Genomic DNA, 72,089 nt, shown 5'->3' with positions numbered 1-72,089 from the left:
AAATCTCTGCTTCAGTAACCAAATGAACCTCTCAAGATAACTTTTTCAACTTTTCTCTGTGTTCAGGTTTTCTACTTATTAAGCCTAACTTGATGTCATGGAAGTCGAGGGGCCATTCTTTCATGGTAGCCTGTCACCTTCTTTCTCTGTGAAGTTGATAAATTTAAAAAATGTGTCTGAGATCTTTTCAAGTCAACTTTTAGGCAAAGTGGGAAAAGATTGATTCATTGACTTTAGGTTTTGTGTTTTTCCTGGGGGTCATCAGTGTAAAGGGTCAATCACATAATTCGTAAAATGTGAAACGAAAAAAAAATTTAATATTCCACCACCTTCCTTACATCATGGCACACATAGGAAAAAGAAATCACATTTGTACTGCTTGATGGGATAATTGGACATGGCTGTAACTGACTGGATCCCAGCATAGCAGCATACTTGGGATCACCAGATGGGTGAGAGGTTCTATTAAAACTAGGTGGGTATACATTGCTTTTCGTGTATATTCTTACTGTAGGTTTACTTAAATCTCTCAAAGAGACAGTAAACTAAAAAAAAACAAAAAAAAAAAAAAAAAACCCTACTTCTTTAACTTCAGTATTTGTTCATTTAATAGCATTATTTGAATGTATATAAGTGACACACATCAAATATGCACATCATGATATAATTTGTTTACTTTTTTTAGCCCACTGCATTCCGTCATACTCAGGGAAATATTTTTTTTAAATATACATATAAAGGACAAAATGCATAAAATTATCTCCCTTATATACACATACACACATTTGTTATAGAATGAGGTTACAAATCCACTGAAGAATTACAAATCTTGCATAACAGTCATATAGATCTAAATCACTCTTGTATTAAAAAACAAAAATCCTGACAAAGATGCAGCCAAAACCAAAATGAAATGGAATACGTTTAAATTGCTTATACCCAACATTTTTACTAAAAATTGGTGATTAATGTATTCTGCTCTTTTTATCAAAGTATCATCTTTTATATCCTTAGGAAATAATAGAAATTAACCTTCCTTCAGCAAGTTTACATACAACCATAGAGGATTGACAATTAACTAATTTATCTATTTTATTATGTCATCTAACTACATTAACTAGTTCTTATTTTGTTTTCATGACACCATTTTAAAGAGCTAGTAATTGGATATAAGAAAAAGGAGTAATTGAGCACATGTAGGGAAAGATTATATTTAAGAATAAAATTAAAATTTATTATATGCTATTCCTGATATTCTAAAATACTCATAAGATCAATTACATATTCCTATTCTGAAGAAAAATATGTTCATAATGACCCATTTTCCTATAGATAAATTTTGTTAACAAATACAAATTTTAGTGAATTATATGTGTGACTAATACATGCATAAAGAATTGATTCATGAACAATATATTAACAAGAATTTTTATAATCAATAATATGTCTTTTCCCTGTCAGTATTTCTACCTCTCTGGCCCTTGGTCTTCAGCTGCAGGAGAAACAAAAATAACATTATTTAGTAAATTGGAAGAAAAACAAATTGATCATGACTTAAACATCTATTATGAAGACAAAATGAAAACTGGTTAAGTAAAATTAATACAGTTAAAAGAAACAAAATAATTTGGCAAACTGGTCATTTGGTGAATTGTTTTTTGGCTAATTGACCTAGAGCACATTTTTATGTAAGTCTGGCTCTTCTAAAGTAACATTAGCCAAAATTTTAATAAAAGCTGGCTAGAGCCAAGTAACGCTTTATTTGCATAGATAACTGTCCTCTCATCTGGTCCCCATTACAGTGTGTTTCAATGTAATCTTCATTTGGGATAAGTTTATTTTTTACATCTTTTACTTGCCACTGACATATCACTGAAATTTTCTCAACGGATTGAACACAAATATAAGGAGAGATTCATAGGATGATCTTCTATTCAAGTAGTCATATATCTTCAGAGATCACAAGAAAATTATATCACACTTTTTCTATTTTCTTTTAAGTGGACAGACCACACTCATTAGACATGTATCTTTGTTAACAGAACTAACATTTGTTTGTTTTGGCATTGACAAATTCCTCATATGCTGTTTTCTAATCTCAGTTTGGTAAAAATTTGTTTCTTAATGGCTCATTTAGTTTTTCTTCAGAAATTCTGCTGATTCTTCATTGCAAAAGTTATTATAGTCATTTAAATATTTGGATACAACCATATTCTTTCCGTAATCACTGTTATTTCCCTTGGACAATAAAGCTGTCTGTCCTTGCTCTTTTGAGAAGCTAACCATTTTGGTCAAACCCATTTATGTTCACCTCTAGAAAGAAGAAACAAAGGCATTTTCTCTCCTTTATTCTCTGTATCCACCGCTATAAGCTACAGCAAGCACAGAGCATCATGCTTCACATGAAGTTATCTCAAAACTAGGTAAACTAGTCTTCAGTAGGACATTTCACAAAACCTTTTCTGACATTTTCACACACACATGTACATGTGCACACACACATATATAGTCAAAGGCACCAATATTTATTACACTTGGGAATAATCAAGTAGATTGTTAAATGTTCACATTTAATAAAATGTTCACATTATTTAAAGGTACTGAATAATGTGTTATGTGTCAATCTGGATCTTTTTAGTCATATATCACATGGTTCAGTCTTCAGTTTTTTCCCATTCAACATTTTAATTCCTATTGTGAATAATGATACAAATTTTATCACTTTTACTCATGCAGCCAAATAGTTATAATATATTAGATAATAAAATCAAGATTTCATCAAATTTCAGAATTCTAATATAATATACTATGTATTTTTAAGATTAAATTTAATAAGAAAAATATGAAGTCTTACCCTTGGATAAATGATAGTGCATTTTTCAGGGTGGAGAGAATTATACAAATCCAGTGTGCTACACTTCTCACTGTACATGCTGCCTTCCCATATATTATCCATTATAGTATAATTTATAACAAATATAATTATCCTTATGGTACATAGAATTTAACTACAAAATAATTTTATGCATATACTCTATTGTTCAATTGTTTTCTGTTATTGTTTTCATTCTCATATGTACTTTTTAAAAATAACTCAACAAAGGTGTGGGGCTTGTTTAATGCTTCTTAAGAACAAGATTTTTCTTATAATATTTTAAAAAGAAACTACCTTAATTCAAGTTGGCAGGTAATTTTTCTTAAGTGTCTACAATGATGAAAGTAGCATTTTATGCTAGGACTCTTGAGACTGTAAACAAACTAAGAATTATGTGGTTGAACTAAAAATTATGAGCTATGGATTCAAAATTTATTTGCATAGACCTGAAAGGCCATTTGAAAGATTGAAAATGATACAATTTTCACCAGCTTTTCCGTTCCTTTCCAACAGGGAATTGGCAGGTCCATTAGCGCCATAAAACTATGTCTGCTGAGAGGGCTCAGATGGAATCCTGGCTGACACACAGTCTGATGCCTGGGAAGCAAGAGGAAGGTCCTTAAAGTAGAGAACCTGAAGAACTTGATATGGTAAGAACTTGATATATACCAGCAACACCACACTATCGTGCATCTAAAATGAAATTTTAGAACCTGCTCTGGTATATTTTGAAATGATGTGACAAAAGTCACCTCCTAGGGAACCATATTCTCCTGAATTCACTAAAATATCTGTATCCAGTCCTGATGTTTTAAGGTAAAAGTGTCTAAAATTATCATTTCCTCATTACTAAACATCTCCTAAGATTGAAGCATCCTAATCAGGTATGTCAAGGTGACCATTACACTTAACAAAAGATGCTTATTTTCTAACATGATCAGATAGTCAGACTTAGCCTGTCACTTCCCTCATAATGATTTTTCTTCCCGGTCACCTAAGAGTCTGACATTTTATTTTGTCATATTTTATTTTTTCTTTTGCATTCTCTCAGGAGTCACATTCAGCTCTATTTGGAAATGATTTACAATCTAAAACCTTAAAAAGATTTTTTTCTATAAAATATTAATTAAGTTGTGAAAGAAAATCTTCCCTAATGGTTCTGTTCTCTTAAAAACAAAGCAGACAGAATCTCTTTTCTCCATGGAGGACTTAACCACCATTCTTTTAAAGATGGGTATTTTGCAACAACCTGAGTAATTTATTTTCCTCATTTTATTGATCAAAATTTTAAAATTATGGAAAGAGTACTGAACTTAGAATATGTGATTTGAATTCAGTCTCTGCCACTAGTTTGCTAAAGTCATTTAATCTTTCCAGTATGAATCTGGGTTTTGTTCACTTTTACTTATAAAAACAACATATACTTCCATTATTGTTATGATAAAAGCAAACATATCATGTAAAGATATAGTGTACACAATTTCTACTTAGAAATATAATTTTCCTGAATAAGATTATGGACTTTTTAATTCCTCAGTGTTCAGACATATTTTAGATGTTCACCAAACATCGACCAATATGGTAACTGATAGTGGTAGTGGGCATATTAAATATGTGTTATTGACAATATTTTATATGTTAAAAATTTATTAGAAAACATCTGAGGAATACTATTTTCTCCCCAAACTTTTTTTCTAAAAAAAAATTAAAAATATTTCTTTACAAATAACTAAATTTTATACCCTGTAATAAAGACTCAAAAATCATTAGCAATTAAAGACAACAAATGCAGTTAGTTACATCTCTAAGTCACAGAGAACTGAAAGTTAATTAGAAAAAAAATTCTTTCTTAGCTCTTACTCTCTTACCTATGCCCCATCATTTCCTTAGTACTTCACCTTTGTAGTGACTACTTCAGTAAACTGAAATGAAAGCAGAAGACAATAGAAAGATATTGTGATAATCCTGGAATATATGGTACGAGTTGGACCATTTCACATAATAGAGAGAAGGAATTACAGTTTTATTCTGGATGTATTTTGGAACAATAACATATTAATAAAATGAGAAGATCTAACTAGAGAGCATAGAGGTTGACAAAACAATGCAAGGCTAGGCCAGTAGATCTGAGATGCTGTATTTGCCTTCAGTCTTGGCAGCTAAAACTGCTCTTGCACATTCTCAGGGCCTTTGTATAATAAACAGTCTCTTTACCTTTATCCAACCATCTGGATGTATGATTAAATGGACCACTATTGCTTTATCTATTCGGAGATCTGTATGAGTTTCACTGGAGAAGAGCCACACAAATAATTAAGAAAGTCCATGCAAACTTCCTCTGGATCCAGCTACACAAATAATCAACATACCTAAGTCAGACTGTGTTGTACTGACAACATGGCAGAAAAGTAGTAGGAATTCCAAGAAGTTGTTCGTGTGATAAGTGAATACTTCATGGTGACAACTCTTGATCAGGTGGAAATGACATGATGCATAGAGAAGTAGAAGAACAGAAAGGCTTTCCAAATGAATTCTATATGGAGATTAAAGCCCCAGAAACATGAATGACCATGGCAAGTTCATTGGATAGTAATGCCCTTTATTAAATTTCAAATCTTTGGTGTTTTGGTTGACTTCTCAATGGCATGGCAGTATAAGATCTAGATTTAGTGAGCACTCCTTTTGCAAGAGTGTCCCATGATTAGTGGAGGATGAGTATTTCTGCCAAATACTTCAATTTAAATTTAAAAAGAAGCGTGGTTCAATGAATTGAACTACAGTATTAGAAGTTATAGTTTCTAAGATCTAGAAGCAGGGCTTCCACTGTAGTGCAAGAGTGATATTATCCAAGCCAGGAAAGTACATGGGCAATTTTTCAAGAAACTACTATGTGTACCACATCTACTAGGCTCTGTAAAATGTATTTCATTAATGTTAAAGTCAAACACAGGTCCCTCTGATATTCTTTCAAACTACTAATGTTTTTTTCCACCAGCCTTTTTATTTTAAAAACTCTAAACTCAAACTGGGCAGAGAGGCCCATGCCTGTAATAACAGCTGCTCAGGAGGCTAAGGCAGGAGGCAAAGCCAGCATCAGCAAAAACAAGGCACTATGCAACTCAGAACCTATCTCTAAATAAAAAGTATAAAATAGGGCTGGGAATGTGGCTCAGTAGTTGAGTGCCCCTGAATTCAGGCCCTGGTAAACTCTAAACTCAAGTTCTTTTTCTCCTTTTTTTTATTTGCTATTTAAAATCCATATGTAAATAAAATAATAATAATATGGACATATAGTTTAGTAAATAAAAAATATTTTTCTATTCAATTATTTTAAAGTTAATTGATTTGTAATTTAAGCTATAGAATATTACAGATAATTGCTTCATTCTATTACTAACTTTCACTGGAACATATTTTACTTTGGATATTATATCTCAAATTTACAAAGTACTCAGCCCCATAACAGCATAGATAGATGCTTATTAAATTTCGTTGTCTATCACTTTCCACCATTTTTATTTTACTAGAAATTGTTTGATATAGATGAGTTGTTTGATATCTGAAATGATAACAAAATTTCTTAAAGGGAAATACTGTACTCCTTAAAGTCTCTGCTTCATGTGTTTCACATGACAGTTTCTAAAAGTGTAAAAGGGTAAAAAGAGCAAGAACTGAACATAGATTAATTTCATGAAACATCTGGAAAAAAATGTGATCATCAGAATTAAATTTCTTGAAGACAGTTCTTTCCAAAAGTAACATAAGTTTATATCTGCATGTACAGCTGCCAGTAACCTTGAAGCAACTATCTTTGTCCTTGGGACAGCACACAGATATGACTGCCATCTCCTGAAATACCCCAGCCATAATCTGCCAATTGCACATTTCCATTTCTTTTACATTTTTTTTTCTTTTTTACCACCTAGATGTCTTTTTTTCTAGATCCTTCATAAACACTTTCTCTTTAACCATGGCCCCCTACAGATTCTTTTATGCTGTTTCCCAAAGCCTTTATTATTAACTACATGTGTGAGCTCCAGTTGATTTATGATTCAACACTGTTCAAATTTCCGTTCATTTCTCTGGTCCCCATTAATATGTGTTAGATCTTAAGACAAGCAGGAAATCATGTGGCCCTCATATTTTATGAATAACGGCATTTTGGTTGATCACTCCTGTGACCTGGCTTTCCACATCTAAAGCTCTTCAAATGCCAGTGCTTATCACCAGACGTGCTCATATTTTAAATGTGTGCAGCATCCCTATGTATGTAGTGACCTCTTTCTTTCCAGGTTAAAAATCTGAATTAAATATCTTACTCCTATTTTTTCATAGATATATATCTACCAGCATCTAGCCTGTCCATATTTAGGCATCCTTCTAGGTTCTATATTATTTTACTTTACTAACATAACCATATTTTAATGTTCCTACTTTTGTTTCAATTCAGAACAAATAAAATTCTGCTGGTTTTACAAAATTACCATCCATTTCCCCTATATTCTTTTCTATGCTTCAGGCAAACGGTTTCTAATTCAAGAGTCAGCTTTCTATATTCTGGATACAATGTGCTTTGCAGTATTTTCTCCTAGTCAGTAGTTCATCCTTTCATTCTCTGAACTATTCTTTTCATAGAAAATTCCTACCACACACATGAATGTTTACAACAACAATATTTACAATTCCCTAAAATTGAAAATAATCTAAATATTTATCAATGAATTAATGGACAAGCAAACTGTGGTACATCCATACAGAGGGATTCTATTCATCAATAAAAATGAATTAAATCTTACTATAGTGACAAATTGAAACTTGAAGGCATTTTGTGAGTGAAAGAAATCTCAAAAGTTTACACACTATATATTTCTATTAATCTGATGTTCTGGAAAAATACAAACAAAAACATTAAATGAAGAATAAATCAGTAGCTACTAAGGATGGGGGAAGGTTCTGATGCAAAGGGTCAGTATGAGGTAATTCTCTGGTATACTGCAATTGTTCTATATCCAGGTGGAATGTTGATTATAAAACTCTATCAATGTATAAACTCAAAATATTCTATGCCAAAAACAGTAAACATATTTTGTGTGTGTGTGTGTGTATGTGTGTGTGTGAATGTGTGTGTGTTAAAATTTAAAAAATAGACACTAAGGTGACAGGAAATCAACTTTTATCACAAAATGATGATAACCATCAATGTCTCCTCCATATGGTAGTAAATTCTAAGAAATAATGCAATGCCTTCTAAAAAATAAACATCACATAAACAATTTGTGTATATTCTGCTCAAATCAAATGTCCTGACAATTGCAATTATGCTTAAATTAACTACAAAAAAATATTTGAATTAAAAAATATGTTCATTATCATTATAATAATCATGTAAAATACGGTTTACAAACAATATCACTTTTTCTTTAGGATGGAATCCACACAAATCATCTCATTTACCTAATGTTGTTGGCCTTTGTCTGTTAAAGTTCTGCATCTTTGACTAACTTCTCTTTTCTAGGCTGTTATGCCTGGATTTATTTTCCAATTCAGTAACTTTTATTTATATTATTTCTTTACAATAAGTCATAAATTAATAAATCCCTTTTTTTGTACATAGCATTGTGGTTTCCATATGAGGTGTCCCCAAAAGCTCCTTTGTTAAACTAAGAGTCAAAATGACTAAATTATGAGAACCAGAACCTAATCAGTGAATTAATCCATTTGATGGATTTATATTTTTTCATGTTTTTTTTACTAGCGCATCATAATTGTTCATAATACTGGAATTTGTTGTTACATATATGTACCTTCACAGACTATAACAATATAATTTGGCCAGTGTAACTCCCTAGTATTTCCCCTCTCTCCTCTATTCCTTACCCCTACTTCCTTTTGTCTACTCTACTGATCTTCCTCCAATATTCATGAGATCCTACTCCCACCTTTCTTCCACATAAGTGAGAAAAAATACACAACCCCTAATCATCTGATTTTTGCTAATTTCACTTCACAGAATGTTCTCAAGTTCCATTCTTTTTCCTACAAATGATATAATTTCAGTCTTCTTTATGGTTGAATAAAATGCCATTGTCTATATATCTATCTCACATTCTTTATCTATTTATCCATTGATGGACACCTAACTGGTTCCCTAATTTGGTTATTGTAAATTGAGCTGCTATAAACACAGATATGCATATAATACTGCAGTGTGCTGACTTTAATTCTTTAGGATAGGTACCAAGATTGGTATAGCTGGGTCATATAGTGCTTCCATGCCTCCTCTTTTGAAGAAACTCCATAGTGATATAGTTTCTATGTGGTTTTATTTTTCTTTGTGTTGATTTATAATATAAATCCTCATGATCCGATAAGATGCAAGGATTATACTTTTTTGTATATTCTATAAGTTGCTTTGTGATCTAAAATATGTTATGTTTTGGAGAAGATTCTGTGAGCAGCTGAGAAGAAAGTGGTTTTATCTGTTGTTGGATGAAATATTCTACAGATATTGGTTAATAAATTTCATATATTTTTTAGTCTGAAAAGTCTTTGCTGAGTTTATGTCTGAATGACCTATTTATTGCTGAAATCACCCAATATTATTGTACAGGGGTCTATCTGAGGCTTTAATTCAAGTAGTGTCTCTTTTGTGTAACCAGTGCACCAACATTAGGAGCATAAATATTTAAAATCATTATATTTTCTTGTTAGATTACTCATTTTTTACCAGTATAAAGTGACCTTATTTGTCTCTTCTTATCAATTTTGCTTTGAAGTCTGCTTTGTCAGATGATAGTAGCTACTCTTGCTTGTTTTGGAGTTCCATTTTGTAGTATACCAATTTCCATCTTTTCACTTTCAGCTGTCTTTGCCTTTTGCAAACAACATATAATTAGGTTTTATTTTTAAATTCATTCTGCTGGCCTCTGCCTTTTAATTGGAAAGTTAAGACCATTTACAATGTAAGTATAGAGAAATTTTTATCAATTCCTGCCATCTTGATTTCTTTCTAATATTTAATTTGGTCTTGTTTCACATTTGCTTAACTAATCCTAGAATGAGATTTGTTCATTCCTGAACTCTTGAGCTTGATTTTGATTTTTGGAGTGTATAGTATTTCCTTATATTGTCTATAATGCTGACTTAGTACCCATGAATTCTTTTAGTTTCTGCTTGCCTTGGAAGGTTTTTATTCCCCTTCAATTTTGAAAGACAGCTTTGCTGGATAGAGCAATATTGATTGACAACTATTTTCTATACATCATTCCAAACCCTCCTGAATTTTGGAGTTTGTGCTGAGAAATCAGCACAAGTTATAACTGACTTGCCTCTAAAAGTGAGATGACATTTTCTCTTTAGGCTTAAAATTCTATGCGTATTCTCTGGGTTAGACCATTGCTTATAATTTATGAACTTTAGGAGGAATGAAGTTATCCTGTTTTTTTTTTTTGTTGTTGTTGTTGTTGTTGTTGTTGGAAATTTTTCTGTTATGATTTCTCTGAAGACAGATTAAAGCTCTAGAACTACAAGCTTGAAACAAATTTTTCCTCCTTTAAGTTATTCTTGTTGTGTACTTTAATTCTAGTGATGCAAAGAACAAAAGTAAATTCTTATCACAATGAAAGGGCTCAGTAAATGTTTACTATTTGTTGTTTACTGTCTATTTATTGACACTGGATGATGCAGAGTACATCTTGTTTTTTCTCAAAATATCTATGAGGGTTCTCTTTGTTTTAGTCTTTCTTTGTTTTTACATGTTCCCATTATGTAAACTCAAATTGACAGCTTAGTATCTCCCATATTTTAATATTTTTATATTATATATAAGAGAAATGGTACATTAAATTAATTAATAAATGATCAGTACTCATGTATAAATGTTGATTTTATTTATATTTTATATATTTTTATTTTTCTATTATATTTTAATATTTTTAATTATTTTAATATTTTAATTTTAATATTTTTCTATTTAATATAAAAGAAGTGGCACATTAAATAAATTAATAAGTGATCAGTCCTCATGTATAAATGTTGATTTTAATCAAATGTTTACTGGAACATTTAGGTATTGAGAAACAGATGAATAACTAACCATAATTAGTAAAGTATCATAACTTTTTGCATTAACTACTCAGTTTCTAACTACATTATTTATCAATGTATGGTAGTATCATAATAAGAGATAATGGAGCATAAAAGTAGCCATTATCAAACAAAAATATCTTGGAAAAATTAAAAAAAAATTAGCTGTAGATAATAGTTTCAGCTCAAGTTGATGGCATAGGAAAAGTGTAATTTTCCAGGCCCAGTGGAGCACAGCTGTGATCCCAGCAACTCATGAGGCTGAAGCAGGATGGTTGCAAGTTCAAGGCCAGCCTCAAGAACTAAGTGAGACTCTCAGCTGCTCTGCAACACCTGTCTCAAAATAAAATATAAAAATAACTGGGGATGTAGTTCAGTGGTAAAATGCTTTGGGGTTCGTTCAATTCCCAGTACAAAAAAAAAAAAAAAAGTAGAAGAGGTGGGCAAGATGGTAGATCAAGGTGAGGCAGCATTTCTCCTACCTCAGCTACCCAGAATGCAAGTAATATGAATACTGGTTCTCCCTGATGCTAAGAGCAGAAATTCCAGAGACTGGAAGTCTACTTTATCCAAACCATTAAACATGTTTGACTCATTAAAGAGGTCTAAAAAATTGTTGCTCTGAATTTATCAGTACAGGGCAACCAGGAGCCAGAACCCAACCAGGAGCCATCTTGGAACTACAGTGCAAATGGTTCCAACAGGAACTTGAAACCCAGATCCCTGAGTTTGTGGTTAGGTCTGTGTGAATCTATCTGAGCCTAGCAATGATTTAATGGAGCCTAAAAACCTCAGGGAACATCAGAAACTGAGAGCATTTTGCTGGCAGAAACACATACCCTTCCTTCCTCATTCTGTTTTCTAGCTGAAATGAGCTAAGCATATTTGTCTACCACACTATTCTGCCATAATTTTCTGCCTGATCTCAGGCCCAGAGCAATACAACTGGCTGCCCACAGACCGAATCTTCTGAAACTATGAGCCAAAATGAATATTTCCTCCTCTAAGTTGTTTATGTCAGGTACTTTGGTCACTGCAACTTAAAGCTGATTAACAAAGTGCAACAGGAAGGGTTGCACAATCAAAGTATGTTATATGCACATATGAAAATATCACAGATAAATCCATTGTTATATACAATTAATAACTACTAATAATTATAACTTAAAACTTAATGTGGTGCTCACTTCAGCAGCACACGTACTAAAATTGGAAAAATACAGAGAAGATTATCATGGCCCTTGCGTGAGGATGGCATGCAAATTAGTGAAGTGTTTCATATAATTTTTTTTTTAAGAGTGGACAGAAGTTTGGAAGAATTGAAGTAAAAGTGCCAACAGGACTACTTTCCACCTGTAAGCCTAGAAGCAAATTATTCGTGTTACTACACTGTGGCTTTCTGTGCTATAAATGACAATAAACACTTGGGCCACAGATTTAAAAAGATATTTAACCAGGAGAGGAAACTAATCCTTCAGTAGCATCATTTCTTATTATGTTCATTCTAGACAGCACCATGCTTTGGGAAAGTATTTTTGTATTGAGTTAGCATATTTGAATTTTAGTATCTATAACAGTATCTTTCTAGGATTTTGTGTTTGGACAAGTCAGTGATTCCTAACCAAATTTTTCATATTTTCTATATAAGTTCTTTTGTATTTACTTTTTTACCATTTAAGATTTAAACATTTTGTTGTGTATAAATATTGCCTTAAAATATTAAACTCTAGTTGTTAATATGTACACTTAAGTATTGAACATATGAAGATAACTCACCAAGCCATTATTGAATTCAGTGTTATATAAGTAGTCCACTTGTTAATGATTGATATAAAATGCTGAATGCTACTTTGAATATTCACAGCAAAATTACACCAACTCCTAAAAGAACCAAGGAAGAATATCTACTAATCCTGTACTTAATTTATAAATTTTCTTCTCATGGCTACTTTATCATATATATTTTAAAGAAAAAATAATTGAATGTAGGAAGCTTAAGTTCTGGAAAATAAATCCACTCTTAACCCCCAAACAACAAAGGAAAAAAAAACTGATCTAATAGCCAGCAAAAAAAAAAAAAAATCAGGTTCAAAGTGGGGATTTTTTAAAATATAATTTTGTTCATTCACTATAAAAACTTAAAAGACTGACATAAGTGATTGCTCAAAACTCCTTTGAATAAGCTTACATGAGAACACTCACTTCATGTTTCATCATCATTGCCACCATCAATTATAGCTCATTACACTGACTCTAAAGAGTAAGAGCCTAGCTTAAATTGCCAACACAGCTGGGAAATATTGTGAAGATTTGGCATGCAGAACACAGATTTAAATTTTGCTACTTTCTATTTGAAGAGATTTTATAGCAAAAAGTAATGTACTAGATGTACTTAACACAGTCATAAAGGAGGCTTAAATTTGAGTTTGCTTATCTTTTGGAATAAAGCCTTTTGGGAAATAACTAAGTACTTTTTTATAGTATGCCTTTTAGAAATTCTTAAGAATAAATAGCTTTTATTAGCAAATTAAATGTGTTGGATATAAAGTTTATTGTCTTCTAACACAGGAAAAGCTGCTTGGGCACATCTTTTAAAATATTACTTTGGAGGAAATTTGATTTCCCTATATTTGAACAAACTATTTCAAAATGCTGACATTTTGAATTTTACTACAATTTTAACTTTGTGTGTGTGTGTGTATGTGTGTGTGTGCTGAAAAACTAAAGCACAACCTCTTCAGTCTTGTTCTCTAAACTAAGCTGCACTAATTCATTTGAACTGCTCAGATAAAATAGAACAATAAATTTACATACAAACATATTCACATAGAAAATACACATGAATAAATGATATTTTGTAAGTATTTTTGTTTAATCTGAAGATTGCCCTCTTAAAAGATCCTTCCCCAAGATACTTTCTGTAAAAGCTAAGAGAAATTGTTATTATAAAGAATACCACGAATGCACTTTTCCAGTGCTAAATGATTCTCCATGTAACCATGATAAAGAAATGAAGCAATACAAAACTTTATATATGTTTTCATATGTGCACATTAACTACCATGTTCCTTTAGAAATCTAAACCAGAGGTGATATTTGTTTTTGCCTCCATTCAACAACTGGCAATTATCTAGAGACATTTATGGTTGCTATGACTAAGGAAAGAGGAATAAAAATCATATTCCAAAACTTATTTATTCCAATAGACAATAAAACAATTGATAGAGGTGATAATACAAAATAAACTACACACTAAAAGTTAATTTGGAGGTTGCAAAAAGCTGGGGACATTATTCCCCAGCTTCTCTTCAATTTGTAGACATCCCAGGCTGATACAACAAGGAGTCAAGTCATGTTGTATAGAGAAAATGTTAGTACACTTCCTAGTGGGGATGACATATAGCTTATGAAATCAAAAGGTCATAATAAGAAAAATAAACAAGTACTAATGCTCAATGCCCACATTAAGAATTAACTTTTCTCACCAAAGAAGAGAGAAATAGGGCTATTCCATAGAATTTGGCAGAGTTTGGGCACAAATGTACTTGACTGAGGGGCTAAGTAGAGAATAAACCCAGTTCATTTTCCACTTGATTCCACTTATAAAGCTGTATGCAGACAGAGAAAAGATCACTTAGGGGTTGTGTCTATCCAAACAGGAAGCCTTTTCGAGCTCATCTGTTTTTCTATAGGCTACCAGTCATCAGGCAGTTCCCAAACTAAAAAAAAAAATAAATAAAAAACTTTCCCTATGTTCATCACCTTCTCTGAATTAAGTAAGGGAATGAAGAGATGGAGGAAAGGGAGCCAGTCAAAATTCCATTCCTTGGCTTATACCCAAAGGACTTAAAATCAGCATACTATAGCCACACCAATTTTTATAGCAGCTCAATTCACAATAGCTAAACTATGCAACCAACCTAGATGCCCTTGAACAGATGAACAAATAAAGAAAATGTGGTATATATGCACAACAGAATATCACTCAGCCTTAAAGAAGAATGAAACTATGGCATTTGCCAGTAAATGGATGAAGCTGGAGAATATCATGCTAATCAAAATAAGCCAACATCCCCCTCCAAAAAAAAAAAAAAAGGCCAAATAATTTATCTGATAAGTGGATGCTGATCCATGATGGAGGGTGGGGTAGGGAAGAATGAAGTAAATTTGGATTGTGTAGAGGGAAGTAAGGGGAGGAGAGGGGCTGCAGGGAGGGGAAAGATAGTGGAATGAGATGAACCTTATTACCATATATACATGTATGATTGTACTACCAGTGTGACTCTGTACCATGTACAGCCAGAGGAAGGAGAAGTTGTGCTCCATTTGTATACAATGTCAAAATGCATTCCACTGTCATGTATAACTAATTAGAACAAATTTAAAATTAAAAAATAAAGAATTTTTTTTTAAATGGCATTAAAAGGGTCTTGCTATATTCAGTCAAGGGTTTTGTTATGAAGCCTGGGGAAATTCCTATTATCTTTCACCTTAGATTTAAAAAAAGCTAAACTTGGGATACCCAATGCAAACAAATGGAAAATGAGAAAACTCAAACAATATGCAGAGCAAACATAATTAAGAGCCATGGATGAGATGAGGATTAGAGAGTAATGGAAGAAGAGGTGTGACGTGGAAAGTGAAAAGAGAGGTCCCTGAAACAAATTTAAAATAGCATTAATGATATTTTACATGGTTCTACAGCCACATAAGTAAAAATTTCTTGAGGAATTTAAGAGAGAGAATAGACTGAACAGCAAATAAACAAATAGGGCAGATACCCAGAATTCTTCCATAGTATACTAAGTAAACAAGATTTCATAAGAATCACTAAAGAATTTGCTTGTACATATGTAGGAACTTTGAACAAAGGTCCTAAACAATGTCAAGAGGATTCCTATGATTTATAGGGGAAAAAAAGAGGAATTCAGTTTGGACTAGAAAAAAAGATGATGTCCTGTACACATTACCTAAAGTTTTTAACCACATTCTAATTAAAAATGATTTGAGGAAAGTGAAAACCCCCATTGTAATAGTAGTCATTGGTAAGGAAGCTCAGTCTATACGCACAGCAGTGTAAGAAATTTTTTCGACACTTTAAATGAAAATAATTTAATTACAACTCTGGGCCCCCTTTGATCATGCTGATAGTAAATTCAACCAATCACTTTGGGGCTCCTTCCCCCTCTGGGAGGCCACACAGCTAAGCCCTCAGTTACTGGCAATCTGTAATCACAATCATTTCAGTTTACCTGTTCTTCTGTCCTCTGCTGATGCTGCACCTAGGACACAGGAACCTTTAGGAAGAATAGGAATCCCAATTTAAAGGGAATAGTGCCTCTCTGGAATACCAAAAAGAAAAAGTATATATATAAATCATTCCCAGAATCTATAGACAACTGCCCTCTTTACAAACTTCCTTTTTTGGAAAGTTTTCCTATCTCACTGTGGTCAACAGCCTTCACCCTCTAAGATTTCCTCTTTAAAAGGTTTAAGAAAAAATACAGCTTTGGTGTTCAGTCTCTTCTGCCTTCCTCCTTTCCCAGTTCTTCAGGCGAGATATCACTATGCCCAGTAACTTACTTAGTCTGAGAACCAAGAAAACTAGGGAGAATACACACACAATAATTTCATAGGTTATCCTTTTATACATCATTCATTTATAAACATACTGAACTATGTGTTTATTGCTTAAGCTGTAACTTTAGTATGTGAGCTCCACCAGGTGGTAAATGCAGATACAGTAACATTAATATTCAAATCTCAGTGCTCCAGTCACCCAATTGCCAGGCTATGGGAATTGCAGCCTTGTTACAGACCCTCAAGTTATGAGTGGACCTTCATTAAAACAGTATTTATTTCACTGTCCCATATAGTGACAATTGAGCTCCAAAGGGCTAGTCCAATTCTGTAATTTCACTGTCAACCATCATCTTTGCTGCAACACTAGAGGATCTGATTTCAAGTGAAGCCTTGAAAATTCACATCATCGAAGTTGACAAAAGTAATGTTACCTTTCAGATCACAAAGAGGTAGTTAATAAATATAAAATCTACATTATTTCTTTTGAAAAGATAATGAGTCTTCTGATACATCTGACATAAACAGGAAAGGGGCTATGTTGCTTGAAATGTAAAATATTCTAGTGATTAGTGATAACGGCCCTTTGATTTGTCACCCCAAATAAGCCAAGGTGGGTTTTCAGAAGTAAGTTTCAGACAATTTATAGAGAGGCACTCCTGATCCTGAAAAGGAAACTACTTTCTCTGGTTCCAATATCATCACCAACAACACAACACTGTTCCAGGAAAATTTCCCAAGTAATGAGGTGACAAGTAGTAAAATTGTTCAGAATTATCCAAATTGTTGTAACTTATTCATCCCTGCTAACTCAAGCTTTATTGCTGAGTTGACAGACTGTTTTCTCCCTTATCTCCACAAACTGTCATTTTACTAGAGCAGTTCTTTAACCATTAAATTGTCTGAATCCAATTGGTGCATGAAGGTCAAAGAATTTCTTCTCCTGGGCTTCATGGCTTCCATGTACATTAAGATATGCAAATGTATATTTGACACTGAGGCACCCACAAGCCCACTTACTAGAAGCATCTAGTCCCCACTATAAATCTGCAGACAAGAAGCTGCTGAACTACAGCACATTCTGATTCAATGTGCCCCTTCAAGTATTGTTAAATGGGGATGCCTTACAATTAAGACTGTAATTGGTAATCAACTGGAAATAGCCATTACAGAAGGCTAGTATAACCAAAATTTTCATAAAGGAATTTGCTGATCATTTACCTTTTGTCTATCTACCTGCTCCAGGTTTGTTTTTGGCTATTCTGTGCCCTGCCCTATGCTCCACAATCCTGAATCCTATTTCAGCCAATTGGAGACATGAGTACATCAGAAAGTGCAAGGAGAAATATGTTTGTCTATTCACCACTATCTAAAAAGTGTTTCCTGACAGTATTTTCATCTCTCCATTACTACAATTCCTGTCCTGCATGCTTCATCTAAAAAGACTCCATCTCACATTGGACTAGTAATGGCATCTAAATGTTCCTAGTCTCTGAATTCCTCAAGTCCCATGTTGGTTTCCTTAATCCTGCCATTCCTCTCTGAATCCCATCTTTATTAAAGTCTCATATAATATCTGAGTTTAATTTTATTTCCTTCTAGAACTCTGATTTTTATAATGGATATTGGATATTTTACACATTACATGTGTTTTTAATCTTTTCATTCATATAGTAATTTAGTTTTCTCAAGCTACACTTATAGGTGAAATTTTCTATAAACAGTGCCTATTCAAAAAGAACCAATCAGAAAGACAACTCACTATACTACCCACTACCATTAAAGCAGCCATAATTTAGCAGTTAAAGGATTAGCTTCTATGTTACCAAGATTAATGGGGAACATTAATAATGAGATCTCTTAAAACTTTCTATAATATAGGATGTTCACTAATGCCAATAAAATTAATCTTAGCATTATATCATTTTCCATGAACAATCATCCCTACAGCTGATATGTCTGTCACATCACTGTGTTATTTTCAATATGTAATAGGACTGGAGATTTATGAGACAGTTTACAGGACCAACAGGTTATGCTGAGCTCAGCAGTGCTGGTAAGCAAAAAGAAATATGAAGACAGCATTTGCTCTTTACACAAAAATCTAAGCATATTTCCCTCCTGTTTAAATTTGTTCACCGAAACCATTTTCTACACATAAGTGAACTGTAACAGTGCTTGGAATGTGCTCCTTCATTCCTACCCAATGCAGACAAAATGAGAACCATGTTTACATAAATAAAAAGCAACAGACCATGTACTTGCTATCCTTTTTAATGCCTTTCCCCATGAGTGTATATGTGGAGGTATAAAGTTCTGCTTCATACTAAGTAGTGGAATGGAATATTGATGGAATTTGCTGAGGGCCAGTTTGGTGATGAAATGTATGTTTCAGCCCAAAACACCAAGACCATATTCTTCTAAATTCAGAAAGTTTAACTGCAGGTTACCAGTTAGTTATAGAAACCACAAAAGTAATTGAGAAGAAAAACACATTAAAAGCAACCCCAATACTATACATTTTTCCAACTGTATTCTTTTTTTTATTAGTTACACATGACAGTACAATGATCTTGGCATATCATACACTTGAATCAAATGGGGTATAATTTCTCATTTTTTTGATTGTACAGGTTGTAGAATCACATTGGTCATACAGTCACGTATATACATACAGCAATAATAATGTCTATTTTATTCTGCTGTCCTTCCTAACCCCCCTTCCTCTACCCTCCCCTCCCATCACTTCTCTCTATCCAATCTAATGTGACACACTTTTTTTTTCTCCCCTCACAACATCATACATGTATTCTGTATAATGATGAGGGTCTCCTTCCATCTTCCGTGCAATTCCCCTTCTCCCTCCCTTTCCCTCCCACCTCTCTTCCCTATTTAGTGGTAATCTTCTTCTCATGCTCTTCCTCCGTATCCCATTTTGAGTCACCCCCCTTATATCAGAGAAGACATTCATCATTTGTTTTTTAGGGATTGGTTAACTTCACTTAGCATAATCTGCTCTAATGCCATCCATTTCCCTGCAAATGCCATGATCTTGTTATTTTTTAGTGCTGAGTTATTTCCATTGTGTATAAATGCCACATTTTTTTTTTATCCATTCATCTATTGAAGCGTATCTAGGTTGGTTCCACAGTCTAGCTACTGTGAATTGTGCTGCTATAAACATTGATGTGGCTGTGTCCCTGTAGTATGCTCTTTTTAGGTCTTTTGAATCACTGTCTCTCACCATGCACAAAGTTAACTCAAAATGGATCAAGGAGCTAGGAATCAAACCGGAGACTCTGCGTCTAATAGAAGAAAAAGTTGGCCCAAATCTCCATCATATGGGGGCAGGCCCCAAATTCCTTAATAAGACACCTATAGCACAAGAGTTGAAACTAAGTATCAACAAATGGGACGAATTCAAACTAAAAAGTTTTTTTCTCAGCAAGAGAAATAATATGTGAGGTAAATAGGGAGCCTACATCCTGGGAACAAATTTTTACCCCTCACACATCAGATAGAGCTCTAATCTCTACAGTATACAAAGAACTCAAAAAGTTAAAACAACAAAAAAATAAATAACCCAATCAACAAATGGGCCAAGAACCTGAACAGACACTTCTCAGAAGAGGATATACAATCAATCAACAAATACATAAAAAAATGCTCACCATCTCTAGCAATCAGAGAAATGCAAATTAAAACTACTCTAAGATATCATCTCACTCCAGTAAGAATGGCAGCCATTATGAAGTCAAACAACAACAAGTGCTGGCAAGGATGCAGGGAAAAAGGTACACCCATACATTGCTGATGGGACTGCAAATTGGTGCAGCCAATTTGGAAAGCAGTATGGAGATTCCTTGGAAAGCTGGGAATGGAACCACCATTTGACCCAGCTATTCCCCTTCTCGGACTATACCCAACTGTATTCTCCTCAGTAAAAAGTTTAGTTATAGTCGGTGCACCAGAAGAGTTATAGAACTCCTTTGGTATGGAATCCAAACTTAAAATACAACACTACAGCTTATTTATTTTTAAAAATCTGGATAGATTAAAATATTTTTAAATGCTTTGAGAATTTGTAAAGAGAATAGACTTGTAAGTAAAAGGAAAACAAAAGTTGTTGAGGCATGACTAAGGCTTCTAAAATTTACCCTGAATTCCCATTAAGTCAAATTGATACTGAAGTCTGAGAGATTGCTCAAATAAGTGATCATGTTACCTCCACTTCTAAAGGAATTTTTCCCTTATATGCTAATTGTAGATTCAGGATCTTAGGCAAAACACTTTTTACCTAGACTTGGATCTACAAATGTATTTTAAATATTTCAGCCATTTCAAGTAGAAAATATAACTAAGGCCCTCCCTATCTATTATAATGTTTTGTATATATATATATATATATATATATATATATATATATATATATATACACTATTGATTAAGGAGATTTAGGTGCATTATATCTTTGAAGCATATAGAAACAGAAACTGAAATAAAATATGTGCTTCAAATTTAAATAAAACTATCTTATAATCTATATGTATAGTACAAAGATTTATTTTTACAGATAGAAAGGCTAATTTAAATCATTATTTACTGATTACTACATAATCACATTATATATTATACTACTAGACACCCTAAGGGACACAAAAAATAAAGCATTACTACTCAAAAAGATGTTCTTACATATATAAGATATATTCTTATAAAATTATTAAATATGTGATAGTATGTGACTATGGTATAATAGTATGTTGCTGCGAGATGATGTTCAAGTTTAGGCTTTCAACCAGGCATTCACACTCTTGATTCAGTATAAATAGCTGCTCTCCACCCTCTGCACACTTTCCAGACTGCCAGAGCCCCTCCAGCATTGTTCATATTTCCTGACGTCTGTCATCACATTCTCCAGTGAAAATAAGCCCTCTTCACAGCAGCTTCTGTTTTTCCAAACTTTCAGTTCAAAGATCTTACAGTAATACCTTGATCAAGCAGGATGAGACTGTGACAAAATCATATTTCTACACTGAACACTAACTTTCAAAGTGAAAATAAATTTTCTTCAAGCTTTTAGTTCGTTTTCTTTCCTTTCTTCTTTTTATTAATTTCTTTTTACAATGGCTGACTACATATCACTGTAAATTTATATTGAGTAATCCTTTAATTACAGCTTGAAGTTATAAATTGAAATTAATTTTAAGATCTTATTTTCTAGTAATTAAAGACAGAAGTAAAAACCCTGTTATAGAATAGCTTACCCATCTATTATTTAACTTAAATCAATTCTCGAAGCAGATCACATTGTAAATGAAACTGAGTCTCAGATTTAAAAACTTAAGTGATTTCAGAGCTCAGAAATGGCAGGATGTGAATTCAACTCAATTCTCTAAATGAAAAATTGGATTGCTTCTACCAGTCATTTAGTCAGGGTTCAGGCTTTTCCAAGACTGGTAGTTGGCTTTCTTCATGGCCTTTTCCTGAAGGTTTATGTGCTGATGAGAACCATGACAGAATGACAACATAAATACAAACATATTCAGAACCAATATAGCCCAGTGGCTCTTGGGAAAGAATTAAGTCAACCTCGCTAAACATATTTGAGAGTTTATGGTCTTACAAATTAGATAAATTACACAGAAGGATCTAGCGCTCTCTCTCTCTCTCTCTCTCTCTCTCTCTCTCTCTCTCTCTCTCTCATTGTTGTTGTTATGTTTTTTTGTTGTTTTTTAAACTCGGATAAATAGGTACTGAACACCTGAAAACAATAGATAGTGATTAGTCTTGCCTAGGGTAATTCTTCAGGCCTAAATAATCCCCATAAATTTCAAATTCTGGTTGGAAGTATTCAATCTTCATAGTTCAAATGGTAGTACTTCCAAATAATGTTAAGTTTTGCCTGGTCCACTGGTACAGACCTTTAATCCCAGAGAGTGTGGAGCCTGAAGTAAAAGGATTACAAGTTCAAGGTCAGTCTCAGTAATTAGTGAGATCCCAGCACAACTCTGTCTCAAAATAAAAACTAAAAAGGACTGAGGATGCAGTTCAATGGTAAAGAGCTCCTGGAATCAATCCCCAGAACAACAACAAAAAAAAGTGCAATCCAAATAATGTAAGTTTTATTACAAAATAAAGTTACATTTCATTCATATATTCCATACTTACATTTGATTTTTTTACACATCTCAATAATATTAAGTAAAATCGGAAAATGAACATTTCATATGCAATTACAATTTACTCAATTTTAATTAATACATCTAATATAGGCTTGAGAAGAAAAGAGTATTCTTCTATAATGTATAAATTATAATATATTCAGAAGGACATAAAACTACATTATGAAATCAGTAGTTTATCTTCATATTTTTCACAAAAAGGAGAAAACTCTCCAATGTTAATTTTAGAAAAAAGTATTACTTGATCAATACCTATAAACTATGATAAATAATATATATATTAATTTTTAAATTAATTTGAAAAATATTATTCCTGATACATGAGGCATGAATTATCAATTTTATTTGTGAAGCTCAGATGCCACCTATTGTTTAGAAAAATAAGTACATCATCTTTTAGAGTTCTATTTTTGCTAAAAATTTTCATGTCTTTAGATAAATAAAATTTTGTACACATAGAATAGCGACTGGCTTTACAAGTATGCAGAATAGTTAAGCTATTTCAAAGACATAAAACTATTGAATGAAGCTCTCTAAAATTAATATTAGGTTGGAAAAAGAAAACTATTCTTCAGTACTTGTACTTTCAGAAGAGTGAAGTGTGCTTTGCTCTAGTAATTTTTAAAATATGTATACACTGTTTATTTAAACTTCTAATTTTTAAGTCATTGTGAATTAACATGCAATTGAAAAAAATAAAACAGAGAAATCTCATTTACCCTCTACCTGATCTTCCCCATGTAAAATACCCAGGATAATGACATTGATACAGTCAAGATAGAGAACTTTTGATAAGTTTAATTTGTCAAATTTTCCTTTAATAAACCATTCTTTTGTTATCAGATCTAAGAACTCTTTTTCCTAACCCTAGAGACTAAAGACTTTCTCCTACATTTTTATATAAAGTTTATAGTTATATTTTATATGTTTAAGTCCATGATCCATTCTGAATTCATTTCCATACAAAGTGTGAGAATCGGATCAAAGGTCAAACTTTTTGGTCAACAGATATACAATTGTTTGAAAACCCATTTTACCTTTGACAAAGGCCAGGCATATTGGTGTGGGTCTATTTTTGAGTTCTCTCCTTGTTTCCACTGATCTATGTATCTATCCCTACACAATACTACTCATGGACTAGAGCAACAATATAGTAAATCTTTAAATAAGGTAAATGAGTCCTCCCATTTTATAGCTATTCTAGTTCCTCTGCCTTTCCATATAAATTCTAGAGAAATCTTGTCTATAGCTACCAAAAAGGTCTTTCTGAGATATTGGTAAGATTGCCTTAAACCCATATACATATTTTATGAGAATTGCCATGATGAATATTTCAATGTACAAATGTTTCTCCATTTATTGCAAATTTTTATGACTCATTATTTTGTAGTTTACTGCATACAAATCCCATACATGTTTTCACTTATAAGTATTTCAAGCATTTCATTTCTGAAATAGTATTTTAAATTTTGACCCACATGTTCATTGCTAGTTTATACAAATAAATTGATTTTTATGTTTATCTCATTTATCTTGTTGACAACCTCATTTATCTGGTAAAGTTTTTTTTTTTTTTCAGATTCTCTGGGAATTTAAATGTAGAATATAATTGCAAATAAAGACTTTTATCAACACCCCCCTCCAATCTATATGGTTCTTAGTCCCCTTTCTTGTTTTTATTACACTGGATAGAACTTTCAACACTATGCTGAACAAGTGAAGCCAGCTAAATCTGAAATTTGTTTGCTTTTTGAAGGCATTTAGCAACATATCTTTAATAGGTGGAGGGCTATAGATACTGCATATTTATTCTTGAATGAGCTTTAGCAGTTTATATTTTTTAAATGAATTTATAAATTTCATCTGTAAATCAAATTTATTGGTATAAAATTGGTGATATTGTTTCCTTATAATCCATTTAATGTCTGTATAATCTCTAATAATAATGCTTCATTTTTCTAATATTTTTGTGTTTTCTATTTCCTTGATCATTCTGACTATAGATTTAGTAATCTTGATTTCATTGATTTTTCACTTTCTTGCTACTGTTTTATTGATATTTGCTCATCACTTCTTTCTTCAGTTTTCCTTTGTGCCTTTTTCATGAAGTTTTTTTTTTTAACTCATTAGGTCCCAAAATTTCAATTCTGTGAATATTTCAACCAAGTTGAAACAGGTACATTAAGAAATTGGAAATCATAATTTAGAACTCTTAATTTTATATTTTTCCCATATATCTTAAATATATACTTTTATTTATTTCCATGTATATATGAAAATTTATTTTCAAATACTCTTATCATTCATTTATTACTTTTTTCAAAAGAATAAAGCTTTCAAAGTATAATCATTTCAAAGTTAACATAAGCAGTTTATTTCTTGCCCCATTTAAGTTTTTATAAGTGTTTCACATTTGGGATGATGTGACAAAAATGGGCTAAGATAAAATCATAAACTGTTCCTCTGAGACAGTTCTTCTTAAAAGATATAAGCACTAAAGATGTAAGTTATAACTGTCCCTGTAAACACTTTTTACATGGTCCTTTTATGTAGCTGCTTCAGAAGCATCCCACAAATTTAAAGCATTCTGTTTTCTTCTTCTTTTAATTGAATTTGTTCTTTAATTTACCTTGTAATTCCTTTGACATATGGCTAAAAATAATGTTGTTTGGTTTCCAAATATTGATTTTCCAGATACCTTTTCATTAATTTCAATATTAATTTCATTGTTGTCACAGAATATACCTGTGATATTTTGATCTTTGTAAATTTGTTGAGATTTATGATTTGACTCATAATATGGTCTATCATGGTTATGTTAGTTTTCCATCACCATATCAAATAACAGATAATCAACTTATACAAAGCAAAGGTTTATTTTTGCTCACAGTTTTTGAAGTTTCATTCTATGATTGGCTTTGTTGATTTGGGACTTGTGATGAAGCAGCATGGCTGAGTAAAACTGCTCACCTCAAGATGAAAAGTAAAAGAGAGGAAGAGGAGATCTTTGAGGTCCTACACTCCCTTTCAGTGGCTTAATGACCCAAAGACTTCCCACTAGGTCCCACCTCTTAAAAATTTCCAACAGCCAAGCTGGGGAACAAGCATTTAGTTCAGAATTTGGGGGGATATATACACTATAGCACTGGTGAATATTTTGTATGCCCTTTGGGTAAAGAAAAATATCTTCTGCTATTGCTGGGTATAGTGTTCACTAATGTCAGATATGGTACATTGGGTGATAGTGATTTAAAGATTTCTGTATGTACTGATATTGTTGTGGGCTTGTTCTGTCAATTACTGAAAAAAAAAATTTGAAAACTAAAATCACAGTTTGTATGTATTTTCAATTCTATGTTTTAGTTAATATATTTTAAACATTTCTTGCTAATAAACATATATTTATGGTTGGATATTGTGTTAGTATTTTTTTACTGAAATCAAAATACCTGAGAAGAACAACATAGAGGAGAAAAATTTATTTGGGGCTCACGGTTTATAGGTTTCAGTCCATGGTCAGATGACTCCAGGTGAGACAGAACATCAGGGTGGAATGGCGTGGTAGAGGAAAGCTACTCAGCTCATGGCATCAAAGAAGCAGAGAGAAAGAGCAGCCAGGGACAAAATATAATCCCCAAGGGGTTTCCCCACAATGAACTACTTCCTCTAGCCACATCCCACTTGTGACAGTTAGTACTTACTACTCAATTCAAGTTATTAATTCATCAAATGGATTTATCTACTGATTAAGTTACAGTTCTCATGATCTGATTAATTCACCTCCTACATTGTCCAACATGAGCTTCTGGAGGGATAACTCAAACCATGACAAATATCTTCTGCATTAAACAATACTATATCATTATGCAATACTACTGGTTATTCTTGCTACTATTTCTTGTTTGGAATGTACCTCATGAATATTAACATAACTAATTTTAATTAGTATGTGCCTGATGTATTTTTTTTTTTAATTTTCTTGCTTTTAACTGATTTCTCTTTATTCTAAGGGAATATTTTATAGACAATATAGAATCAGTTCTTGCTCTTGTATATAATGCAAACATTTTCTATCTTTTAATAAAACTAAAGTGTTGAGATACATTTAATATAATTTACATTTAACATAATCATTGATATTTTTGCATTTAAAACTACAATTATTTTGCTTATTTTCCATTCATCTTCACACTTGTTTGACCTTTTCCCTTTTCCTCTATTCTTTTGCAAAAGCTACATATTTTTTAATGAATTCATCTTTTGACTACAATATTTTTTTAAAATTGTAGCTAGTTTGGATTGGATGGATATCTTATCACAGTTTATCTTCTAATAATATTAAACCACTCTACATGTAGCCTAATAATTTTATAAAAGTATACTTCTATGACCTTTCTTCCCTGCTTTATCATTCATCACTTACATGATTTTTACATATTTGCATATGCTATCAATTCCTTAAACTGTAAAACTTATCTATTCACATTTGACCTTTTTACTTATATTTAATTTTCTGTTTTCGCTTATATTTAATTTTCTCATCTGTTATCATATTCCTTCTGCCTAAAGAATATCCTTAAACATTTTATAGTCACTGGAATTTTTAATATGACTATAAACATTTTATGGTCATATTCCTTCTGCCTAAAGAATATCCTTAAACATTTTATAGTCACTGGAATTTTTCTGCTTTTCTTTGTATAAAAAAAGACTCTTTTCCTTATGTAATAAAAATCATTATGCCTTCATTTTTGAAAAACATTAAATGTGTATATAATTCTAGATTGACTCTTTAAGGATTTTTAAGACCGTTCCCTCTATTGTCTTCATTTTTATGTAGTTTCTAAAAAGAAGTCTGATATAATTATTTTTCTTTGCTAATTTTCTAAGTAAACTTTCTTTACTCTCAAACTGCCTTGTGTTACAGATAATGACCAATTTCAAAAAATATTTGTGATCTCTAAATTTTCACAAATATACGTAATCACAGTCATTCATAAATAGTTTTGATCTTCATGTAGTACAAAAGCACTCTTAAAATAAATTACTTACCACAAAAATGTACATAAATGTGATAATCACAAATGTGACAGACTTGTTCTACATCTTTCAATATGATACACTATTAATTTCAATATTTCTAATTAGCAATTCCAGTTGAATTCACAAAGAAAATATCACTGAGATTCCTGACTATTTTTAAGATACTTATTTGAGTATCAATTATATTAGTTATTTAAAAGTGATGGAAACTGATTCCTTTGATAGTATCGATTTTTATTTTCTCATTGAATGTATACACCTCTAAAAATAAGGAGGAATTAATAAATTTATTCTTATAATATAGTCATACCCTTGATCTTAAACATACAAGGCTGAAGCTATGTGTAAGTCAAAATTGAATATGTTTTGCTGGTTTTTTTTTTAACTCAGGTGCTTAAAAACAAAGATTTACTTATGATCATGCTGGATGTCCACTGCAGGTTGGCTGACCATCTGCTCTATATCATAAACTCCACAAACCCAAACCAGAGCAACTGACAATACCAAGTCTAACATCAAAGAGGTGGCAACACAGTTCTGAAATATAACCCAGTTACTTCAGTTAAATTTATTTATATACAAAAATTTATCTACTCAAGACTGACTCTTTAAATATAATCCCCTGCAATTTGTTATTGCCTAATCTTTTATCACATGACAACAAGGTAGAGATATTTTTTTAAAAAAAAAACCTCAAATTAATTAAACTGAATACTTTTCAGAAACTCCAGGAAATGTATGTCAGAATAACAGCTGTCAAGACTATCATCTAAACTGAAAATTTGCAATTACGCATGTGTTTTGATTCCTGATGGCATCACAGACCTCTGTGAAGATAGTAAAGTAGCCAGAAGCTGTGGCACACACCTATGATCTCAACTGCTTGGGAGGCTGAGGTAGGAGGACTGCAAGTTCAAAGCCAGCCTCTGTAACTTAGTGTGGCCCTAAGTAGTTTAACAAAATCCTGTCTCAAATTTTCAAAAAAAAAAATTAAAAATTAAAAAATTGGCTTGAGATGTTCTTCAATGTCTAAGTACCTCTGGGTTCAATCCCAGCTACAAAATAAATTAAAAATTTAAAAGTTTTTTAAAAAGATGGCAAAGTAAAAGGTATATTTAAACCACCGAAATATTAGACAATGTCAAGTTAATCATTTAATCTTTCCTATTCAATTCCAAACTAAGTATTTAATATAAGAATACAGTAATATACTTTTTACTTTTATAAGGATCACAGTATTTTTTCTTCTTCAGTTTGTCCTTTTTCTAAGATAGTAGAATTTACAGTTTTTTTTTTTTCTTATTACTTCTGAATCAGTAATTGTTAAAACCTAGGGGGAGAGTTTCAATAGCCAGAAAAATCTGAGTGTACATGTCATTCCAGTATCACTGATTACTATGTAAAACATGCATCCACCATTTCTCCATCTTTCATAGTTTTCCAAAGGCTGTTGACTTTATAGAATTCATAGCATGGCAATCATTCCTATTACCTTGTTATAGGTATTTAAGACATGCTGCTAACTTTGTGAAGTTGATATGTTTTGTTCATATTCACACATATGTACACATATAATCTTACATATATAAATATATAAACACTCAAATAATTGAAAGTATTACTAGTAGTAGGATCCTCCATTGTAGCTTTTGAAGTCCTGAAAAAATATAAACAAAACTAAGACCAATTTAGCTGGCAGATCACAACATATTTTCTTGATCTCAGAGTATTTATCAGATCACAAAGCATCTATGCCTTACCCACAGGGGGAAACTTTCACAAGCTTTGAAGGATAAAGAAATATTCTATAATATCTGATTCAATTTCCTTATAAATCAGCCCCTCCTACCACTATAACAATGCAACATTTTTAATGTATAGATCAAGACACTGAAAGAGAAGCTAAAGAAAGGGTTGTTATTTTCCTTTACAGGAATATTATTGTCATGATTTAGACATGAGATGTCCCCCAAAAGCTCATGTGTAAGACCAAACGACAGAGTTTGTAGGAGAATAGGTCATGTAAGCTTTAGCTTAATTAGTATATCAATGCATTTGAATGGATTAACTGGATGGTGACTATAGGCAGGTAGGGTGTTGCTGGAAGAGGTAGGTCCCGGCGGTGGGTGGGTGGGGACCTTTTCCTCTTCTAAAATTGTTCTTGCCAGGTCTTTTGGTCACAGTGATTTAAAAAAAAAAAAAAAAACTGACTAAAACAATTATCAAAGTCATTGTTTTTTCTTAGGAATTTTTGGTATTCCATGATAGATTATAACATAGTCCCCTAATAATAATAAAAAATAATAAAAATATGTCAGGATATCAGAAGACTGTGATATTACCCACAATCTTTCAGGTTCTCTACTGAAGTTTAAATTCTTCAAGATACAAAAACATTGAGTTCTGGGGTAGGTGTGGCTCCCTTGGTTACGAAAGCTTTCTTGTACAGCCAAGTCTCATTAAAAAAAAAAAAAAAAAAAAAAAAAAAAAAAAGCTGGTGGATTCTTGTAGAAAACGGGAAGGAGCGTATAACCAAAGTGAGTAGGGTGCAGATCCTAAACAGGAGCCCAAATTAGGAACCCATGGTGATATTCTATCAGAAATTTAACATGTCGTATTTACATACAAACGGAGAAGTTTAGCATTGACTTTTAAAAGCTATAAAAATAACCCAGGATTATTTGTAAACATGTTTCTCTTCCTCATTGTTTTGAGAAGAAGGTATAATACAAACTTTAGTATATCTTACTCATAATAGAAAATCATGTTACATGTTAATCTCATACTTCTAACTAGAAAAAATACTTTCCCCTTTATATTGAGAAGCTTAGTCTCATTTTCCCAAGAACCTCCATAATATATACATCCTCAAAATCCAGAATTCATCAAATATTTTAAGTTAGATAAATTATATAACTTTTACAGATGCAATTTTATTATTTTCCTACTTATGCCTAAATCATCAGAAACATAATTACATCAAAGAAACAAAATAGGAATAGAAATTCCAGAAACCTTTTCCTTTGACAACTGACAAGGTTATTTTAATGATAAACGCAAACCTGTTCTAATATGAGGATTGAATCAGTAATTCAAAATTTCTCAAAAAAGAAGAGTCCAGATGCACATGGATTCATTGGTGAATTTTACGAAATATTTAAAGAAGAAATAATATCAAACCTTCTCAAACTCTTTCAAAATTTGATAAGGAGGGTGTACTTTGAAACTCATTCCCCTGATACAAAGTCAAACAGATTCCACAAGAAAACTATCCGCAAGTATTCCTGGTTAACATAAACACAAAAATCCTCAATAAAATACTAGCAAATAGAATTAATATACAATGATCAAGTAGAATTTATTCCTGAGATGCAAGGATGGTTCAACGTACAACTATCAATTAATGTAATACACCATTTAATGGAATAAAGGCTTAAAACCATACTATCCTCACATTACATAGAGAAAACCATTTGAGAAAAATTCAACAAACTTTTATGATAAAAACTCAACAACCTAGGTATAAAAGAAAATTACATAAATATAATAATGGTCACAGCTGAGAGGTTCACACAGCTACCATACTCAAAACTGAAAGCTTTTCCTCTAAGACATGAACAAATCAAGGATGCTCTCTTTTATCATTTCTCTTTAATAAAAAAACTAGATGTTCGAAACAAAAGAATTAGACAAGAAAAAGATACAAAATGCATCCAAGTCATAAAGCAAAAAATACAATTTTCTCTTTCCAGATGACCTGACCTGATCATATAAGCAAGAAAATACTGAAGACTCCACCAAAAAACCTTGAAACTAATAAACTAATTTGGGGAACACAAAATCAATGCACAAAAATCGGTTCCATTTATATACCAATAATGAATTATCTGAAAAGGAAATTAGAAAAAAGTTTTCATTTACAATAGCATAAAAAATAAGAATAAACTTAACTAGAGAGGTGAAAGACATGTATAGTATAAACTGTAAGAGATGGATGAAGTCTGCTCTGTAAGTGAGAAGTCCTGGCACAGGATGGTTGGGCTTTCTCTGTTCAGGGTCTCAAATCAAGATATCCCAAGCTGTTTTCACATCTGCTGCTCAGAGTTCTCTCCCAAGCTCATACAGGTGCTGAAAAAAAATGAGCTTGTGTCTTCAGGACAGAGGTTGCTTTTCTTACTGGTTGTTGGCTAGAGGATATTCTCAGCCCCTGGAAGGCTCTCTCAGGTTGTGCTACATGGCCCTCTTCATCTTCAAAGCCAGCAGAATTCCCCTCATCTCAGATATCTCTAATATTTGTATCTCTGACTTTTTCTTTGTGTGTTACTTCTATATCTAGACTTAAAAGGCTCATATTATTAGATCAGGCCCAAACAAATAGTCTCCCTTTTGCCATTTAACATGATGCCAAGAGTATATCTCATCATATTCACAGGGAAATTGAACAAAGGCATGAGTCACTGGGCATTATCTTATAATTCTGCTTATCACACAAAACATAGGGACTCATATAAAATATAAAACAATTTCTTAAAGAAGGTAAAAGATTTTCCATGTGTAACATCTCCAAAGTATTTGTCAATTGGAACATTTGACTTTTCTAAATAAGACCTTTAAAGCATACATTGATTATAACCCTGTTTTCCAGCACTCTCAACTACCTTACATCCTCAGTGACAGATTCCATGTGTAAGTTCCTGCTAGTTATATACTGTCATGTACAACTAAAAATAAATAAACATAATAAATAAATAAATATAAAACAAACACCGAGTGAAACAACAGCTTTTAGTAAAAGCAGCACAACCACACTCACTATTTATGATGTTTTTATCAGGACATAACTTCACAAAGGTCAAGTAGCGTCTGTATAAATTGTTTTTTTGACTCAGTTTCTGAATCCTGCATCTATCATACAAACATGTTTTATATGTAATAAAGCTGCATATCTCTATATCAGTTCATAAGGACTAAACAAAAAAGAGATTAAGTATTTTATACTATATAATCTGATCTGGTGCACACTAATACAAAACACAGATTGCCACAGCTTGTCTCTCCTCAGTTTCAATCTTCATCTTCAAATATCTTGCATAGAAACCTCTATTTTACAAAATGAAGCAGCACTAGGATTGGCCACTAGATGGCAAACAGTTACACAGGGAAACAGTAATAGTAAAAAATATTTCTAGTATTATAGATTTTGTTAGAAAGAGAAGGCAGAGTTTGTTTTACAAATAAAACAAATACCCAAAAGAATCCTAAAACACCATGAAACTTTATCCAGAAAATAAAACCCTTTCAAATTCCTTTTACCTTGCAATTATGTATGAGAGAACCATGATGAAAGAAAGAAGGGAAAGGAGCAATGGAGAAGGAAAAATAGAGGAAGAAAAATGAAATGTTACATGAAGAAAATTCTTCATCGTTATAGGGATTAAATAAGAGGCTTGTAATTATCCATCACTAACATGAATAAGATGAAATATGCTATAAGTAGCCCTGAGAGTAAACTCATCTAGATTATAAAGTACTCTAATCTCTTACAACAATAGCTCCGCCTAGAAAAGCTATATGAACATACAAAGAATGCATATTCAAATATGTAGTAGTTCAGTGAAAGATAAATAAAATGCTGGTGGTAGAGCTGATTACAAGAAATCACCAATTTAAAGTTTTATGAACCAAAGCTAAATCAATTGCTCTATCATATGCAATAAACATATTTATAGTCAATATTCTAAATATTCATGTAAATAAATAAGAAAAAATGGGAAAAGAGCAAAAAATTTGAGCAAACATTTAATACCCCCCTCCCAAAGAAATCAAATAACATGCTGGTAGAAGCATAAGAGAAACACAGGGTTAATGGATAAGTAAATTTTCTCTTTACTTATAAGAATTTAAATTAGACCCAAGCCTACTGAGATCATCTGGGAACATGTACCTTTAAACCATTCATCATTTACTCAGCAAACCCACTTCTAGAATTATACTCCAAGAAAATAATCAGACAAATATAAAAAAATCATCTATTAAAAGACTCATCATAATGTTGTTTGTAATACCTCAAATTAGAAATTACCTAAAAGTTTACCACATAAGAATTAAAACTAAATAAGACCGTATCCATTCATACCATAAAATATTATGCAATCATTATAATTTTATTATAAAATAATGTTCTATAACTTGGAAACCTACTTATAAAAAATTGCTAAATGAAAAAATTTCCACAACAAACATGGTCTTATTCTTACACATAGCCATACTACATATATATGTGTGTGTGTGTGTGTGTGCGTGTGTGTGTGTGTATATATATATGTACATATATATATATATATCTCCATACATATATGCTATGTAGACATAAGTCATATATATGGATACAAATAATATATCTCTAAATTTTGCTAATATAGATCTGTGATGTACATCAGTGCGTGTAAATATTTTCCTTATTTTCTCATAATTTCTTTTAAGCATATTCCAAGTTGTAGAATGACCAAAGAATGAAGATACACATTGAATACTATAGTTTGTGATCTAGAGTAGTCCTGTGAGTGAAAACTCTTATTCAAACCAATGAAAAATTTATCTTTCTAAAATGGATTTTTTGCACATGTGCATCCTTAGAATTATTTCTGAAATATTATCTCAAAATGTTAAAATTTATTATGTTCTTAAAAAGTATAGTGAGTTTTCCTAAAGTATTAAATTAGTGTGAATATCCTTTTCATCTTCTAAAATTTCTAGGTTCAAAAATGCTTCACTTATGTATGAGAAAAGTAAACTCTAAGCCAGATTCCTAAGTCCCTAAATCTCTTCTCAATGACATTTTTAGAATTTTAGACATTTCTTAGAAGAAATAATTGTTTAATTCTTTTCAACCCCAAAAGGATATATGCATCTAACATCACCATGTGATTCCAGTGGTTTCATTTTTATCTTTTTTCATATTTTTATAGAAGCAAAACACTAAAATACTTGTCTTAGCTGCTCCAAAGGCTCCCAAAATTCCTTGGTGAAAACTGACTTCACTGGCTTGGAACTGTCACTGCACACCAGTAGTTTTGCTGCCAAAGATGTCAGTCTTGATTTGGAAAGAAGTAGGGATACTTGCCATTGAAAAGTTGTAAACCCTGTTTGAAATGCATGGGGAAAGCCTGAAACTTTGCTAGTATAAGGCTTTGGTTATGGTTCAGGACTGGACATGGATCAAATAGAAATACAACAAGGCCCCATGAAAGAGTCAGTTTAAGTTCTTTCCACAAACCTCATGTAATGCCAAAGTGCATGAGAGAACAGACAGAACCCAGCAAGCTAAAATTAAGAAAGACTTGAGGACTGGCTAAAACCTCAAATGTGTACCTCAGCCCACAGATAGCTCAGTTGGTTGTCTGGAATCCTTATAAACTTCAAGTGTCTGAACACAACCACTGCCTAAACTGTTGACTGATCATTTTATTTTTTAAACACAGGGAGAACCTAAAGTCAAGCAAAAATAGTTAACCAATTAATTAATGATAAAAAAGGGACTTCATAGACAGCTACACACTGTATTAAAGATAAATTTTGCAGTTTAAGTTCAGGCAAGCCACTAAAACCACTTTACTGTTCAACCCTAATGTCTAAATGTCCAGTTGTTAAGCAAAAATAATTAGATACCAAATTCTTAGAAAACTTCAGCATCAAATAAATAAGTTTTATAGCCCATTAAATGAAATAGGAAACCCTGGGTTCAAACTTACATATATAAAGTAAAAAGTTTGATGAGGAATGGAAACTTCACATTGTTTCAAAGTAAATTTCAATCAGATATATTTATTACAAAAGGGAAAAAAGGAACAGTTTTATATTGAAGAAGCCTGAAAGATATTCTCACCTCAATCAAGTGATCAAAGTAAACAGTAAATTGAAATGCGGTACCACAGAAGAAGATGCAGGGAGAAGAGCACTACACTTCTGGAATAAAACCACCAAAGACACACAACATGGATCCAATCATAAGAAACAATCAAACTCACCTCAGATACTTTTTTATTAAACAGGCCTGAAATTCATCAAAAATGCCCACATCATAAAAATGAAGGAAAGACCAAGGATTCACTGGTAAGTGAGGAATAATCAAAAGGAATAAACAGGGGCAATATTTGATCCCTTTGCTATCAAGAACATTACTGGAACATTTAGGAAAATGTAAATGAAATCTGAGCCTCACATGGCACTACTGTACCCAATGCTAATTCTCTAATTTAGACGGTTAAGTTATGGTTAAGCAGGAAAATATTGTTTGGAGAAAAATACACACAAAGTTCTTAGAAGTGATACAACATCAGGTCAGCTACTCTAAAAAATAGTTTAAGAAAACAAAATTCTTCATAATATGAAGACATCTCTTTCTCTAAACTTGATATTGTTTTGAAATTTTAAATAAACAATCAGTAAGTAATACCAATTTCACTTCTTCAACTCTTAACTACCACTCCTCTGGTAGGCAGACTAATGGCCCATAAGGATATCTATATCCTAATACCCAGGAACCTATATTTATAGAAAAGGGGACTTCAAGCTGTGATTCGACTAAGAATGTTGGGATGACAGATAATCCTGGATTATCCAAGAGGGTTCAATGTTATTTCAAGGGTCCTTACAAGTGAAAGCGGGAGGTAATAGAGTAAGAGATTTGAGGACTGAAGCAGAAGTTGAAGGTGGTGATGTAAATGAATGAGCAAAGGATGTGGGCAGGGAAGTTTCTAGATGCCAGAAAAGGCAAGAAAACAGATTCACACGCCCCACCCCACCACACATACCACCTAAATATCCAGAAAGAAACACATTCTGCCAACAACTTGGTTTTAGCCACCTGAAATCAATGTCTTATTTCTAAACTCCAGAATTGTGATATAATTAGTGTGTGTTGCTTTAAGCCACTAAATTTGTGGCAATTTGTTAAAGCAACAATAGCAAACTAATATAATTCATATGAACACAAATATCTGGTACTTCTTTTAAAGCAAGGTAATGCCCTCAACCTGAGAAAGATTCATTTACTTTTTGAAAAGGACTGCAGAATAGAGCTTTAATCTTATGTAGCACATAAGGGATTTTGGTCCCCTGGCACCTGGGAAAAGAATTTTTTGTGGTGAAAGTGCTGATTTGAGAATGTGCTTGGTTAAGTGCATTGCAAATGAGATGCACACTGTGGCAATGACAAGTCTCTTGCAAGTTTCATTGGCAAGAAGAGAACAACTGTTTTCCTTCATAAAAAAGAGACCAGTGAGGATTACACGACTGAGCTGAGAGGGACAATTAGGAGAGGGGAGGGATCTGGTATCAAGGAATAGGGGTGTGAGGCAAAGAGACCATTTCCTGGGTACTATATGAATGAAATGCCAGAAGACACATGTTGAAATCACCCGTGGTTTCTATTGATACGGAATAATTTCTGTTAATTCATCAGCTTTTTGTTGAGTCAATAATCTCAAAATTTAGTGACTTAAGCAACAAATATTTCTTATTAATAGTAAGAGCCATATACTATGGCTCTTCTGAATCTGTCAGGGACTGTGAATGAATTATGGGTTTGTTTAAGCCATCTCAAGGGAGGGGGGTTACTTTTCTGAGAACTCTCAGTGATATTCCACCAACTGGAGATTACTCAGACGATGCTGACACCCTGCCCATTGGCTCAGACAGCCCTAGGTTCAAATGCAGCAACCAGGAAGTAGAGGAGGTGGCCCATAACCTGCTAAGCCCCACCAAGTTCTCTTTGCCATCTTCTTCCTGTTTCCCTCAGGAAGTCCTTCACTCTGAATCCCATTGGTGTTCCTACCCATTTAAATAAAGTGCGGGTTCCATTTTGTTGTTAGATCCAGTCTTCATTGCTGGATCATCTCTTTGTGCCCCTGCTTTTCACTTATTTCTGTGTCTTTATTGTCTTTATTCATTAAATTTCTTATACCTTTAATATTTCTAATCTGACTTACTGTCCTAGTTGTTCAAGGGAAACTGAGTAAATGTCATGTGGGTTGTGATAGGACCCAGCTGGGTTTCTAGTACCACCTAGGTTTGAACTCATATCTGTACCATATATGTCCACTGTGGCTCAGGCTTAAGAAGCAGTTGCTATCTATGCACACTCATCTCAGGGAAAATGGTAAGAACACAAGAAGGTAGGGGCTTCTGTTAGAAAAGGCAAACTGTCACTTCCACCTGTATTGCTTTGTGTCATGGCAAGTCACATGGGCCAACTAAGTCAGTAGGAAGGAGAAAAGGATCAGGGATGGGAGAGTGAGTACTTGCTGAACAATATTCCAATTTATTATAATTCCATAACACTAAGGAGAGGGACTCAGAGTAGAACCAGTTAGCACAGAAAGTGGCAAATAGGAGATACTAGGACAACACAAGATGGTAATCTTTATCAAAATTGGAGGGACTTATTTTGGGTGAAAATGCAATTAAAACAAGCTACCATTGTAACCCAGGTAAAAGTATGGTCCCAGGGTTTCTGGAAGACAGCAGTAATCCCAGCGGCTTGGGAGGGTGAGGCAGGAGGATGGCAAGTTCAAAGACAGCCTCAGCAATGGCGAGATACTAAGCAACTCAGTGAGACCCTGTCTGTAAATCAAATGCAAAAAAGGGTTAGGGATATGGCTCAGTGTTTTGAGTGCCCTGAGTTTAATCCCTGTACCTCTCCATCCTCCAAAAAAGAGAGCAGTGTAGCAATTTACCCAGAGATAAGCTGGTGTCAGCCTATGCAGGCTTCAGTGAGATACCAAAAAGAGAAAATTTTTCTGTACATTTGTGTGATGGATCTGGACAGGGTCACCACCATGTTCATAGAATGCCTTTGAAAATTAGAAAAAAAAAAATTGCCCTTTCTTTCTTTGACAGACCTGTGTCAATGCACGTGGTTTTATCAACTCCATCTGTTCCCTCTACAAAAGTGTTCTAAATCTGCACAAATTTATAATTCTAATTGGCTAAGAGAAGAGGGGGAGTTAAAGTTTGAGGACTTCAATTATGTAAAAGTACATTTCTTCAAGCTGTCCACATGAGTGGGAAAAGCAATCTATTTACATGGCTGTTAAAAGGAAATATGAATATTCATGTGAAGTTGGATATGTATTAGTTATTTTCTATTATTAAACTTCTGAAGGAAAAGTAAATATGCTTTATTTTATATATTGCCATTCACACTAAAAAGTAATTTACCTTTTGACAATATTCAATTTAAATACTTGAGATAATTTACAAAGAACTGTGTACAGAGGTATTACAATAATGGAGAAACAAAGCTAACAATTTAAACTCAAGTATCTGCACTATACCTGCACTACAACAAATTTCCCCAAATGGATAGTCAACACAAACTAAATAATACACAAGATTCTTTTCCTGTCCCATCTAATTGTTTTATTAGATGTCCTATGTCAAAACTGCATCCAGTCTTCACAGCCTTCTTCAAATCTCCTCTACCTCACCAATATTATCCTGAAGGTGAGTCCCATAAATCATCTCTCCCTCTGATTCTTCAGTGTTGTACTGATGTCTCTATTATAAAATTTTGTTATATTTGAGCAAGTTTTGATTGGAAGACCCAAAGAAACTCTTCTTTCTCTCAAGCTAGGTTAATTTTTTTTTCCTTTTTAGTTGAAATTATCCACAATCCTTCCTAACCTACACTAAGTAGTTTACCACTCCTTCTTATCCACTTTTGGCAGAGGTAAAATTCACTTACATAGTTGAAAAACCTGGAGCAGACTAACCATTTGCAAACTCATTGAGGACACAAAATATAGAAAATCTTTTTCATCTTGGCTCACCACCATATAATATGGAATCCAAATCAGGGTTCTCAGTCTCTGTACTATGGCACTTTGGGCCAATTACTCATCATGGGGGGCTGTCCTGTATATTGTAAGGTGTTTAGCAATATTTCTCCCCAGTCTTGAAAAACATCTCTCCAGACATTACCAAATGTATCCTGGGGGAGGGGGAGGCAAAGTTTTCCCAATAAGAAACACAGACAGTATGAAAAAAAAAATATTCAACATCTCTAGTAATTAGAGAAATGCAAATCAAAACTACTCTGAGATTTCATTTCACTCCAGTTAGAATTGCAGTTATCAAAAATATAAACAACAATAAGTATTGGCAAGGATGTGGGGAGAAAGGCACACTCATAACATTGTTGGTGGGACTGCAAACTGATGCAACCACTCAGGAAAGTAATATGGAGATTCCTTGGAAAACTGGGAATGGAACCACCATTTGACTCAGGTATCCCACTCCTCAGTTAATACCCAAAGAACTTAAAACAACATACTACAGAGTTGCAGCCACATCAATGTTTGTAGCAGCTCAATTCACAATAGCTAAACTGTGGAATCAACCTAGATGCCCTGCAATAGAAGAATGAATAAAGAACTTTGCTATATATACACAATGGACTATTACTCGATGTAATAAAGAGAATAAAATTATGGCATTTGCAGGTAAATGGATGGACTTGGAGAATATCATGCAAAGTGGATGCTAATCCATTATGGGGAGGCATGGGGAAATGGAGGAACTTTGATTGGGCAAAGGGGATATGGACAGGAGGCATGGGGGCAAGAAAGATGGTGGATTGTGATAGACATTATTACCCTAGGTACATGTTGAGTGCACATATGGTGTGATGCTACATCATGTACAATCAGAGAAAAAAAAAGTTGGGCTGCAATTGTGTATAATGAATCAAAATGCATTCTACTATCATATATACCTGATTTTTTTTAAAAAAAAAAGAAACACAGACAAAAATTATAATGTAAATTAAATATTTATTGCCGTGATGTCAGGAACTTTCAGGAGGTTTCCTCCACTTTACTTCTTCCAGTATCACCTAGGACTAGAAGGAATTCAACAAATATATTTAAATAAATGAATAGTTCAAATAAGTTGCAAATATTACTAAAATGTTCATTCTGAGCCATTAAACATGGAGTTTATAAGGATGACATATTCATCCATTCCTGAGAGAGATTTGAGGTGGTATATTGGTTAATGGCACTAATTCTAGTATCAGACTGGCCAGGTTTAAATCCAAGTATATGGGTTTCTATCCAGCTTTCAACTTACTAGCATAATAACTTTAGCAAGTCATTAACTATGTTGCACATCAATGTCCTTATCTTAAAATGAGGATACAAATATTATCTACCTTCTCAAGACTGTGTGAAGTTAGGATATGTAAAGCTCTTGGAAAGTGTCTGAGTTTTTAATTATTATTATGCACTTAGAAGACTGAATACCTACTATACACCAGAGATTTTAAAAGTGGCAGGAAACAAAAAGTTCAAGCTATCAGAGTGTTAATTCTAAAAAGTAAAGAGGAGAGCAATGAAAAGCAACTCGATTAAGTTACAGCAGGACAGAGCAGCCACTGGGGTCCTGTGTGAGAAGAGGAAGCTTTCCTAAGTGACAACTAAAGGAAGAGTCTTCCAGGGGAACAGTCCTGAAGCCAGGCCATGCTTAGTATGTTTAAGGTATAGCAAGGAGCACAGTGAAAACTGCACAAAACATATTGTGTTTTTAAAGAGAAAAATGTAAAATTGTAAATCCTCTTCAAGGGGGAAAGAAAGCTAAGTAGATGATTACCAAAACATTCCAAAAAGTTTAACACATGTTTGTTTGGGTGAAAAGACTATGGGGTGATGTATTTTCTTTTCTTTTTTTTCTGTCATATCTAAGTTTTCTAAATATGTATTACTGTAATATTTCTAAAAAATAAAAAAGGCTTTATCAATGACAGTAGTTATAAATAAAATTGAATTTCCATTTACAAAGTATTGCATGTAATTTTTACTCTGTAGCTGACATGTTAGCGTTTTTATTTTACTTCAATATTTTAATACATGCCTAACACAGCTTACACTTACGATTATTCTATTTAACATTTTGACTACAAATTCTTCCCCATCTATATTCAGAATATGAATTGAATCTTTTCAGCTGAAGGTTCACAATGTAGAAGTTTGTCTCTAGAAATGTCTTCATGTCTAGGAAGGTTAAAGAAATTGTTTTCCATTTAACAAACTTCTCTTCAAATGCGTAGCTATGACAGTTTACTTAACTGCTCTTATAAAATTGATCGTTCTAATTTAAGGAAGAAATAAAAAATTTGTGAAAATGAAATTATACACCTAGAAAACAAATGATAATGATAATGACTTCATTTATATCTAAATAGTTTCACTCCAAACTATATTTCTTAAATCCTATGCTTCAGCTACAACACAATTATAATTTAGCAATAATACTCCTAATTTAGTCATTTTAAGAAATGATTAAGTTGCCCCCCTTTTCAATCTGACAGAAATACAAATTTTAAGTTTATCACCTTTTGCAAGGCTTATTGGGAATTTTCTTTACCCAATATTTCTATTATGTTCAAAATATATAAAGATTAACCATTTTTTGAAAACTGGAAATACATATTGCTAAGAAGAAATGATTGGGGGTAGTTTTAAATGTTCACCTGCGAGATAACTCAAATATAGGAGTATTTTTTTATATAGTTTCTACTGCTTTTATTCACTTAGGAAATGAAGTGTCTATCACAGAAACTCTTTATCTCTTATAGATGTGTGATTTTTTTTAAAGACATATAAGTAAGGAAAAATAAGAGTATGTGCAAAGAGGAATTCAAGGAAATTCTTAAGTTTACTCACCTGGAGTCAACAGGGCCAACTGTTGCAAGCATTATCTTTATAGATCTGAGGAAATAGAGAGTGTGAATAATTGTAACATTTGTATGACTTACTGCCACCATGCTCCTTCCATGGTCTTTTTTTTTCATGCTGTGAGCGAAGATTAGGGTAGGATTATGGTTGCTGGGAATGCAGAAAATAGTTGCAAGAATTGTTGTTCATTCAACAAAAAAAGTCAGCATATACCAATTTTTTTTAAAGCTACATTTTAAATAGTTATGGGTATTTTTTGAAAATGAACACCAAAAATTAATTTAGTAGATGCAGGTAAACTGAATTCTTCACAGTGTTGTTGGTTGGTTGGTTGGTTGGTCGGTCAGTGGTCCTGGGATTGAACCCCAGGATTGCTTTACCACTGAGCTACATCCCCAGCATTTTTTATTTTTTATTTTGAGACAAGGACTCATTATGGGAGGGGTGGGTCTCACTAAGTTGCTGAGGCCAGCCTCAAACTTGCAATTGTCTTGCCTTAGCCTCCAAAATTGCTGAGATTATAGATGTGCTCTACCACTCCTGGCACAAATAATGTTACTTAACTGTAAATATGTACCATAAAGAATTGGTACATATTATATTAAATATTATCGAATATATTTATCTGAAATGTCTCATGCAAAGTTTGGGTATTTTTATAACTAGTCAAGAGACTATGGATTTAAAAGGATCTTAATCAGTCACATCTTTATATTACATTTTCAGTTAATACAGTGTTAGAATATTTCTAATCACAAATGTTCTTAAGAACAATTTCAAAAATAGAGACAAATTTAATTTTTGAATTTAAATATTAATTAGGAAAGCTATTTCCCTTCCTAAAATCAAAAGACAACAGCAACAACAAAAACTACTTGCTCAAATACTAGCTTACCTTCCTTCAGCTCTCCTGAACCACAAGTAGTATCCATTGTTGTATCTTCAGAGTGTTTGTTCAACTGTCTTCTACTTTTCATAATTAGCAGTTAATTGGTGATATCTAGTCACAAAGAGAAAACATGCCAGAATTCCAACATTCATAAATTTTAATTCAACTCATATCATTATCAAGTCAAAAATTTTTCCTAGTCTATCACATATTCCCTCCTCAAGCTTCCTTGCAAGCCTACCCTATTGACAGACACCATTTTTTCCCATGCACTCCCATTCTCTGACATTTCTTCTCTTTCTGCTATCAGGAATACAATTTTTAAGAGCCACTAACAAAGTAGAAGAAAATGATTTCATGTTATACTTGATGCATTCATTTGCTAGGCCTATCACAACAAAACACCAATCTGGATGGGTGACTTAAACAGCAATTTATTTTTTCACAGTTCTCTAGCCTGGACATTCATAATTAAGTGCTGGTGGTGCTGTTTCCTTTGAGGGCCATAAGGGTATGATCTGTCCAAGGCCTCTCATTTGCAACTTTTATTAAATGTAGATGCCTGTCATCTTGCTTCTCCTCACATAAATTGTCCCTCTGTCCTTATCTCCTCTTCTTAAGACACAAATCAGATTGGATTAGGGTCCAGCCTACTAGCCTTAAATTGATCACCTCTTCAAAGGCCCATGTCCAAAAAAGTCACAGCCTGAGGTACTGGGGTTAGCGCTTTAACATTAATTTTGAGGATGCATAATTCAGTAGATTGTTAACAAAGTGATGATTTAGGTTTAACAAATTAACTTGGTCAGGGACTAAACACATCCAGTAAAGAATACTTTTCCTCCACTCCCCAAAAGGTTCATTCTAGTCATTTAATAATAGGCTTACAGTTTCAGAATTTCAGTGCCAGGAAAGAAGAGGTATATGAGCTCAATCTAACTTTAAAATTAATATTATTCTCGCATCTGAGACAGTTTCATTTATTTTTTAAAACTACATGAGAAAGACTGTCTAGGCTTCCACTCTTACTAAGCCATAGAACCTATAAAGTAGGGAGGAGAGCTAACAAATGATGCTAAAAAGTGGAGGCCATGTGTTTAAGTATGCTAGATAGGCAACAGTTACTCAAGCAATAAAATCACAACTGTGGAAAACTTAGTTAAAATGAGAAAAACAGAGAAAAAAAAGACAGGGGGAATTAGACTGTAGCTTAGAAAAGTCATTTGCAGCTTTTATTAAATGCTGAGGGTACCCACATCCTAAAGTTAATCCTTAGTCAATATTAGTTACCTCTCTTCCCTTTTACTTCTTCAAAGAAAAAAAATATATATATAAGTAATATATTTCTCAGAATTTCAACACTGAAAATATGAAAACAACACTGACAGAGTAAAAATTTCCTAGTAAACATGCTTCTATTTATTCTTAAATTAATGATGGAACAACTTACAAAAAGACTTTGAAGGAAATGAAAAATTGTGAGACCTCCATATAAAAAACCAATAATGGTTTCATAAAACTTGTACATGTAAGTAAAGTATTTCAAATATGTAAGTACTATTTTTGACTAATAGAGACATTACTAAAAAGTCACATATGTCACCTAGTTTCACATATTAAAACCTTTTTATGTGTTGGAGAAATGTCCATATTTAAAAGGATCAGTTAGAGATGTCTTTTACAAAGTGAAGAATCTTTTTAAAATATGCATATTCACCAATAATTTATCTTTTATTTTCATTTAAATGTGTGTGTATGCGTGTGTGTATAAAAAAACTAGGTAAAATAAGATATTCATATCCAATATTACAAAGAAAAAATACTATATTCAATTAGGATTCATATAGTTAATAAAATATGAGTTTCTTAGTGTCTTAAATTAAATTAATTAAGACTTTAAAAATAAACCTTTTTGGGCTGGGGATGTGGCTCAAGTGGTAGCACACTCGCCTGGCATCATGTGCATGGTGCTGGGTTCGATCCTCAGCACCACATAAAAATAAATAAATATGTTGTGTCCACCAAAATTAAAAAAATAAATATTAAAAAATTCTCTCTCTGTCTCTCTCTCTCTCTTTAAAAAAATAAATAAACCTTTGAATATGCACACTTTTTATGTGGAACTAATAGATTAAGAGATATTTCTAAAACATAAATAAAGTAAGTGAAAGAACAAAGCAGTAAACTAGAAAAAATAAACAAGGGGAAAAACCATTCATAATTTAACATTGTCTTTAAAATAAAATTATAAAAAATATTCTGCAAACTGCTTGACTTCATTAAATTCTGTCCATTATATCTTATTTTTTCATTGATTTAAAAATTATAAATGCATGTTCATACAGGAAAATGTTTTGTTAAGTATGTAATGAGAACATACTTAAGAATTCTGGAAATTTATCACTGAAGTTAGTTAATAAAACATTAATAATATTCAAAACATATTTAAAATCTTTACATTTGTAAGGTATAAAAACAATGAAAATACATTGTGTGAACTAATCATCTTTTGTCTAACTCAATTACCCGTATGTGTTATTAATGGCTTATGTTACTGGTGTGAGAATCTTTGTCCTTAGCCAATTCCCATGCCACTGGGAGTTCAACTTTGACTCAATTCACCTGACTTTCTTATATGAACTGGAACCTTCAAATGTAGGAAATCAAGGATCTCTGGATTCATAGGTCAGAGTTTGTATATGGTTACCCTTACTGCTGAGCCTATTCCTACTTTGCTCTTTGGGGTTCATTCTTTGTATCTTAAGATCAAACATCACATGAAAAGACATAAATACCACTTACGTAGTAAAACCATTAAAGGAAGCATACTCCTCAGCTGTGAATCCATAAATATCTTGGCAAGAGAGGTCAACATCTTGCTGAAGAAGAAGACTTACTAAACTTGTTGGTTCCTCACTGAGAGCAATCATAAGGGCTGTTCTAGAGTAAGAGATAAACAAGTTTAGTCTTCTGAGTTTATCATCCTAATATAGGATTTTCATTAGGAAAATTCAAAGTAACAATGTAAAAAGTAGGGCAGATCTGTCAAAAAAGTTTGTCCATCACAGATTAAGGAGTCTAAAAGATAAGAATCCCTAGGAAACAGCCAGCTGCATGGATTTCAAGTGTCAGCTCCCTGGAAGGCTAGTGTTTTCAAGATGTCTCAAAATTCCACAGAAAAGAGTGTGTCTGTGACCTTGGGTCTACTATCCCCTTTAAAACACAACATTTGATCTTCTATATAAATGTCCAATATTATTAATCGGTAATAACAATCTACCAATCTGGTCCAACTGTTGAATTTTATTGATTAAAAAAAACTGATTCTGCGAATCTTAAGTACTTTGCAGAAAATCATGTCATATAATCTCATCTATCTTTTCCCAATACAAAATATGTGTGTGTGTGTATAATTCTCTTAAGTAGCTGCAGTTATATGCAATATTATTTAGCTTTAGTAATTATACCTTTGATTCTTATCTGAAGCATTCACATCTGCTCCTTTCTTCAGAAGAAATTTTACCATATTTTCATTATTTTCAACAATGGCAAGTAGAAGTGGGGTATATCCATCCTATAAAAATTATTTCAAAGTTATTATTTAGAACATTGTGTAAGAATTAAGTGCCTTTTAGATTTCATTCTATTAAAAAGTGAGTGCTTATAAGAAACTTCTGAATATACACTTCAAATTTCAAAATATTTTGATACAGAACAAAATATGATTTCAAAAATCAAGAGAGTGACTTAGAGTTGAGCCATTTAAAAACTGAATTTCTATTTTAGGCTTAATTTAAATTTAGGTAAGAACATCCTGGAGTAATTAAGTGATGAGTACCCATCATTTAATTCACATTTCATACTGTAATAATTGCATTTCTTTAGAGCTTTACTTCAAGACTGGCATTTATTTGGGGCTATCAGGCAAAATATCAGCAAACTCAAGTGCTAAGAAGCTTTTTGAAAAAATATTCATCAGTTATTCAAAATAGTTCAAAGGTGAGTTAGATTACTTTTAGTGTAGTAACACCTGTTATTCACAAGTATATGAATAAAATAGAAAAAATGGGGTTTCAGATTTTATCAACACTCATTTATATGGTAATCAAATAGTTCTCATTTGATATGGACCTTTGAACAATTATGGTTAAATATGATATTACTTTGCTGGTCAGAGTTTCAGTCGGCAATTAAATGGAGACTTTTTAAAAAGGAAAAATGTTATCAGTTTTTAATAATCTCTCCTTCTCCCCAGTTTCAGTTTGCAAAATTCTCTATAAAACATGCATTACTATTATATGAATTATCTGAAATGAATATTCCTCTTTAGTTGCTTTCTAAAATACAAGTTTTTTCTTTAATAGAAAACTACCTTATTTTTAGCTTCCAGATTCGCTTTGTGTTCAAGTAGTTTTCTGACTAATGAGACATTTTGACCACACACAGCATAATGAAGAGCAGTATTATAATGAAAATCCACCAGATTTGGGTCTGCACCATGGCTTAGAAGAATAGTAGCACAATTCTCCTTTTGAAATTGAACCGCCTATCAACACAACAAGAATACATGAGTAATCAATTTACTACTCAGGATATGATATATTAAATTAATGTTTAATACTATGTTTTAAAAGCATGAAAATCAATAATCGTTAACTGAAAGAACTCAAGTATATTGCAACTGAAAAGAAAAAAAAATTAGAACATACCTTAATCAGTGTAGATTTGTTTTCATCGTCTTGAATATTTATTTTGCATTTTTTCTTAGTTAAGAGAGAGCTGTTATGTATATATCCACTAGTACAGGCCAGATGCAAAGGTGTTCTATATCAATATAATGAAACATGAATTTAAATATAAGTCTCATTGGTAAAGTTTCTCATTATACCCCCCAAAAGCTAAATTTATGTTAGAATATTTGCTTCGTGTGCTTATTTATATTTATACAAAATTTACATTAATTATAATTGCTTTTTACTGGATTTAAAATTCTGTGAAAATGCTTTGAAGAGCAAATATTTAATATGTTCACTTGAGGGCAAACTGAACCCTACTGAGTTTAGGATAGGTTTCTTTCAAACACCAAAATGGTATATGGACCTTAGAAAGATGATAAGATTGGATATCACTGTAAAATTTAGAAATGATCTCAAGACCCTCAAATATAACTAATAGGTAACAGAGAGAAGAGACATTGACTATTCAATGGCAAGCTACCCCTAATAATTGTATGTTTCTCTCTCTTTGTTCAGCTATTAAAGTTGGCATCTGCATCTAAAAAAAAAATACAGTAAAAGCTGAAGGACTCTCTAAATTTTAGATGTAAACCTAATTTTAAATAATTATACTAATTTTTATTTCTCAGAGAACCCTACTGTAAATAGTCTACCAGAAACCAAGCACATATCTGTGAATTATGAAGAATACAAATTATACCCATTTGAATTTGGCAAGTTTTAGCCCAGACTGGCCCTTACTAATCTTTTATTTATTTATTAAGGTTTATTATTTGTTTATTATTTTATCCTTATATTTATAAAATTTCATAATAAAGAGTATATATATATATATATATATATATATATATATATGGCCCATGGTCCAAAAATGACATTTTTATGTCATATTTTTGCTTTGTTTTAGTTTCTCAGAAGTACTTCATAGGTGTCTAAACTGACCTGTTATTGACACAAAGGAGTAGCAAAAAGGTGCCTCTCAAAGACTTAAAAATAAGATAATTTTTAAAAAGCTAAACTAACAAAACCAGAATACAATGACATAACTTTCCACATATGCAAGTAAACTAAGAAAGTATGAAAATAACTTTCAACAGTTTTGGAATTCTATATTCCAGTCCAGCATAGTTGAACAAAAGGAAAGATTATAATATTTCGAAAATATAAAAAGCAGAACTCTAATCCATTATTCTTTAGATAAAAAAAAAAAAAGACTTTACAGGAAGAAGAGGAATCAGTTTGAATGGTAGAATGGAACCAGAGTTCACTCATAAATAATCAACATCCTTCATGGAAAAGACAATCTAAGTTTAAGGAACACAAACTTTCCAGCTATAAGAAAGGAATGCTTTGTTGTAAAACAAAAAATGATTTTTCAGACATCATGTCTAGATGAAATATCTCTCAAAACTACCTACCTTTCTTTGCTGTGATTTCATCCTTACTAAGCAAATTTCTGGTGACTAATTTGGTTTCTCAACAATCCTGATACAAGAAAGCACTGGTTGATTTTTTTGTTTGTTTGTTTGTTTTGTTTTGTTTTTTTAGTTGGTGTTAATATTTATGATTTGGCTGAAGGATGCACTTCCATAAGGAATTGTAAGCTTTTAGAATCCTCATCCAAATATACAGGGCTAAACAGCTTTCATCATATCTAAGACATCTTCTTGCAATAGCATAAAAACCTTTTCATCTGTCTCCTTCAGTGACATTACATATATATTAAGAATTTAGTCCCAAGGAACTTTGGTGATTTCTATCTATCATTAGATCTACTTCTGTATAAACTCTGCTTTTTAATTTATTAAACACAAAACAACAACAAGAAGAAGAACAACAAAATAATGCTATACTGCTATCTCTAAAGAGAATGAAAAGAGTATTTGGCTAATCTCCAATATGTCTTCTTGTAATAACTTTCAGTCGCAGCTAGCAGCTATGAGCAGCTCAGAAGTGCTTGAAATATTCACGTTCCTTCAGGCCTGACAGGAGGGCTGCAGGATGGGGTAAAACCACATACTCAGCACCTGTGGTTAGCATTACCAAACTACTGGGCCAGGAAACCGAGAGTCAGGGGCTTCAGGGCATGAAATCCCTGACTCAGTAAGCCCCCTCCCTTAGGGACAAAGACCCTTCCAGATTGCTTTCCACCATGACAGCAATATTTAGAGTTTCCTCACAGTGCGGTTACATTAGGTAGAAGATGATTGGCTTATGGATATTGTCTTGCTTATGTATGATAGACGGGCATGCCCCACTCGAACACTATAACAGTTGTGTGCATTCCAAAAATAAGCTGAGCTACTGGATGATGACTTGAGGTTTGTCTCTTGCCAGTTCTCTCACCAGCTCCCACAGGTGGTGTGCTGATTCCATGTCTCTACCCTCAGTGACTGAGGTAGCCCAGCAACTAATTGATCACACCAGTGACAGGAACGTATGCATCTTCTAAAAGTTGATGTTGCACCCCCGTGGATAATTTTACTCTTCTAGTTGAAGTCTAAAACCTACTTTCACAATTAAATCCTTGATGTGCTCCAACGAACTTAGGGAATTAGCCACAAATTCAATCAAATAAAATAGCCATGAAGTATCCAGCTTTCTAAAGAAATACTGAGTAATATATTTTGTGATCTTTTACACAAACTCTGGAAACAAGAATTAATCTGTTTTGAGCAAATATGGAAGACTATAGTGTTTGTAATATCATTAAAATCTTCAAGACAATCTTGTAAAGAGTTTTTCCTTAGAATATTTGGCAGGTTTTCAAAGGAGTCACCCTGGTTTAAAAGACAAAATGTTTTAATAACATACAGGTTTCACATTTGCATTCATTTCATTTAAATTTTTAGGTTTAACTATCCTTAAATTTCAGGGGGCACAAGTGGAGTACAGAGCATTAACGTTCTTGTGGCCTCTTTTCCAACTGTTTATGTATATAATGCATATATGTATATGCTTTGAGGCTGAGTGTTTTCCACCCAATATCAAAAACGAAAATGTGGGCTGGGGTTGTGGCTCAGTGGTAGAGTGCTTGGCTAGCATGCATGAGAGACACTGGGTTTGATCCACACCACCACATAAATAAATTTAAAAAAGGAAAATAATGAAGGTATTGTGTTCATCTACAACTAAAAATAGTAAAAAAAAAAAAATTACATGTTTTTAAAAACAGCTGAATGCAGAAGGCATTCATAGATATCTGAGAAATACTTTTAAATCAATATTATTCCATTTGCTAAAAATCCTCAACTTTTATCAATATATATTTATCCAGTGTAAGACTTTAGTTTATATTGTTACTTAACTCACAGAACATATGTAACCAGAAATCTAAATCTAAAGGATCTCAAATAATAACCTAACTTTACACTAAAAAAAAAAAAAAAACCTTAAAAAAAAGAACAAAATAAGTCTAAAGTTACTAGAAGGAAATAAATAACAGTTTATAGGAAATAAATAAGAAGAAAATAAAAAACTAATATAAAAAAATCAGTGAGGTTAAGGGTCTTCCATTAACAAAACTGACAAACTCTTAGACCTGAAAAAAAGAAATAAAAAAATTTAAAAAATCAGAAATGAAAGAAGAGTCATTACAACTACAACTGATATGAAAAATATAAAAATGACCATGAGAGACTACTATGAGCAATTATATACCCACAAAGGGGTAACTAAGAAGAAATGAATAGATTCCTAACAACATTCAACCTACCAACACCAAATCATTAAGTTAAAATTCTGTACAGAACTATATAACTAGTATGGATATTGAAACAGTAATCACAAAACTTTCCAACAAAGAAAAACCAAAAGCCATAGCCCTCATTGGTGAATCATACCAAATATTTAAAGAAGAATTAATATCAACCTAATACTAAAGAGGAAGAAATACTTCCAAATTCCTTTTCCAAGGCCAGCATTATCCTAATATTAAAGCTAGACAAAGAAACTGCAAGAAAACTATGAGGCAACATCCTTGATGAATATAGATGCTAAAACCCTCAACAAATTTCTAGCAAACCAAATCCAGCAATGCATTAAAAGGATTCTGATATTTACACCTGAAATATAAGGATAGTTCAACAAACAAAAGGAGGGGTGGTCAATTAATGTGATCAACCGCATTATCAGAATAAAAGAATAAAAATCATGATTTTCTCATTAGATGCAGAAAGAGCTTTTGAGAAAGTTCAACATCCTTTTATGATAACAACAACATATTAGGAAAATAGAGAAATTACATAAATATAATAAAGGCTGTATATATAAAAGTCCAACTTAACAGTATTCAAAGTGTTGAAAAAAAAAAAAAGAGACTACCAATCAAGAATACTATACATGGCAAAACTCTTCTTCTAAACAAAACAACAACCCTTTAAGTTTTCCCCAAGATCAGGAATTAGGCAAATATGCTATTTCATGTAATATTGGAAGTCCTAGTCTGAGGAAAGTGACAAGAAATGAAATAAAAAGCATCCAATTGAGACCAGGTCAAAGGAAATGGAGTAGATAGCACTTTCCTGTCAATCTGTTGCTAACAACTCTCCTTATCCCCAGGGAAAGGGTCACACTTTCCAACATAAGGAATCACCCCCTGGATGGCTCTCTTCCTGGCTTTTAGTCATGTTATCAAAGGGCAAAGAATTTCAGTAAATCAGGATGAAACTTTATCTCTAGGATAAACTCTAGAGATCTGCTGTACAACATTGCATGATAATGAAAATGATATATTGTACACTTAAAGATCTATTAAGAGAGTAGGTCAAATATTAAATGTTCTTACTAAAATAAATTCTGCTGCCCATCACAAAATTTGTAGATGAGGGCTGATTACATTTTTATTGATCAAATAGTTGAACGTCCTGTTTTGAAACATTGCACTCTGAAGTACAAGACGGATGCTATAAATTACTTCTTATAGGGCTAAGCTTGTATATACACCTACCTGGGAGTCCCTCTACTTATCAAACCAAGCTAAAGAGCAGCCCTTGAGTCTGGAGATTATGGAAGTTTCTTGAAACATTGTAACTAAGTAAGGTTAATGGTGTCACTGACAGTATTTAGTTGAATGCATTGGGTCAAGGGCCCTTTGGACTATTACAGCCTCTGTGCTAAATTCCATGGAAACCAATGTGGTTACTGAAAATATGTCACGCTTATTCACCATTTTTATCTCCGAATTTAACACTCTGCTTTGTTTACATAGTGGTTACATATATTTGCTCCATATATTTGTTGAGTAAATTAATTAAAAGCTAAGCAAATTAATGCTAAGGAGTGTACAACATAGAAAAGGCAAAAATCAGGGCTGAGGCTAGAGCTCAGCGGTAGAGCGCTTGCCTCATACATGCGAGGCACTGAGTTCAATCCTCAGCACCACATAAAATAAGATTTAAAACAAAAACAAAACAAAACAACAACAACAACAAAAAAAAAAAAAACAGCAAAAATCATCCTCTGTCCAAAAAGTTTGATAACAATTTTCTTTTTAATGTATGTCAATTGTTGATGTTTCTAAGTCTTAAAATCTTAAAAAATACTGTCCTAGGTAGTTGCCTCTTCACTGTTCCTAGTCTTCCATTAGTAAAAGACTATATGGCTAAGGACAACCTATACCTGAGAGCAAAACAACAAAATGGGGCAGAGGGAGTGCACTGGGGAGTGCACTGAGGAATTAATACCAAGGAAGTTGTGGAGGAAATCGGGGAGGCACAAAGACCTTCAAACATGCAAGTAAGCATTCACAAAAAATTAAATAAGAATCATGGTCCCTGCACATGACCACTTCTCTCTCCAGGGAAACCCAGAGTGACAAGAGTAAAACGGCCCAGGCACGTCTCATTCCGGGATGGAGAGCCCAGTGGCCCCAGCGTCCCGCCACTATGGCCCTTCCCTCAGGCTCTTCGGTTTTGCCCACCTGTGTTCTTTGTCCCGCATGTTCACATCGTGTTTCTTGAGCTGAAGGTACTCCTTCAATTTGTCCAAATCCCCAGCTGAAGCGGCTTTGTGGAGTTTCTTTAAGTACCTAGTTCGGGGAGTGTAGTCCTGGCCTGTGGGCAGGCATGAGGAGCGGCTAGAAAACTCATCCTCCCTCTTCCAGAAGTTGAAAAGCTTCTTCATGGCTGTTGAGGTCCTTAGTCAGATCAGGATGTTCCTAGGACTCTTTAACTGACCTCCTCCTGTGGCTCCACTGGCTCCCGGATACTCCAGCCCGATCAGAAATGCAGGTGTGTGCAGACTTGGAGCTGCAGGCTTCAGCCCTCCGTTGCCTGGTAACGCCCAGCGTGGTTATGACCTAGTTCCAGGACCAGATTTTCACCTCTAACCTTGGCCTTACTACCTATTTCCTCTGCAATCTTCCTATTAGGTCATGAGCCCTTGGGGGAAAAAAAAATCCTACTGACTTACAGACAGCCTCTTCTTCAAGGATAGAGCTCATGGCTTGAACTCTTACAAGATTTACCTTCTTCCTCTGCCTCCAACCTCCTCCCATCCTCGCTTCCATATCACATGCTAATTTGTCTTTAATGATAACTATAATCCCTGGGTAATCTCAATTTCAAACACTCTGCCATCTTCCAGAATCTCCTTGTGTTATGTTCTTATCTAAGCCTAACCATTACTCTAAAGCTACCCCTAAAAGAAATCATATTCATGTATAAATGCACACATATATTCATGTGTGTATCTATGTACATATTTAATATACATTCATGAATATATTCATATATATTCACTTACATATGTATACCCTAAAACTAGACCTGAAATTAACTAGACCTGAAATTAATTAATTAATTTAATTTAATTTAATTTAATTAACCTGAAATTACCATTAAGTAGAGAGAGAGAGAAAGAGAGGTTTATATACATTTTTATATATGTACACATATATATTCATATATACATTCATATACATACTCTCAAAAATGATCAATTACTTTGACACACCCACTTCTAGTTATTCCTTTCTTAAACTAACATGAACTTAGCTTATAGGATGATGACTCCAGAATTTGTAAGCCCAAAACTTATGCAATTAGAAGGTGTTCTCTAAGAAAAAAAAAATTACAAAATTAAAAATGCAAAATTAAGTATAAAACTGAATATTCATTCAGAATAATAAAATTTTAACATATTGAATTTTGGCACGGGTTCAGCAAATAAAGGATTGGGGAAATTATGCATCTTTAGCCTCATGTTAACATTACCTCTGCCACACATTTTTTTACTCTGCTTCTAGGTTGGAACATTCTTTGTTCTTATTACTGTGGTCTGGTCTCAGCCTTTTTTTTTTTTTTTAATTCTAAAACTCAACTGAAGGTTGATACTATTATCTTTCTTAAACAGTCTGTGTTTATTATACTTGCCTTTTATTCTCTGAGACTTACTCATTTGTGTTCCTAAAGAATGTCCTGCTGTAACCTAAATGTCCATTTTTCATGTTCATTGAATTTTGCATGTGACAGTGGTTCTGTCTAAAATTCATCTCCTTCTTGCTGGAGAAAGGGATTTTTATGTTCCTTTAAATTTTGTCTAAGCACAGCCCACTGGGTTTGTACAGATTGCTCTGATAGTGCTTGTCACAGTCTCCTGCTTGCCTCTACTGTGGCTCCTGTCCTCACTGTTATTAGTGTGTTTTATATCTTTCTCATACATCAGTGCAGCATTATTCTCAAGAGCAAGGAATATGCCTTCATCCTTTATATCCTTTCCCAATTACCTCACAGGGAGATGCAATAATATTTCCATCCCATGGGATCATGTAATTCTATTGACTGTATAAATCTTAAATTATAAAAATTTTATATGTTTATATCAAGGCATGGTAAAACATGGCATGTAATCATGTGGGTTTCTGTTCTATTGTTCCTGTGAGCAATGTGTATACCTGTGAATGTGTGTGTGGGCATGTATGTTTTACTGTATCACTGTAACCTTGTATATGAAAAATAGAAGATACATTCAGTGGAATCATGTTAAAGAATACCTGACATTCTTGAACAGAATATTTGAAAATAATCTGACCTTATATGTCTTCTCACTCCCAAATAACAACCTTCAACTGTTAACCAAGAAAAAAAATTAATAAAATAAAGATTTGGTCATGTAAGCAGATGCAGATCACCTTGAACAGAAACACATTCCAAATGTTTCTATGGGGAAAAAATAGAAACTACAGTACCATTTATACTCAAGAAAAACAAAAGGAAGCCATACTGAGTTTATATATAATAAAGAAAATGGTAATTACTTTATCCAAAGGTTTCCTGAATATCACAGTTCTAATGTCTTTTGGAACTGTTTCATGCTGAGAACAGCACATACAGAAGAAACGTGAAATGCAGTTGTGTTTGGGGCTCTGGGGCTTTACAAAATTTTACTGTGTCTTTTAGGAATAATTGAATGCAGCTCTTTATTCCCCAGTTTCAGTGACTAGTTCAGGCTCAATTGCTTTTGAATATGCCAAGTTATTAAAAACATGGAGAGAACTAAATGCATAGCTCAAAACTTTATAAATGGAGTTGGAAAGCAAGAACTTAGCCAAGTGTTACCATGAGAGATAAATAAGGTATTAATCCTATGAGCAAACATGATCCTTTCTTGAGGACTTATAGAGACCTCACTCAGAAGCCAAGCATCCAATTTAGCCATTTTCCTCAGTTTTGATTTTTAAACTTGCTGCACTATAAGTCAATCAAGCAGATTTCTCTACTTGATAGAAACAGGTGACATAGTAGATGTCTTTGGACATGTTCTATGGGCTCTTGAAATCATATTGTAACTCTGTGACATCAAATCATTCTGATTGCAATAGAAGATCTAAACTATCTCCACTAAACTATTCTTGGAGCAGTCACTGATTTCTCATAAGCTTCTCCCCTAATGAGTCATATGCCTCACATCACATATTCAGGCACATTCTTTGGCCTCTCCACAGCCTACTACACTGCCCTGGCACAACTGAACTGAGAACATAACAACTGGCCATATTAACCCTCATTAGAGAATAAAATAAAATATATATTAGGTGTGAAGATAGCCTGAGTTTCCAATCTGTGGACACAATTAGGGAGTACTATATAAAATCTCCAAGAATTAATTGAAACATTTACGAAGATCTGCCTACCTCCAAATATGTGCTCTAAAATCAAACCAGGGTCTTAGCACTACCTGTCTTGAATCTTTGGCCTGAGGTTTCTACTCCTAGTGTCACTTCACTAAATTGGTTGTCTCTAGAAGAAAATAATTAACTTTACACACACATTATTCAGAGTTAGAGGGGATTTTGTCCCTCTTCTCTTAGTGTATTATAATTTATTATGTATTCTGAGTATTTGGGGAGGTATTTTATAAATGCAATGAGGAGATTGAAAGAAAAGAAAAAATTAGCCAAAAAAAAAAAAAAAAAGCAAAAACCATTTTTACAACAATGCTGGGAGAACAGATACCACAGAATGAGTAAGAATCCTGAGAGCTTAGGCCTTGCTCCACTGATGTACATCCTTGAACAAGCCTCACAAGATGAAAAAGAGCTTAAGTAAAAGCAAAATTGAGTGAAACTTCTATTGATTTCACCTAGTTCTTGTCAATTAGAAAGAAAACAACTTTAGGGCTAGGGCTGGGGCTGGGGCTCAGCGGTAGCACACTTGCCTGGCATGTGTAAGGCACTGGGTTCGATTCTCAGCACCAGGTAAAATAAATAATTTAGGTCTATCAACAACTAAAAAAAAAGAGATCAACTTAAGAAAGAAAGAAAGAAAGAAAGCAACTTTAAATGATATTTTTATGAACCAACTCAAATATGTCTCTGAAGGCTAGTGAGTGAGATCATTTTCAATTGTCACATTTATTTATGAGGCAATACCTTGGAAATATTAACATTGAATTTAAACTGACCAAGAAAACTTAATTTTTAAAAAATATTCAATCAGCAGAAAACAGAAATTCATGAACATACGATAGAGGAATGGTGATAAATGCTCTACCACACTTAATCAACTTATGGAAAACCTATAACATGGAAGTTAGAATTGTAAAATGTCAAGGCATATTCTCCATATTCTCCCGTATTGAGTATTTCAGAGAAGTATACACTCATTACAGTAGGTGTTGATTTGCTTTATGATTGACCTGCCTGAAAAAGAAAGTGAGATGTAATTTTATAGGTTCTGCTGTTCCATGGACTTGGGGAGAGGTGCTCCTAGCCTCCCATGTTGTAGCCTTCACTGCCTTCTGAGAAGGCTCTCTCCCCTTGACCTAGGAGTCCAGCGATGCAGGTGGTTTCCATTTGGTAATTCATAAATGAGCAATAGACAAGAATCTGGTACTACAAAATATAAACTATACTAATATTCAAAGTTTATTCTGAATAATTTCTTCTTTTCTACTCTAAAACATCTTCATGATGTTGTTTGACGAGCTAGAACCAGATGAAGCAGGTGGTACCAGGAGGCTGACCCAACTTTCAGCCCATCAGGTTTGGTATTCAGTGGGTCCAGCAAGTAGAATTTCAAGGATACTGAAGCGCCTCTAGGGAGCCTGGTGGGAGGCCACAGCCGAGAGAAGAATGTTGTAGCCAGAGTTTTGACTTTTTCAGAATGCTTTACAGGTGAAACACACAGCGTGGAAACTTTTTATATTGGCTTCTTTCACTTAGTGATATGCATGTAAGATTCCTTCATGATTTTTAATGACTTGAGAATGCATTTCTTTTTAACACTAAATAGGTTCCATTTTCTGAATGTACTACAGCTTATCCTCCACCTACTGAAGGACCTTTTGATTGCTTCCAAGTTTTGGCAATTATGAATAAAGCTGCTGAAAACATCTTTGCGCAGGTTTGGGGGTGATATAAGATTTCCACTCTTTCAGGTAAATACTAAAGAGTGTGATTGCAGGATCATATAGTAAAATATGTTTAATTGTATTAAGAAGCTGTTAAAATGCCAAATGGGGATTCACGGCATTCCTACCAGCAGTCAATGAGTGTTCTCAATTTGAGCCATTCTAACTGGTGTGTATAATCTTTGTATTGCTTTAATAAACAGACATTTTATACACACATGTCGATAAGTAAATATGTACTTTACTACTGAGTATTAGGCAAAAAAAAAAAAAAAACACATTGGATTAGAGAGTTGCTTCCCTTCTTGAACAAAGTGACATTTATCTTAAAAAAATGTGAACTTTTTCCTTACTATTCTAACAAATTTCTGTAAACCAAATCAAAAAGTTGAGATTTTATAATTATTTGTGATGATATTCTGTTATATACTGTTGTGAATATAGTAAGAAAAGTTTTGATAAAAAGTATTTCATGTAACATAATTATATATTATTTAACTGGTGGCAGAATAGACAAATGAGTGGAATAGAATAGAAAGTCTAAAACACACTCAACTATATTAAGAATTAGTACCTGATTATTGTGACATTTAAATTAGTAAGGAAAGGATAAATTATTCATTAATTTGAGCCCAGATCCCTCCCAATCTTGAGTAGTGAGCCACACTTTGCATTCTAAGACTCAGTTCTTTTAGTACGTAGTGAAGTGCTCTATTGTTCCTGAAGCATCCCCCCAGTTCACTCAGGACTTTATGTGGAACCCAAATCATCGCCCATACTTTTATGCTGAGTTCTCTTTTGAGACCCTTGAAGTTCTTGCTAGTACATCAGGCTGGGAGTGTGGTAAGGCAAGTGGGACGTAGGTTGGACATCTAAGAAGAGCTAATAGGAACAGCTTAAGTCATCAGGTTTAAATAATATAGTAGTTCCTCCTTATCCATGGATTTGTCTTCTGCAGTTTCAGTTACCTGAGGGCAACCACAGTCTGAAAATATTAAATTTATCAGATTGACTGTTATGGTATTGAAATGCTCATGCCCAGGTAACCTTTATTTCATTTAATAATGGCCCCAAGGTGGAAGATTTGTGAGGTTGGCATTTTGTATATGCCAAAGAAAAGCTATGAAATATTTACTTTAAATGAAAAGGTGACAGCCCCAAAAAATATTCTGAGAGAAATTATTCATACAGCTTTTATAACTGTATATTATTCTAATCGTTATTTTGTTATTAGTCATTAACTTATTCTGCTTAATTTATAAATTAAACTTTATCATGAAAGAAAAGTGGCACAGGACTGCTCACACACATCCCTGGGATAAGAAGTGAGTTTATTGTCAGGAATCTGACAAGGCTGCTCTGCACAGAGAGGGACAGCAGCAGTAACAGGGAGATCAGTAGCAACTCCTCCTTGAATGTTATCTTTTTTGAACCTAGAATCACAGCCGGCTAGGGTGGGTTTAGTCTTGACTGACATAATAAGCATCCCCTGATCTTGTGGAAGGGAAGTTTGTTTCTTGGGAACAGAGACAGGCAATTTTCCTATCTCTCAAAGGGAGATCGGGAAACAGCAGCCTTGTCTCTTTATCTTCAAGGAGATAACAGGAAAACCAGTATGTCCCCATCTCAGGGGTAAATTGTCCCCTAACTCTCAATGACAGAACGGGGAGAGACCAGCACATCTCCAGGCCAAGAACATTATTCATAAAGTGGGGGTGGTGAAAAGGAAGATGGCTGCAATCATGCTAACAATCGACGTGTATGCTTAGGAAAATGCAGCATACATGGGATTCAGTGCTATCCATGGTTTCAGACATGCACTGGGCTTCCTGGAACATATCCCCAGCAGACGAGGGGGATTACCATTTTCCCATTGTGAGCTTAGATTAAAATTTTAGATCATAATTTCTCAACATTTCTTAACCCTTGACCATGTGTCATCATTAAATATATCTCTTCAAACCACACAAAACTCTAGAAATTCTGAATATCAATTCTTTCCTCCTGTGGAGAGAAAAGTATTCATCAGATTTTATTGATTGACTGCACCTCTTTCTCTCTCCAATTATCTATAATCAGGTTATAGATTAAGCATATTCTTCTAATCACATGACTTAATTTATGGTTGCAAAGCTAAACTCTTTATTGCAGTTGATCTCAACTGTATCTAAACTCAAATATGTATTCTTTCACTCAGATTATGTAGTAAAGATGAATATGATGTTATTTGGCCCAGTTTGATACTCTTTATTCTTAACAATATTTTTCCAGAATATTCCCAAACCAAGTTTAATAAACTAATGATTATTTCTCATCCACATAAGAAAAAAATGGAGCCATTTGACATCTGTTAAATTATATAACAATTAAATTACAAGTTATGTTATATGCTTTATGTCTTACTGTGTTAGATGAAAAATAGTCATGTCAGAGCAGAAAGTAGAATTTTACCGAAGGAAAATAATCAAAACTCTTTCCAAAGCATCCAAGTGTAGGGTTTTCCTTTTTCTTTCTTTTTTTTAATTGTTTTCTTGCTGTTTAACATGCTATCCCCTAATCCCATGCATCATCCATAAACTTTATAAATAACAATGCTTTCAGAAAGAAATGACCATTCTTTGTGACTTTTGTAAATTTTTTTTAAAATATAATAATTAACAGAAATGTATCTATAGTATTGATATGTAGAAATGTTGGTAGAACTAAACATGTCATAGGTAGGCAGTAAGAGAGGAAAGGAATTAAAAACCAGAAAGAACAGCTAGAAGAATATGTATATATTTCCCCTAATCACCCATAAGAGAAAAATTCATTTTAAAAAGTCATAACAAATATGGAAGATGAGGAAGAGAGTGACACTATAACAAAGAGTATAAGAGGAATATAAAAGGAAGAGTGGGCTTAAATGAGAGCATGGGCTTTCTCTCTACTATAAAATATAAAGAATTAATTTACCTAATAAGTAAGGAAGTCAGTAGAAAATATTACACTTTTGAATTATAGCCAAATTTTATGAAGAAGAATTTATGCATTTTATGAGAGGAAATTTAATCACCATATCTTTTAAGACAAAATGTTTAATAGCTAAGTGCTAAGCTAGCAAAACCTGCCTTCAAAGAACAGTCTTATAAAATTTATCATGAATTAAAATTTTTCCTTAGTCTTGATTTTCCCTTAGCTCAATATTCTTGTAATTTCTAACTTATTGATATTCTTCGGTAAATTCTTGCTACCTGCTTCAAATCTTTTTTCAGTAGTTCATAAAATGAAAAAAAAAACCTACTGTGTGATATATACACAAATGAAATTTGAAAATAAGTTATAGAATTTATTCTCTGGACACTAAAATTGTTCCTTAACATATATTACACTGCATTTAAAAGAGGTTATTAGTAGTCAATAAGTATGTGGCAGTTCAATTATCCATTTTTTGATAATCATATTTCAAATATCAAATACTATATACTTTATTAGATGAGTTTTATGTGCCCTCCTGCATGAGTGTATCAAGTGTCTTTAAAATGGCTGAACTAAGTATTTCAAGTAATGTAGGTGCATCAATAACGCACATGGTAATGAAAATAATAACATTTTATTATCTATTACCCTTTTGTTCTCCATGTGTATATCCAGGCAGGTCAATGTAGAACAGTTTATTTCTTTGATAAGAAATTAACTATATATTTAGCTGTTCTGCCTTTACAACTGTTTGGTCTACAGAATAAGTTGGAGAACAATCACCATAAGTATTTGTATTGCAGTGGTGTTACTGTTCTGATATCTTGCATTAAAATCATACTGCCACATTCCACCATCCATTATGAAATTAATGCTCTTAGGGCATGGCTCTCCCCAAAAATAAACAGGCTCACACTCATCCATATTTCTATTTTAAAGTCATTTGGAACATGATTTTATATTCAAAATAGGAACTGTTTATCAAACCCATATTCTTTCTTATAGACTTTTTCCTATTTTTAATAGGGCACTATAGTTGTACATAAGGCGGGATTTGCTGTTACATATTTGCACATGCACTCAATACAACAATACAATTTGGCCAATATAATTCTCCAGTATGTCCCTTTTCCCTTTCCTTTCCTTCCTTCCTCCCCTGGTTGCCTTTCTCTACTCTACTGATCTCCCTTCAATTTACTTGAGATCTCTCCCCATCTTTTTTTTTTCATTTTTCCTTTCTAGCTTCCATATAAAACATATAACCTTTATCTTCTGAGTTTGCTTATTTCATTTAACATAGTGCTCTCAAATTCCATCCATTTTCTTGCAGGTGACATAATTTTATTTTGGCTTATGACTGAATAAAACTGCATTGTGTATATACATTACATTTTCTTTATCCATTCATTCATTGATGGACACCTAGGCTGGTTCCATAGTTTGGCTATTGTGAATTATGCAGCTATAAATATGGACATACATGTATCGTATGGATAACTTTAATTCTTTAGGATAAATCCAAGAAGTGAAATAGCTGGGTGGCTCGTTCTATTCCTAGACTTTTGAGGAATCTCCACACTGATTTCCATAGTAATCGTACAAATTTACAATCATATCAAAAAATGTTAAAATTGTTCCTTTTTTTCCACATCCTTTCTAGTGTTTATTATTGTCAAATATATATTATTGTTTTCTCCTTAGTATTAACAATAGAATGGATTAATATTTGTGCCGGGTTCTTGTCCTTACATGAAATGCAAGACATAGAAACCAACCATGTCAAAAGTCAAGAATAAAGGTTCATCTCAACACCGACTCTGCATGAATGTAAGAGTGGCTTTTGTAATTATTTATGTGGAATGAATTCTATGTTCCTTTCTCCTTTTGGGGGTTATTCTGAGAAATAGCCTCATTTCAGAATAACATTTTTTTACATTTTCTATCTCAACTATTAACTTCAGATTATATTCAATACCTTATTCCTGAGTCACCTTGTTTAATAGCCCTCTCAGGCTACTCTTGAAATGAAAAATTCTCTCCTGATAATGCAGGAGGAATGAAGAATGCAGAATCACTTGAATTAGATAAATTTTGCATTACATACTTAACTTCATGAAGAAGTGCATTTTAAAATATTTATCATGCTCACCAGCTTCTTATTACTAAAACCATTGTGTTGCATGTAAATTCACCAAAGAGAAATATAAATAATCCATATAACATAGCTTGTATTTTCTTTTTAAGAAAACACATAAAAGCTAACAAAAAAACATTTAGAAAACAATGTAACCAAGAGATTTCTAAATCTGCATCTTCAGATATCCTAAAGTGCTGGTTCTTAGTTTGAAAATCCTACATTTCATATGGATTTATGGAATCCTTAAAGTTTTTTTTTAATATTTTAAAAAATGTACTAGAATTAGAACATTTATGTGAACTCCATTTGCTAACATGGGAAGTGCTTGCCTTTGATGTTTTCAACTTAATTTAGTTACACTGATGATCTCATGCTGACCAGATGCTTTGCTTGGTAGACTGGGGAGGAGGACATAGGAGCGTATGGTATCTATAATTACAAAATGTGGAGAAAGTAGCATTCCCTATGACTGCTTACGTTATGCAGTCTTAAAATACTGATGAAGTTAATAGATATAAAATGACAAAAGGGACCTTTAATGATGAAAGGACCTTTAAATTTTCATTTCTACACTTTTTTTGGTCTTAGCCAATTTTCTATTGCTATGACAAAATACACGAGGCTGGGTAATATGTTAAAAAAGAGAAGTTTATTTAGTCCAAAATTTTTGAGGCTGAACATCCAAGATCTGATAATTCATCTGTTTTCTTCTGGTGAGGGCATCATGGTGGATGGCATCACAATGGCAGTAGTGCATGCATAACAACACATGGTGGGATGTGTTGGAAGACAGACAAATTCAGAAACCATATGCGTTATTTTTTATAGCAACCCACTCTTGTGGGAACCAACTGAGGTTCTATGAAAACCATATTAACCCTTTCCAAAGGTACACCCCCTTGACCTAGTTATCTTGCAGTAGGTCCCATCTTTTAAAAGTTCCATTGCCTTTGTTTTCAACGTTGCCACACTGGTACCAAACTTACAGCAGATGAACATTCAGGGGACATAATCAAGCCATATCCAAACCATACCAGCCTTCTTTCATGCATCTTAAAATTTAAGTCTGTCAATTTGGTTAATATGTATTTCATTTTTTGCTTTTGTGTTTCCTTTCTGCATTAAGACAGTTAGCATACTTTGAATCTAGTATTAAAATAAACTTATTCTATTCTTCATTTACATGTTTTATTCTTTGGGCTTCATGCTTCTATAAAGTACCATAATCACAATCTTTATGTAATCTTGAACTAGAGGTTTTCCCATAGGTCTTTGCTGCTTGTGTTCCTCAATCTCAAAGCCAGTTTACCTATTACATTTTCTGTACAGTCTTTATTTGTCCAGGCAAAATGTGTTCAAATATGATTTGGTATATATCGACACTTGTAGATATCCATCTTTCCCACTAAGAATTATATATATGCACATATGGGAATTGCACACCCACATAAGTATTTCTAAACAGTACACAATTTTCAGACATGCACCTGTCATGTTGTCTCCCTAGTCATCATGTTTGAGGACTGACAATGACCTTAGTCCCAGGAAGAAGTGTGAACAATGTCAGCCACAGTTCAGCACTGCCCAGGGGGGTCTCCTCGGTGGTAAAGACCTAGTAGCAAAATGGATCTACCGATCCCTCCTTCCTTAAGGTGGAGAAAGTTTTGGTCAAACAAAAACTTCAAACAACCCAATGTCCTTTGGAATTCTATTGAAAATATAAAGCATCCTGATTCCCTGCACCAAGACCCTCTGCTCTGGGGAACTCACTTGTAACCAGGATTCTTTTTCCTTTCAGAGAGGTGATTCCTGATCTGGGTGGCTGTCCCCCAGATTCTCCTCTACCCCCAGAAATTTAGATGTATTTGGCAGCTTTCCCATTTCTGACTCCATTTCATAGACTTTGAACTGAGGTCACCACAAAACCTTAGAGCACAATCTGAAAAAGGAAAGAATTAGAAATTAAGATTTGGAGCACTAGAGGATGCACTTTTTACCTAAGTAGGCCAAAGAAAAAATGATGGCTCTTCCCTTTGGAATAATTCTTTCCCTTTTGAAAAAAATTAAGAATCATTGAAGGAATATTTGTTGTGGACTTTTATGTAATTTTTCACCGTACTTAGTATTTTTTTTTGCATTCATATCATGCACAAACTGCTTTCTCACCACATTTAATTCTCAGAGCAGGTCTGGTAGTTAGAGAAGCAAATATTTGCCTTTCTATTTGTGAGCAGGGAAACCCAGCATCCTATATCTATTTATGTGGATCCCAGTGCTTCAGCACACTGCAAGCTAAGTTGTTTGATTAGGGGTTACACCAGTTGAAGTATAGAGTAAAATCAAATGAAAAGAAGAGGTGATTATCAGTTTCCTATAGTTAAAGATCTGACTAAGAAGAGGATTTTTATGAGCTTAGATTTTTTCCTAAAATATTTCCATGAAAGAATATTTCATTCTTCTTTAAATCTGAGTAATATTTCATTGAATACATACACATGCGCGCGCGCACACACACAGACACACACACACACACACACACACACACACACATACCACATTTTCTTCATCTGCTCATCTATTGAAGGTCACCTTAGTTGGTTCCATAGTTTAGCTATTATGAATTGAGCTGCTATAAACATTGACATGGCTGCATTACTGTAGTATGCTTATTTTAAGTCCTTTTGGTATAAATCAAGGAGTGGGATAAATGGGTCAAAAGGTGGTTCCATTTCAAGTCCATTTCAAGTTTTCTGAGGAATCTCCATAGTGCTTTCCATTACTCAGCTTTAAAGAAGAATGAAATTAAGGCATTTGCCAGTAAATGGATGGGGTTGGAGAAGATCATGCTGAGTGAAATAAACCAATCCCCCCAAACCAAAGGCTAAATGTTTTTTCTAATACATGGATGCTAATTCACAAAGCAGGGTCAGGGGGCACTAGAGAAGAAAAGAGTTAACTTAGATATGACAGAGGGAAGTGAAGGGAAGGGAGGGAAGAGGATGTGGGGATAGAAAGGGTAGTAGAATGAAACAGACATTATTATTTTACGTATAATGAGACTGCATAACCAATGTGTACACAACATGTACACTCAGAAAAATAAGAAATTATATCCCATCTATGTATGATATATAAAAGTGCATAAATGCATTCTACTGTCATGTATAACTAATTAAAACAAATTAATTTTTTTAAAGAATATTTCACTCATCACTGGAATATCTAATGAAGCTCAGGGTGAGCAGAACATAGATAGGTCCAGAGGTCCTGGAAAATAAGAAATACTGCAATTAATATTTGAATGCCTGGCAGGGCTAAAGTTTTGAGACTTAAGTGGAACATTTGTAGCAGAGGAAAAACAAAACATGTAACTTTTATTTAGGACTAGCAGAAGAAAATGGAAATTAATTGAACATAGAACCTTGGGCAATCTGAACCTTGAAATCATCAGTGGCTGTTGATAGAGTATCCTCTGACATTTAATCATGCCAACATGGGGTGAAATTCAATATTCAATAGACTTTTTGCTTAATATTCCATTAGGATGTATATGCAATTGACAATCTAGAAATCCGTTTTCTGGCTTAATGATAAAAATTGTATGTTTTTCCTGCTTCTAAAACTAAGTAAGTTTCCACAGTGTTCTCTTTGTTCTTCAGAAGAACCAGTTGGTAGCAGTCATAGTGTAGCATTTAGTAGTTCCTCTCATCCATTAGCAGAGAAAGACAACATGTTTCAAAGAAAAAATAGAATAATAGTAGCTGCAGACAGATCTTTTTCTGTTTGTACTATTGTATATGTAGGTCATCTTAAAAAATCATGTCTTCTCATGTAACTCTCGACTGGAGGTAGCTGTAGTTTAGCAAGATCACTAACCTGTATCAGAAACCAGGATTCATATCTATCTTTCCACTAGGACAAGTCATTTAGATTTTGTAATTTTCAGTTTCCTTAGCTTACCTCTAATATTCCTCAAATCTAAAAGCTATTATGATTATGTTAATGTTTTTCATTCATCAAACACACTTGGCAGTTACTTTCCTTTATTTGTTATTATCAAAGTGATAGAACTTCTGTCAGTCATACAGCTTTACATGGTATTTTTTTTATCATAGAGCTTTTATTATCTCATTCTGCTTGGTTCCAAATCTGGGAGGATATTTTGAAAAGTGTAAGTAAAAATGTACATTTTTCCTGTTGGCTTAGGCTCCATATGGCTTGGCCTAGCAAAGAGGCATGCATCTTGGACAGGGATTAAGGGAGAAGACTTATTCTGCGTGATTACAGAAGGCAGAACAGGGATTAATATTTGGAATACATGGAGAAGTAGTGTAAGCTTAATATAAAAAGTATTTTTATTTATAAATATTTCTAGCAATAGAAGTATTAAAAGTAAGAAGTAATGTTATACATTGGTGTTCTCTCTAGCATTAGAGAACACCCCAAATTAGGCTTAATGACTAACAACCAGAGATTTATAAGGAATCCTATTTCGGTGTAGGAGTTGGATTTGATTGCTTCTGAAATGCTTGCTTTTATATTAACATTACCACAGTCATCCCTGTTTCCTCCCATCTCCATTTTTCCACTCTTTCTACTAACATTCCATTTTTACAAGAGTGACGAAATATCACCATGAAAAGAAAAATAAAATCTGTCACTTCCTCAGCCTTTCTCACAGTTAAGCATGGCCATATGATGGAGTTCTGGCCAATGTCATTCAAGATGTGTTATTGCCAGGACAATCTGCTGGCTATAGTTATAATAGCATTTGCTTCACCCCTCTCTCTCTCTCTCTCTCTCTCTCTCTCGCTCTGTCTCTCCCCCTTCCTTTTTTCTTTTCTTTTTTGTTTGTTTTTTGAGACAGTCTCACTATGTTATCCAGATTATCTTGAACTCCTGTTTCAAGAGATTCTCCCAACTAAAGGAGACTACAAGCCTATAGGCCCATAGGCACCACACCTGGCATATATTCTTTTTAATTAGAAAGAAAATATAAGGCGTGAGGTACCACAGAAAAATTATTAGGATAAAAAAATGGCAAAGTAGAAAATAAGGGCCTGGGTACTTGAATAATAATCTTCAAGTAGCTGCACCAGGCTTGATTTGTCTTCCCCAGGATGCTTTGTTCTTCTAAGATGAATGAATTACCAAGTACAGTTCTAACTGATACACTTATTAATTATACTCATAACTTCCTCTTATATAATACTTTATGGCTTCTAAATATGTTGTGGTTTAGACATGATGTTTCCCCCAAACGTTCATATGAGAGACAAGTATGTTCAGACATGATTAGATTATGCACATTTAAACTAACAGTGGATTAATACACTGATATGAATTAACTGGGTGGTAACTGTGGAAAGGTAGAGTGTAGCTAGAGAGTGAAGTTACTGGAGACTTGCTTTTGGGGTTTGTTTTGTCCTTGGTGAGTAGAGTTTGCTCTGCTTCCTGGGTGGTATGTTCCGAGCTGGTTCCTTCCACCCTGCCCTTCTGCCATGATGTTCTGTCTTATTTTGGGTCTAGAGCTATGGACTCAGCTGACCATGGACTGAACCTCTGAAATTGTGGAACAAAATAAATTATTCCTCCTCTACATTTTTCTTTTTGGTCTTTTGCTTGCAACAACAACAAAATAAATCGTACTAAAACAACATACATTTGGCTTCTTTCTTTCTTTTAATTAATTTTTTATTTGTTTAAATTAGTTTTATATGACAGTAGAATGCACTTAAATACTTTGATATATCATACATAAGGGTTATAATTTCTCATTTTTCTGAGTATACATATTATAGAATAACATTGGTCATACAGTCACATACTTACATAAAGTAATAATGTCTGTTTCATTCTACTTTCTTTCTTATCCCCACATCCCCTGCCTTCCCCTCCTTTCACTTCCCTCTACCTAATCTAAGGAAATGCTATTCTTTTTTTTTTTGCCTTTATACATGTACTTCTTTTTTGCATTACAATTCTTAATACACATATATACCACATTTTTTGTAACCCTGTTTATATATAAAGTATGTTGACACCCAATTCAAGTCTTCATATATGTACTTTGTATAATGATATCCATCACATTCCACCATCCTTGCTACTCCCCTGCCCTCTTCCTTTCCCTCCCACCCCCCTTCCCCATCTAGAATTCATCTATTCCTCCCATGCTCTCCCTCCCTACCTCACTATGAGTCAACCTCCTTATATCAGAGAAAACATTCTGCATTTGTTTTTTGGGGATTGACTGACATCACTTAGCATTATCTTCTCCAACGACATTTGGCTTCTTTCAGTGTGTTGTCTTATTTAATCTTACAGCCACCCAAGGAGAAATCTGAGCATTTGTGCAACTTATTACTGGTTAAAAATTTGAATATCCAGAAATTAAACTATTTGTACATTTAAGTAGCATAGCAAAAGTTAAAATTCAATATCCTGTTTAGGAAATCAGCCAAAACTGCATCTCTAAGAGTTTCCTACCTTCCACATACCAAGTAACCACAGAAGCCAAATATTAAAAGGTAAGCACGGAATTATTGAAAACCTGGATAAGAGACTGTTCTCTTATGAAGACATCAGGATTGAGTGAAATGAGTGATATTTAGAAGCTGTCTTGGAACTTTGGATTGTGCAGAGAAGAGTGAGGAGAAGGGTGGGGCTATGGGAATGGGAGGACAGTAGAATGAGATAGAGGTTATTACCCTATATACATACATGGTTACACTACTGGTGTCACTCTGCACCATGTACAGCCAAAGGAATGAGAAGGTGTGTTCCATTTGTGTACAGTGTATCAAAATGCATTCTACTGTCATGTATAACTAATTAGAACAAATTAAAAAATTAAAAAAAAATAGAAACTGTCTTGGACATGCCAGAGTAGGAGTACATATGCCCTTTTTTCTCTCATTCTCTTCCATACCCCAGGAAAATCCACAGAAGTTTGTAGAAGTACTATGTGGTGTGTGTTCGATTCACAGCCTTATACATGAAGAAATACATTGACTACTGCATGAAATACTACTACCAGCGAACTTCACTTGTTTAATGAAACAAGCCCATTAGGAGGCCCTAGAATAAACCACCACATTGGAAGTGCCATGGCCATAAGAGGCTGATTTTCCATCATACCACAATAATGACAGGGCTGAAAATACTGAAGAGCCCTTAAGAAGTTTTACTGACAGCTTAACTTAAATGCTTCCTGTGCTGTGAGCTTGGGGAATTTCAGCATTGCCTTCAGAATCAAAAAACCTAAGAAAAAAGTCATAAGGGCCAAAAACATCTTAACTGCAGAATAAGGATCCAGAAAGTTTTTATTTTTCTTAAAGAAATTTGTCACCAGGAGATTTAATCTATATAAAGGTGTTCTGAAGAAACAGGCAGATGTCCATTGCCCTGGGAAGAACCCTTCAGATTTGCTGATTCCTCATAACGCTTCCACAGGAAAAGAAAAAACAACTGGATTCATGCCTCCTATGGGAACCTGGTGTCTCAAGACTGGTCTTTGATTTCCACAAAGAACTTGAAACATTAGTTTGCCTGGATTATCTGAGGATGGTAATGTATTCAAAAGGAGGTGCTCTAAAGGGTTTACTTTCATGCAAATAAATTGCTCTCATAGCCATGTTATTTAGTTACTTAATTTATCTTACTGTAATAATGATAGCTGCTTTGCTTTATATGGACCAATGTCTGTATCAACAGTTACAGATTGCTCAAAGGAAAAAATGCACATGGAAATAGCAATATTTAGAAAATTGTAATGTTATTATGAATTAGTAACAAAAGAATTCTAATTGTAAAATGAAGAAATTTTCTTTCCGAAAAGAAAGAAACCTCTTTGCCTTTAGGATATTGATGAAAACATAATAGACCTAATTACAGGTTTGAACTTTTGATTTTATAATGCAAAGTGTTGACCTGGCCCTTAGAAGAATCACATTCCTCTGAAATTAACTCTCAGGAGGAGTACAAGATTTTACCTCAAGGTACATGCTCTGTTC

At 33.3% G+C, this 72,089-nt stretch overlaps 1 protein-coding gene and 1 non-coding gene across 2 annotated transcripts; one reads left to right on the top strand and one right to left on the bottom strand.

Moving 5' to 3' along the window:
- The first annotated feature begins 12,139 nt into the window (after positions 1-12,139).
- On the top strand, positions 12,140-12,246 carry LOC143384530 (U6 spliceosomal RNA). Its single transcript, XR_013089355.2, has one exon. It is a non-coding gene; the product is annotated as a U6 spliceosomal RNA (small nuclear RNA).
- A 3,952-nt stretch (positions 12,247-16,198) lies between these two features.
- On the bottom strand, positions 16,199-54,251 carry Ankrd7 (ankyrin repeat domain 7). The gene is given in 7 exon segments (XM_077109940.1): positions 16,199-16,257; positions 46,195-46,240; positions 46,242-46,332; positions 46,860-46,966; positions 47,765-47,938; positions 48,102-48,216; positions 54,049-54,251. Coding segments are annotated over 7 exon segments (795 nt in total).
- Between the last annotated feature and the right edge of the window lie 17,838 nt (positions 54,252-72,089).

Source organism: Callospermophilus lateralis, chromosome 1, assembly GCF_048772815.1.
Source record: "Callospermophilus lateralis isolate mCalLat2 chromosome 1, mCalLat2.hap1, whole genome shotgun sequence".
Lineage (NCBI taxonomy): Eukaryota > Metazoa > Chordata > Mammalia > Rodentia > Sciuridae > Callospermophilus > Callospermophilus lateralis.
Note: the sequence above shows the minus strand (reverse complement) of the source record. Positions and strands in the feature narration are given on the sequence as shown.